The sequence below is a fragment of the Malania oleifera genome, chromosome 2 (assembly GCF_029873635.1).
Source record: "Malania oleifera isolate guangnan ecotype guangnan chromosome 2, ASM2987363v1, whole genome shotgun sequence".
In the NCBI taxonomy this organism is placed as follows: domain Eukaryota; kingdom Viridiplantae; phylum Streptophyta; class Magnoliopsida; order Santalales; family Ximeniaceae; genus Malania; species Malania oleifera.
Window position 1 is genome coordinate 25,036,450 of NC_080418.1, and position 72,089 is coordinate 25,108,538.

Sequence of the window (72,089 nt, forward strand, 5' to 3'; positions counted from 1 at the left end):
ACAAAAATATGAAATCCATGTTTAAGGTCCATTTTAGTTGTGAAGAAGAGTTTACAATTGAATTGTTTAATTTGATACCAAAATCTGAGGGATCAAGTCACAATAAGCCCGCAAAAAAATAAAAGAACTTCGAAGGACCCTGATTGTATTTTAGGGATCATTCCATTGCTTAAGTCAAGGGATAGAAAAGTGGCCATACTAAATAAAGTTTGGTGAGTCTTACCTCAACCAAACTCTCCTTTTATAGGTGAGTTTTTCATAGTATTAATGCCTTGTACGTTTAACTCTTAGCAGGTTGTAGGGCTTCATGATAGGGTTATTACCCATTCATTTCCTATCATAACTACTCCTTATGTTACACCTCCCTCAATGCAAGAATGACCCTTAAACTTCATTGACCAAGCCTTCATGTCTTTTATTTGCAAAGGATTAAAAATTTCTCGATTATGGACTTTCTATGATGAAATTCACTCGGCATGCACTGTTTTTAAATATGCAAATTCGGTTTATGTATTGTGCTTATTTTACCAATCTCACGGCATGTTTTTCTTTCTAAAGAGAGATTTTCTTTTTGATCGGTTTGTTCACTGAGTGGTCTCAGTTTTATGGGAAAGTTTTTGTATTGAGTTTTTCGCGTAACAGTGAAGTCATTGTGAGGAAGTAAAGCCATGCTGGATCAGGAGGCAAGGAAGGGTCAATGGTGCTAAGGTTTCCTGAGCGCCAAAGAGGGTTGAAACGGCGTGGGTTGTGTTGTTTAGGCCTAGGGTATTGGGTCGTGGGCTGCATCCAACCCATTGAGGAGAAGAGCCTTGTTAAAGCTCACGGGCTGTGGGATCTAGGCCCGACCCAGTTCAGTAAACAAACCAGTTAGGTTTATAAGGCCTAAGCCATTGGTCAAATAGGTTGGTCCACTCTAAGGCCTGACCCGATTAAATGTGCATGGGAGACTCCGCCAACCTGACCCGTACCCATACTCGACCCATGCATCTGGACAGAGCTTGGCTCGGTTCAGTGAACCGGTTGACCGAACCAGTTGACCGTTGACCAGACCGGACCAGTCAACCCTTGATCGGTCAAACCAAAAAAAAAACCTGTGCATAAATATTTAATTGACCGGTCAAAATAAAAAAAAAATCTGTACCTAAATATTTAATGCATGTTGTAAAGACCCGAAAAATTAAAATGATTAAAATAATTTAAAAAATATATCAAATAACAAATAAATAAATAAAAAGAATGGCATGGGAAAAAGAAGAAAAAAAATTAAAATTAAAGAAATTAAATTAAATTAAGATAAATTAAATAATTAGTTATTAAATTAAATATTTTTACATTGAATTTAAAAAATAAATAAATAAAATAAATAAATAAAATAATAATAATAATTAATTAAAATTAAATTAAATTAAATAATTAAATATTTATTATTATTAATTAAATAATATAATAATTATATATATATAAAGTAATCTTCCTAAGCTTTGCTTCAAGAAGAAGGAAGTTGCAGAGGGCGCGGTTCTCTCGCCCAAACTCACGTTCGTTTTCGTCTTTCTCTTCTCAATTTCTCTACGAGTTTGTGTCGGATCAGGAAATGGAAGGTGCCGTTGGATTCCTGGTTCCGCTGCCGACATTTCTATTGGAGCAGATTTGTTGTGGGAACGGCTTAGACATTACTCCTGGGGAAAGATAATTTTTTCTTATTTTCTCAATTTCTCTATAAATATGTGGTTAAATCAACAATTGGGTACCACCACGTGGTCCTAATCACGATTATCGTTATTTTGACATAGGTAAACTTCCAATTGGGATTTTTTAGGCCGCACTCCCAAGCGAGAGTGAGATTTGAAAATTTTGACAAATTGGGTATATTTGCGGATATTACTATTTATTTGGGAATTATGACTCTAGAAAATATTTAAATAGTATTTTATTCAGGTATAATTTATTGAAATTAGGAATTTAATTTCAGGGTCCGGGTGAGCGCCACAGGCATCTTTTCGGGGTCTTTGTTGGCGTAGTACAAGAAATCAGGTAAGGGAAAATATATATATTAAATCAGAATTTTTATGAATTTAATAAAAAAATAAATTGTGTTATATGTACGTGTATATGTTTCGGTATGGGTAAAATGTCAACTGTTTAAATTATATTTTTTTTTGAGTTTATGGTTGTTTATTAGATATGTATATATGAGAATGAACTGATGAAAGTGGAAAATATTTTCAAGATAATTATGTAAGAAATGAAAGGTATTTTCAGTATATAAACATTAAATGTTGGTTGACTCATTTTACAGGCATTGTATGAATTTTATTGCTAAATTGTGTGGCATGAGTAAATGTAAATTTTGTACAAATATATATTAAATGTATGAGATGCAGGTTAAGTAAGCAATGCATTGTGAATAAAACATGATATGAAATATGTTGCTTGTCTGTGTTAATGCAATCATGTAAACAGCTGAAATATGCTGGGTAAACAGTTGAAAGATGTTGGGTAAAATAGCTGAAAGATGTTGGGTAAATGTGTAACAACTGAAAAATGTTGGGTAAAACAATTGAAAAATGTTGGGTAAATGTATGACTGTTGAAAAATGTTGGGTAAATGTATGACAGCTGAAAAATGTTAGGTAAAACAACTGAAATATGTTGGGTATAAAATGAAATGAAATGAAAAGGGAAATGAATGAAATGGAAATGAAATGGGAAATGTGAACAATGTAAAATGGGAAAGAGTCACTTAAAGTGAAATGCAATGCAATGTTAAGTCATGAATATGAACAGATGTGTATGATTGAATAATGATAGAAAGAATGATGTATTATGATATTAGAAGTATGTATGTACGCAGAACATGTTACGCTTGGGCGAGGCGTACCTTTCGCCTGAGGGCTTGCTGAGTAAGGTGAGTGCACTAGTAGCTACAGATGTGGCAGTAGTCGCATAACGTACTAGGGCAGAGGGAACTTACTTGTATAGGCGGGTAGATTTCCTTATCCTTAGGGCCTTCACCGATAAACTTTTGTATGAACTGTGTGAGTACGAGATCAATTTATCACTTGAGGGCTTACTGAGTAAAGTGAGTGCCCTGGTATACTTTAGCTGTGACCTTTAGGTTGCCTAAGTATCAGAGTAGAGAGGTGCTACTTGTATGGGCGGGTAATCACCCCTATCCTTGGATAATCTCGTGGGTAAATCTCTGCATGTGATTGTTAGGTTCAGAAAATGACTTTCAGTATTATGTTAATGATTTGTAAATATTATAAAATGATATGTATAATCTCATGATGGCCACACGCTGAATTTAATATATTGTTTCTTCCCTTACTGAGATGTGTCTCACCCGAATATAAATGTATTTCTTTTTCAAGACATCCTCGAGGTCGAGTTTGAGAGCTCGAGGTTTTTATAGCATTATTGGAAAATAGAAAAAGAAAATGGTATATTTCTATGTTAATTTTGAGGAATGTAAATATTTATGTTTTACGTTTTTATGTTTTAAGGCTAATGAGTAAGGAATGATTGTGAATATACTGAAATGTTTTGGAGATATATGTAATTATGGAAATGTAAGTGTTAAAGGATATTATGGTCTATGGATAGAATTTGGAAACTCTGGTATTATTTGTATGATTGAGGTTTATAGTTGTATTTTCCGCTGCGTATGTATGGTTTAATTATGGAATATCAGGGATTTTATCAGGTGTAACGCGTCGGACCCGGGTTTATGGGTTCGAGGCGTTACACATGTTATATATGCATTTATTATTATATTTTTGGCCTATAATTGTGATTATTATTTGTGTATTTATTAAATTTTTATGTAAATTCCAATATATGTTTTATTAATTAGGCTTATTGTCGTTAAAATTGTATATTTTATGTACATCAGTATTGAAATACATGATTATATAAGCCTTAATTAAATTAATGGACTGTTTGCTGTAGGGTATGGATATGTACATTTAAGGAGATTCTGTCTAGGAGATTGGATTTTAAAAGGGACCATTGTGACCCCTCCATCTTTCTTGGGAATCTTGAAGTTTTGTCTAGGAAAGAAAAATTTTTCCTGGGAACTTACTTGGTAGTGTTATTCGTATCTACAGTAAAATAGGCCTGGAATATTAAAGTTTCTAAATAATGGATTGAGCTATATCAAGAAAAAAGAATATCATTGTGTATTAAAAAATTGTCACAGCAATTTTATGACACAGAGATATTTTTTTATAAATTGACTTTAAATCCACATTGCAGTTAAGTCATAGTTGATTACTTTACCCTACAGGGAGGTAATTATTTTCTTTGACATGATTGGAATAAGATAGTGATTAAGAAAGGGAATACTAAATACCCACAGGTATAGGTTTCCTTATTCCACTAGTCTTATTATAAAGTATAAGTATATCTAATGCATTATGCAATCTATACCCACAGGAAAGGTTTAGATTTTTGCTTTTGAATCTAACATTGGTTGGTTCAAACTACAGTTTTTGTTGGCCTTACAAGACTTAACATCCTGTTTTGATGTTAACAAATAAGTGGAACTTAAAATGTTTGGTTAAGTGATGACAATTTCAGGACTCAACCTTGAGAAAGTAAGGTCAAGTGTTCAGAAGGATTCATGAAAGCTTATATTTCAAAGAAGGATGATCATATAAAGCTTAAAGCATGGATTCCAAAAGGATATAATAAAGTTTGAAGATTATGAGAGCATGAATATTAAAGAGAAAGCTCAAAGTATATTAAAACTTGAAGACAAGATGGAGCCAAAGCAAGCATGAAGACTTAAGTACTTAGAATGTCGAAGTCTTAAGAAGTCTTTATGTAAGTACTTCATTCAATTTCAATATGGATACATGAAACCCTTAGGTTAATTACTTGGACCTAGATACATTTTAAAATACTTGAAAAATATTTTTATAAGGTCGGAAGTTATTTCAAAAAGGTTAAAATTGTTTTTGGATTGAAATGCACTTTCCAAATTCTATTATTTTTTCTATATCTATATTAATGAGCATTTTTCTCTATTAAACACTCTTTATTTTAAAAAGTGTTCAACATGAAAGTTATGATATTTTCTCTTATCTTTATGTTGATTCTAAGAACGTCCAATTTTGAGTTATATAAAAAATGTTATGACTAAAATACCAAAGGGTGGTTGAAACTGTCAGCACCTAAGCCAACTAACTGGTCAGCCAACTGAGTGTTGTGTCAGCCAACTGACTAGTCAGCCGACTCACCAATTTGCACTATATTCAGTTAGCCGATTGACCATTTTTTTTTTTTAAATTATGGACTGATAGAATGGATTCAGTCACTTGTCCAACCGGCTGACCCTATGTAAACTCTTACTTAGTCGCCTATCCAACCAACTGACCTTACAAAAATTTAAATTTTGAACTTTAATGGGAAAATTCTAAAAAATTGTTTTTCCAATCTAAACTTTAGAAAAACTTGGGGCACACTCTAAGCAACTTGGGAAACATGGAAACTCACCCTAAAAACTTTATAAATACGTGGTTTTGCGAATCAAATTATACTAAGCAATTGAAAATCAATTCTCAAAACTAAAACTCTCTTACTCTTAAAGCTCTCATGCTCTCATCTTTGCACATCCGAATTGCTGAGATTTTTTGGAAGCAACTGATCAATCCTTCTCTGTGTTTCTGAATTGTTGATTCTCATTTAGAAGGAAAACTTGGTAAAATCTCTTTTAAACTTCAATTGCATTTCATATTGATATTTTGATTGAAGTATATAGTATTTGAAATTGTACTAATCCACCCTATCTGAGGGTAATTTTTTGTACACAGATTATTGATCTTGTTCTTGTAGATTTGACGATTCAAGGATTGTTTGGATCGTTGCTCAAGCATGGGATATCGCTTGGAGAGGCATTGCTCTAGCCTAGTGAAGGAGTGTTTGAGCGTGGGGTATCGCTTGTAAGGTTTTGTTCTACTCGAAAAGGAACTAGATTAGTGGAATCCTTTGGTGATTTTCCAAATGTGAGGACGTAGGCTAGGGATAAGCCAAACCTCGTAAAAAACCCGGTCCCACTCTCTTTCCCTTACTCTCTTTATTTTCAGCATATATAAACTGCGTGGATGTTTTAAATTCCTTAATCATATACACTACGTGGATTAGATATTAAATAAACTATAGCTTAATTTGTTTTTGGGATTACGAAAACCGAAATGGAGTACGTTGGTTGATCAATAAGTTGCGGAAACCATAAGGGAGTACATTGATTGATTCAACACCCAAGACTTATTAATTGAGAGTTTGTTTACAATCTAAATTCTTGGAAAGAGTGTTGTGCTTCATAATACAAAATCAATTAACCACAGGGCTTACATATATTTATAGGGCAGCAAACAAGAAAATATCTTGAATTCTTGAAAAGCTAAAAGTTGCCAAAAGGTTATCTTGATTGGGTATTTGTGGATTGAATACTTTGATTGTTGAATGGTTGGTTGATTTTTCAAGTTTTATTTACTTGTGTTGTGTTGAATACTTTAGTTGTTGGTTTGTGGATTGAACAAGTAAATAAGCTTTTGCTAAACAAGCAAATAAGCTTTTGTTGTGTATTGGATAAATCAACAAGAAGTCAAGAATTCATTAAAAGAGTTAAAATAGGTTAAGGATTCTTGAAAAGCATTAAAAGAAATTTTTTTAAACCTAATTCACCCCCCCTCTTGGGACTACACCTTAGTTTTCAGTTTTGTTTCAAAGTATTAATTAAATTTCTTGGTTATTGCAGTTGCTGTTACTTCTATTCTAAGTAATGATTCTCATATTCCAATTCTGAACGGTGAAAATTTTTCGAATTGGAAGGACAAAATCCTCTTGACATTAGGGTGCATGGATATTGATCTAGCACTCCGTATTGACAAACCGACAGTACCTACGGGATCAAGTCCTGCTACATATCAATTGGCCTATGAACAGTGGGAGAAATCCAACCGTCTGTGTCTAATATTCATCAAGTCGCGTGTTAGAAAGAGCATTAGAGGGTCAATTCCTGAGTGTGACTATGTCAAGGACTACATAAAGGCTATTGAAGAGCAATTTATTAGTTCTGACAAGGCACTTGCTAGCACCCTAATGAACAAGCTGTCAATGATGAAACATCACAAATCTAAGAGTGTGCGTGAGCACATCATGGAAATAAGGGACATTGCAACCCACCTCAAGTCCTTGGAGATTGAGATTTCAAAATCTTTTCTTATCCATTTCAAACTCAAATCTTTCCCTGCATCATATGGACCATTTAAAATATCATACAACACACATAAGGAAAAATGGTTTATTAATGAGCTACTGATTATGTGTGTGCAAGAAAAGGTGTAAAGACTCGAAAAATTAAAATGATTAAAATAATTAGAAAAAAATAATAAATAAAATAATAAATGAACAGATAAAAGGAATAGTATGAGAAAAAAAATAAAAATAATATATATATGAAATAAAATGAAATTAGACTAATTATTAATTAGTTAATTAATGGAATATTATTAAATTGAATTAATAAATTAATTAAATGTTATTTAAATAAATTAATTAAGTAAATTATATAATGGGTATATATATATAAGGATATGGTATGTATATATATGGTTAAAGTAATAAGTATATATATATATAATATAAAAATAGAATTAAGTGAATTGGATTTCAATTTGAAATCCAATTCAATGTTCAATCCTACCTCTTGAGTGCCGCCTCTCCATTTTTCTGTCTCTCACTTCCTGTGTGCACAGTTCCTCTGTCTCTGTCTCTCTCCATTCTCTTCTCAATTTCTCGAAGAGTTTGCAGTGGATTGGGAAACGGAAGGTATCATTAGATTCCTAGTTCCGTTGCCGACATTTCTACTAGAGCAGATTTGTCGTGGGAATGACTTAGGTACTGCTCCTAGGAAAAGGTAATTTTTCCCTATTTTCTCAATTTCTCGTTAAATATGCTGTTAAATCGACAATCAGACGCCACCACGGGGTCCTAGTCGTCGTCGTCGTCATTTTGGTGTAGGTAATTTTTCAATTGGAGTTTTCTAAACCCCACTCCAAAGCGAGAGTGGGATTTGGAAAATTTGGAAAAATGGTTATATTCGCGGGTATTATTATTTATGCGGGAATTATAACCCTAGGAAATATTTAAATAGTATTTTATTTAGGATTAATTTAATAGAACTAGAATTTTTGATTCAGGATCCGGGTGAGCGCCACAGGTATTTTTCGGAGTCCCTGTTGACATAGTTCAAAAAATCCGGTAAGAGGAAATTATATATTAAATCAGATTTTATGAAATTAAAGGCAATAATTTATGTTATATTATATGTATGTTTTGGTGTGAATTATTAAAATGTCAATCATAAAATTTATGTTTTCTGAGCTTAGAATTGTCGATATAGTTATGTATATGTGAAAGTGAACAAATGAAAGTGAAAAGAATTTTTTGATGAATTAAATAAGAAATGAAATGTATTTTGAGTATATAAATGTTAAATTTAGGTTGACTTATTTTATGAGAAATATATATGAATTTTACTATTAAATTGTGTGGCATGAGAATCTGTGCAAATTATATGTTAAATGTATGAAATACAGGCTAAGTAAGTAAAGCAATGAGAATAAAATGTGATATGGGCAATGTTGCCTGTATATGTTAAATGCAACCATGTAAAGGTACGATAGCTAAAAATCGGGTTAGCAGATTCTAACGCATTTCTATGTGGACTAACCGTAGCAGATTCTAGCGCATTTCTATGTGGACTAACTGATGACGGCTAAAGAGCGGCTGTAATACAATGAATGAAATGAAAATGTTATGAAATGAAATGACAAGGAATGACAATGCAATGAAATGAAATGTGAAATGTGAATGATACAAATGGGAAAGAGACATTTAAAGTGAAATGCAATGTAATGTTAAGTTATGAATATGAATATATGTGTATGATTGAATAACGATGGAAATAATGATGTATTATAATATTAGAAGTATCTATGTATGTAAAACATATTACGATTATGCGAGGCATACTCTTCACCTGAGGGCTTGCTGAGTAAGGCGAGTGCACTAGTAGTTTCAGATGTAGCAGTAGCTGCATAACGCACTAGGGCAGAGGGAACCTACTTGTATGGGCGGGTAGAATTCCCTATCCTTAGGGCCTTTGCCGGTAAACTGTTGTTGAATGCGTGAGTACGAGATCAAGTTAACACTTGAGGGCTTATTGAGTAAGGTGAGTGCTCTGGTATGCTTCAGTAGTAACCTTTGGGTTACTTAAGTATCAGAGTAGAGGGGTGCTACTTGTATGGGCGGGTAATCACTCCTATCCTTGGGTAATTTCGTGAGTAAACATTTGCATGTGTTTGATTAGATTTCTGTAACGCGCCGAACCCTTAAACCTATGTCCGACATGTTATACCTGATAAAATCCCTGATAATCCATAATCAATATATACGCAGCGGAAAACATAAATATAATCTCCTAATTATATAATACCAGAGTTTTCTAAATATATCTATCAACCATAATAAATTAATCATCCACCTGTATTCAAATATATACATATCTCCAAACATTATTCAGTATTCATAATACCAGTATGTTTCACAACCTTTCATAATATCTAGAAGACTTAAAATACAAAACATAGAACATAACATATACATCTCAAAATTAACATAGAAATATACACTTTTCTTTTTCTATTTCCCAATAATGCTATAAAAACCTCGAGCTCTCTAAGCTCGATCTCGAGGAAATCCTGAAAAAGATATACATTTATTATCGGGTGAGACACATCTCAGTAAGAGAAGAAACAATATATTAAACTCAACGTGTGACCATCATGAGATTATACATATCATTTTATAATATTTGCAAATAATTAACATAATACTGAAAGTCATTTTCTGAACCTAACAATCACATACAAATATTTACCCACAAGATTACCCAAGGATAGGGGTGATTACCCGCTCATACAAGTAGCACCCCTCTGCTCTGATACTTAGGTAACCCGAAGGTCACTATTGAAGCATACCAGAGCACTCACCTTACTCAGTAAGCCCTCAAGTGTTAACTTGATCTCGTACTCACGCATTCAACAATAGTTTACCGGTAAAGGCCCTAAGGATAGGGAATTCTATCCGCTCATACAAGTAGGTTCCCTCTACCTTAGTGCGTTAAGCAGCTACTGCCACATCTGAAGCTACTAGTGCACTCGCCTTACTCAACAAGTCTTCAGGCGAAGAGTATGTCTCGCCCAATTGTAACATGTTTTACATACATAGATACTTTAAATATCATAATACATCATTATTTCCATCGTTATTCAATCATACACATATATTCATATTTATAACTTAACATTGCATTGCATTTCACTTTAAGTGACTCTTTCCCATTTGTATCATTCACATTTCACATTTCATTTCATTGCATTGTCATTCTTTGTCATTTCATTTCATAATATTTTCATTTCATTCATTTGTACTACAGCCGCTCTTTAGCCGTCATCAGTTAGTCCACATAGAAATGCGCTAGAATCTGCTATAGTTAGTCCACATAGAAATGCGCTGGAATCTGCTATTAGACCACATAAAAATGCGCTAAAATCTGCTAACCCGGCTTTTAACTGCCGTACCTTTACACAGTTGCATTTAACATACACAGACAACATTGTCCATATCACATTTTATTCTCATTACTTTACTTAGCCTGTATCTCATACATTTAACATATAATTTGCACAGATTCTTATGCACACAATTTAATAGTAAAATTCATACATATTTCTCATAAAATAAGTCAACCCACATTTAACATTTTATATACTCAAAATACATTTCATTTCTTATTTAATTCATCAGAAAATTCTTTTCACTTTCATTCGTTCACTTTCACATATACATAACTATATCGACAATTCTAAGCTCAGAAAACATAAATTTCATGGCTGACATTTTAATAATTCACAACAAAACATACATATAATATAACATAAATTATTGCTTTAATTTCATAAAATCTGATTTAATATATAATTTCCTCTTACCTGATTTCTTGAACTACGCCAACAGGGACTCCGAAAAATACTTGCGGCGCTCATCCGGACCCTCAATCAAAAACCTAATTCCATTAAATTAATCATAAATAAAATACTATTTAAATATTTCTTAGGGTCATAATTCTCACATAAATAATAATACCCGCAAATATAACCATTTTTCCAAATTTTCCAAATCCTACTCTCGCTTTGGAGTGGGGCCTAGAAAACTCCAATTGAAAAATTACCTACGCCAAAATGACGACAACGACTAGGACCCCGTGGTGGTGTCTGATCGTTGATTTAACAACATATTTAACGAGAAATTGAAAAAATAGGGAAAAGTTACATTTTCCCGGGAGCAGTGTCTAAGCCATTCCCACAACAAATCTGCTCTAGTAGAAATGTCGGCACCGGAACCAGGAATCTAACGGTACCTTCCGTTTCCTGATCCGCTGCAAACTCATCGAGAAATTGAGAAGAGAAAGGAGAGAGACGGAGACAAAGGAACTGAGCACGCAGGAAGTGAGAGACAAAAAAATGGAGAGGTGGCACTGAAGAGGTAGGATTGAACATTGAATTGGATTTCAAATTGAAATCTAATTCACTTAATTCTATCTTTATATTATATATATATACTTATTACTTTAACCATATATATATATATATATATACCATATCCTTATATATATATACCCATTATATAATTTACTTAATTAATTTATTTAAATAACATTTAATTAATTTATTAATTCAATTAAATAATATTCCATTAATTAACTAATTAATAATTAGTCTAATTTCATTTTATTTCATATATATATATATATTTTTTCTCATACTATTCCTTTTATCTGTTCATTTATTATTTTATTTTATTTTTTTCTAATTATTTTAATTTTTCGAGTCTCTACAAGAGGAGATGTTGAAACATGAAAATTTGGAGAGTGCCAATTTTGTCACTTATAAAAGGGACAAGGAAAGAAAGGTAAAGGTGCTGATGGTAAACCTTTTAAGAAGAAGGAAAAAATGGTCATTGAAACGAAATGACCATAGGGATGCATGTTTCTTCTGTAAGAAAAAGGAGCACCAGAAAAAAGATTGCTTGAAATACAAGCAATGGCTCATGAAAAAAGGTAATCTCAATGTTCTTGTGTGTTATGAATCTAATTTCATGGATACTCATCATAATACATGGTGGATTGATTCAGGTACTACAATTCACTTTGTTAATGTCATGCAGGGCTTTCTCAGCCTAAGGAAACCAACGGGAAGTGAACAAGGCATCTATTCTAGAAATGGGATGCGTTTGCACGTTGAGGTAGTGGGGACTTTTAGGCTCGTTTTAGAAAATAAATTTCAATTAGATCTTGAAAACACTTTTTATGTACCTTCTTTTTCCAGAAATTTAATTTCAATTTTTAGACTAGCACATTTGAAGTTTCAATTTCATTTTGTAAACTCTATAGTTTATTTATCTAAAAATTCGGTTGCTATAGGCCTTGGAAGTTTAATAAATGGTTTGTGCAAATTAAATATAGATCCTGTCTATGAGCAAAGTCTCCTAACAATGCATGATAATGTTGGTACTAAACATACCATTATTGATGAGTCCTCCTTTACATTATGACACTAGAGATTAGGTCATATCTCCATTGAAAGAATGAAGAGATTAGTTAATGATAGAGTCCTCAAAACTCTAGATTTTTCTGATTTCAACACTTGTGTAGGTTGCATAAAGGGTAGGCGAACTAATAAGACAAGTAAAGGTGCCAAGAGGAGTAATGAAATACTTGGGATCATACACACTGATATATGTGGTCCATTCTGTAATAACCCGAAAAAAAAATAATAACAATAATTAATTAAAATTATTAATTAATTAATTGTTTAAACACTATTAAATTAATGTATTAAATAAATAAATAAAAATAAATAGTATGAAAAAAAATATATTATTAATTAATTAATAAATAAATTAAATGTTATTAAATAAATAAATAAATAGTAAAAAAAATTTATTGAATAAAGATATATGTGTAAGCTTAACATATATATATATATATATATATATATATATATATAAGTTAAAGTATAAGCTATATATATACAAAGTAAAAGTAAAAGTAATAGTATATATAAAACTTAAGTTAAGTAAGGTTTAAAAATAATAATAATAATAATAATAATAGAAGAAGAAGAAGAAGTCTGCAGAAAGCAGAATGCTGTGCTAGCCTCTCTCTGCGTCTCTCTGTACTCTCTCCTGCGCCTCTCCACTCCTCCATCTCCGCTTCTCTCTCTCCCCTCATTTCTTGATAAATATTCGACCGATCGGGAAACGGAAGGTGTCTTGGGTTCCTAACTCCGCCACCGACATTTCTACTGGAGCGGATTTGTCGTGGGAACGGCTTAGGTACTGCTTCTGGGGAAAGGTAATTTTTTCCCAATTTCTCAACGACACGGGGTCTTAGTCGTCATTGTCGTCATTTTGACATAGATAAATTTTCAATTGGGGTTTTCTAGGCCCTACTCCAAAGCGAGAGTAGAATTTAGAAAATTTGGCAATTTGGTTAAATTTAAGGGTATATTTATTTATTTAGGAATTATGACCCTAGGAAATATTTAAATAATATTTTATTCAGGAATAATTTATTGGAGTTAGAAATTTTTGATTCAGGGTTTGGGTGAGCGCCGCAGGTATTTTTCGGAGTCCCTGTTGGCGTAGTTCAAGAAACTAGGTAAGGAGAAAAATTTATATTAAATCAGAATTTTTATGAATTTAATGAAAAAAATAAATTGTGTTATATGTACGTGTATATGTTTCGGTATGGGTAAAATGTCAACTGTTTAAATTATATTTCTTTCGAATTTAGGATTGTTTATTAGATATGTATATGCGAAAATGAACTAATGAAAGTGGAAAAATATTTTCAGGATAATTAAGTAAGAAATGAAAGGTATTTTCAGTATATAAACACTAAATGTTGATTGGCTTATTTTACAGGCAGTGTATGAATTTTATTACTAAATTGTGTGGCATGAGAATTTGTGCAAACTATATGTTAAATGTATGAGATGCAGGCTAAGAAAGTAAAACAATGAGAATAAAATATAATATGGACAATGTTGCCTGTGTATGTTAAATGCAACCATGTAAATGTAAGACAACTAAAAGAGAGCCATGTTAGCAGATCTAGCACACTTCTGTGTAGACTAACTGATGACAGCTAAAAGGAACTGTGTTAGCAGATTTAGCACGTTTCTACGTAGACTAACTGATGATGGCTAAAAACCAGCTATAGTACGAAGTAATGAAATGAAATGTTATGCAATGAAATGACGATGAAATGACAATAAAATAAAATGACAAATGTAAATGATGTAAATGGGAAAGATCCACTTAAAGTGAAACGAAATGCAAAGTTAAGTTATGAACAGGAATGAATGTGCATGAATGTATAATGACAGAAAAGAATGATGTATTATGATAATAGAAGTATGTATGTACGTAGAACATGTTACGATTGGGTGAGGCATACCTTTCGCCTGAGGGCTTGCTGAGTAAGGCGAGTGCACTAGTAGTTTCAGATGTGGCAGTAGCTACATAATGCACTAGGGCAGAGGGAACCTACTTGTATGGGCGGGTAGATTTCCCTATCCTTAGGGCCTTTGCCATTAAACTATTGTTGAATGTGTGAGTATGAGATCAATTTAACACTTGAAGGCTTACTGAGCAAGGTGAGTGCTCTGGTATGTTTTAATTGTGACCTTAGGGTTACCTAAGTATCAGAGCAGAGGGGTGCTACTTGTATGGACGGGTAATCACCCCTATCCTTGGGTAATCTCGTGGGTTAAACATTTGTATGCGTTTGATTAGGATCAGAAAATGGTTTCAAGAAATTATGTTAATGATTTGCAAATATTATAAAATGATATGTATAATCTCATGATGGCCACATGATAAGTTTAATATATTGTTTCTTCCCTTACTGAGATGTGTCTCATCCGAATATGAATTCATTTTTTTCAGGATTTCTCAGGATCGAGCTTTGAGAGCTCGAGATTTTATAACATTTTTTGGGAAGATATAAGAAAAAGGGTATATTTTTATGTTAACTTTGATATGTATATTTTATGTTTTATAATTTATGTTTTAAGTTTTATAAGATATGAATGGTTGTGAAACATACTGGTATTAGTAAATAATGTTTTGGAGACATGTATATATTTGAATACTGGTGGATGATTAATTTATTATGGTTGGTAGTTAGAATTAGTAAACTCTGGTATTATGTTATATGGAGATTATGATCATGTTTTTCGCTACGTAGGTTATGTTAATTATGGATTATCAAGTATAACGCACCGGACCCGGGTTTAAGGGTTCGGGGCGTTACACATTCAGTACCCCTTGTCTAAATGGTCAGATATACTTTATCTCATTTATTGATGACCATACTCAGTATATGTATCCCTACCTTCTAATTAATAATGCTGAAACACTAGATACATTCAGGACATTTAAGAAAGAAGTAGAAAAACAATTAGACAAAAGTATTAAGATCATAAGATCAGATAGGGGTGGTGAATATTATGGAAGATAAACAAAATCAGGACAAAGATCGGGTCCATTTGCAAAATTTCTTAAGGATGAGGGTATTGTTGCACAATATACTATGCTGGGATCACCTTATCAAAATGGTGTTGCAGAAAGAAGGAATCGTACCCTTATGGATATGGTTCGGAGTATGTTAAGCAACAATGATCTTCCCTTATATTTGTGGAGAGGCCTTAAAAACTGTAGTGTATATCTTAAACAAAGTTCCATCTAAGGCGGTTCCCAAAATGCCATTTGAGTTATGGAAGGATGGGAACCACGTTTAAGACACTTACACATATGGGGTTGTCCATTTGAGGTCAGAATCTATGATCCACAATTAAATAAATTAGACCCTAGAACAATCAGTGGATACTTCATTGGTTATGCAAAAAATTCTAAGGGCTATAAATTTTACTGTCACTCACACGCACCTAGAATTGTTGAAGCTAGGAATGCAAAATTTCTTAAGGATATTGACATTAGTGGAAGCACTGTTTCTCAAAAGATAGAGTGGGAGGAAACACATAATAAAGAAAATGAATTTGTGAATAAGGGTAAAATGATTATGTTTCAAGAAAATCAATATGATGTTTTGGAAGAACAATCAAATCAAGATATACCACCTCCACCTCAAGAGGAACAAGTCAATATAGAGGCTGAAGTACAACACCCACTTGATATGGGTGACACTCAAACTCAAGTTTTAAGGAGGTCTTCAAGGGTAAGAAGATCTGCTATTCCTAGCGACTATCATGTATACTTGATAGAGTCTGACTTTGATGTTGGACTTAAAGATGATCCCATCTCGCTTTCACAAGCCATGAGTGGGGAAAATTCAAGTGTTTGGCATGATGCCATGAAGGAAGAAATGGATTCTATGGCTAAAAACCAAGTCTGGAATATCGTTGAGTTACCTAAGAGAGTCAAAGTTGTAAGCTGTAAATGGGTCTACAAGACTAAAAGAGACTCAAATGGTAACATTGAGAGATATAAGGTCAAATTGGTAGCCAAGTATTCACTCAAGTAGAAGGCATTGATTACCATAACACTTTTTCTCCAGTTTCTAAGAAAGACTCATTTAGAATAATCATGGCTCTTGTAGCTCATTTTGATTTAGAGCTATATCATATGGATGTGAAAACAACATTTTTAAACGGGGATCTTGAAAAAATGTATACATGAAAGAACCTAAAGGATTTTGTTCTAATCAAGGCAATAATTTGGTTTGCAAATTAAAAAAAGTCAATATATGGACTAAAGCAAGCCACTCGACAATGGTATCTAAAGTTTCATGATGTTATTACTTTATTTGGTTTTACGGAGAACATTGTGGATAATTGCATATACCTCAAGATCTGTGGGAGTAAAATTATTTTCTTAGTCCTATATGTGGATGACATCCTACTTGCAACCAATGATTTGAGATTGTTATATGGCACGAAACAATTTCTCTCTAAGAATTTTGAAATGAAGGATTTGGGTGAAGCCTCTTATGCCATTGGCATAAAAATTCACAGAGATAGGTCTCAAAGGACATTAGGACTATCTCATAAGGCCTACATTGAAAAGGTTCTTGATAAATTTAGGATGAAAGAATGTAAACTGAATGCAGCACCCATTTTGAAGGGTGACAAATTCAGCTTAAGTCGATGCCCTAAAAATATATTGGAAAAGGAATAAATGGAAAACATTCCTTATGCGTCTGCAGTTGGCAGTTTGATGTATGCACAGGTCTGTATAAGACCAGACATAGCATTTGCAGTAGGAATGCTTGGAAGATATCAAAGTAATCCTGGAATGGATCATTGGAAAGCTGCCAAAAAGGTTATGAGATATTTACAAGGAATCAAGGATTACATGGTTACTTATAAGCAGGTAGACAATCTAGAAGTGGTTGGATATACAGATTCGGATTTTGCCAAATGTCAAGATTCAAAGAAATCCACTTCAGGATATGTCTTTATGCTAGTAGGTGGTGCTATATCTTGGAAGAGCACCAAAAAGACAATAGTTGCATCGTCTACTATGGAGGCAGAGTTTATAGCATGCTTTGAAGCAACTTCACAGGTCAAATGATTAAAGAATTTATCACAAGGCTTCAAATTATGGATTCAATATCAAAGTCATTAAGGATTTACTGTGATAACTCGGCAGCAGTGTTATTTTCGAAGAATAACAAGAGTGGGAGCAGAAGTAAACACATTGACATAAAATACCTTGCTATTAGAGAGAGAATTAAAGAACAAGAAATGATCATTGAACATTTAAGTACCGATTTAATGGTGGCAGACCCTTTGATGAAAGGGCTCTCAATCAAAGTGTTTACAAAACATAAGGAAAACATGGGATTGGTTAGTACACTTTGTTCTTGATCTCTTATTTAATTGTCGATAAAATCAATTTATTTGTGCACATATAGTATCTGTTCCTAAAATTGTCCATTGGGACATTAGACCCGCAATGACTTATAGAAAGTCATGCATAAAGAGTTACCACATAAAGTTTTATTAAGAAAGGTCGTACATTGTGATACATGGAAGGAATTGTTTACCACATAAAGAAAAACAAAACCGCCACGATTCATGTATTATCTTTCTATAAAAGTTAATGTAGTTTCGTGTCCATATTCAGTTTTGAACTTTTCATCCCACAAAGTCTTCAAGATGTATCATGTGAGCCAAGTGGGAGAATGTTAGCGCGCATGTTTCCTTTTTAAGTGGCACACATAACACATCTTGTTTTATTTGAAAATACTATTATCTAAATTATTATAATTATTATTTTATTAAAAAAAATCAAATATGAGAGATAAGATTTTATAGTAACTACTTGATATACTAAAACTAAGTTGTTGGTTTGAAATTCAAATGGAAGATTTTGAATCTGATTTGAAATTCAAATAAAAGATTTTGAAAACTCACAATCCCCTTGATGGTAGGAAATGTGAGAGAAAATCTCTCAGTGGATAGGGTCTTGACCAGTTTATAAATAGGGTCTGTAATTAACCATTAAGTCACACATTGACTTATGATGATATAGAACTGGTCAAAAATCCTACTCCTTCTACTCTTCTAAAACACAAAAGAATTTGCAAATCTCTTTCTCTATTTCTCATAGTTCTCTTTCTTATTTCAGATCTCTTTCTTGAAGATTTGAGCAGTTATGGCTGAAGGTCAAATCACTGTTCTCTTCCGCTTGTAAACAATTATTTGTTTGTAGTTTTTGAAATTATGCTTTTAACATAATCATGTGTGTTTAATGTTTATGGACAGAAGATATTGAATGCTGAGACACCCTTCTCAAGAAATTAGTACAAACAAATCTTTAATCCAAATATATTCAAAACTTAATATAGAATTAAAATATACTGGGCAGATTTATAGCCCTTTATTTTTTGTTTTTAGTCCAAATACCTTCAAATCAAAACAAATGTAAACATCTGGTGAGATCACAAAGAACACAAAACAGTACAATATTTATTTACCTTACTACTTTCAATATTGAGACAGCATCCCCTCTGCATTAGCTCTTGCAGATGGTCTCTTGAACCTACAAAAGTTGCAGATAGGTGAAAGCAGGGAAGGAGTTTTGTATTTGTCCTCCCCACCCACCATTGGCATGGGAACCCCAATCTTGACTGGGCTGACATAGTCTGGCCTGTAAGTCTTGCCCAGAACTCCCTCCACAAGTTCTGTTAGACCATAAAACTTGAACTGTGTCTCCAAGTGAGCAAAAGCATCATCTGCCGGTATATGGTATTTGTGAACCCTGTTCTCTTCTGCCCCAATTGGTCTCACCTTAATGTCCATTTGAGCCAGTCCGGTCACCGTCACTCTAATGTTGTTAGTATCATCTGTTCTTTCGACCACCACTGCTCGGTCTCCGCCATCGTACCTCCATTCGGCCTCCCCATCATAGGGGACTTCCACTGTCTCACCATCCCACCTTACAGTGAGAGCATCCACATTGTCATCCCACCGTGAGACTCTCTTTGCTGCAATCACAAGGGTGTGAGTGTCAAACATCACTGCAAGGGCCTGGACCCAGGTGAAATCCCGGGACCGTCCTTGAGGTCGTGTTCCAATGAAGTGAGCATTGATGTGAAGGTTGTCATCCGAGACGATGGCGAAGTCACCTCCCTTGGCTCCATGGAAGTAGAACATCACTCCGTCGCCTCCTACAAACCGTGGATCATAGCAGAGAGAGCCATATCCATCACATCTAGCTTTTCTATCTGTCAAAGAACGAGAGTTGTGAAGAGCGCAGCATAGCCGTCAAAACATTTGCCTTGAAACAAAAACTACACTTGCGAGTGGGTAACTAATTAAGCACGCTTACGCTTGCAAGTGGCCTCGCACTTGCTACTGCAATCCATAAAACATCCCTTCTTCTTCTTGTTTTTCTTGGGCTTCCTCTCTGGGCATTCGCTCGGACAGACAATGGTCCTCTGGTGACAAGCCCCCTTGGCTTCGCAGACAGCCTGCTCCTGCCCGGTCCCTGCAACTGGGTCCAACAACTTGTAGTTTGTCGAATCGTCCTTGTGATGTTTCCCCTTATCGGAATGCCCATTGTTGTTGTTGTTGTTGTCACCTTTGTTGTTTTTGCCATTGTCACCATTGTCATGGTTGCCGTTATTGTTGCTGCCACCCTTGTGGTTGTCACCATTGTTGTTGTCACCTTGGTTGTTGTCGTTGCCCTTGCCATCACCCAGAACAGAGGTGGTCCCCATATCCATGGAGATTAAAAAAGCAAAGAAAGCTACCAAAATGCATGCCTTCCTCATACCCATCTCTAAAATTTATAATGCAGAGTTGGGCGCACAGGCACTCTAATTATGCTTCTCTCTTCTCCTTGTAATGATTTTCCGGTGCTCTACTGAATATGGAAGCGAGGGTTTGCAGCTTTGAAGTAGCCTTTATATAATTAAGAGAACTTGGGATGGATCTCTTCCTCGCCCCTTGGAGTGCGGCATCAGTCTTGTTACCTTTCTTCGTCCCATAGAAAACAGCTCGGATCACAATTTTAAAGGACCGGCCGGATCTTACTTAATGGGTCTGGAGTCTGAACTATTATACAATCTGTGGACACTCACGAAACTCAAAGAGGCTCTCTTTGCTTGTGTTTCTCATAAACGCTTTGGAAGAATCCAAAACCCTCATAAAATACACACAAAGATAATGACCTTGTGCTTTACAGAGTTAAAAATGTTTCTCCCTTTTCTCATTCTGGTTCTGTTGTTTCCATAAAGAAGGGAAATAGTGCATGTTATGCCACTGGTTTCTGTTGAATTTTTTTTAATAAACTTTGAATTAAGCATGGCACTGTTCTTCACACATTAAAGTTCTCGTTATTCCTTTGGAGAAGCAAAGAAGTCGTCTGCAGTTTTAAGGAACCAGCTCAACTAGTTCTACGAAGTGCAGAAGAAAAGGGAGGGTGCACATGAGGCAAGTGGCTATTAGGCTTGCCACTCCTACACTCATGGATCCCTCAGGAGTTGGGACAGTCCTCATACATAATGTAACAAGTCCACCGCCGGACTCTCCCCTAATTTTTATATTACTTGAGATTTGAGTAGCTTTGAATAATGTTAAAGTGGGATGTGCTAGCTTCATCCAGATTTGTGGAGTTCGGAGCAGGGGTGGGTCCACACTCCACCCTGTGTTTGGCTTGTTATAAATGCATGTGCACATTCTACCTTCATTCATTTTTTTCACTTATACAGTTTTATCTCTTAAAACTTGTTATACATTATTGGCCCACAATTTAATAGTGAGAATTTTTAGGTAAACTGGTAAAATAACATAGTATTAGAACCGATTATTAAGAGAATTCTCAACTTGTCTGTATTTATTGTGCAATGTTTAAAAAAGTATCGTATTTCCTATATAACTATCGTGTACTTATCTCTCACGTGCAGCACACTATACGTGTGAAGAAGTGTTAAAATTTGATATACATCGTTGGCCTACAACCTAACAATTTAAGTTTTTAAGTGATAATTTAATAGTATTTTTTTCATGTAAAAAGTTTGTGTTGTGTTAATGTTATACACGCCTGTACACATTATATCTTCATCCATTTTTCAACCTTGACATTCAATTTCTGTCTTTGTTTACTGATGTGTAGAAGGTTCCACCATAACTCCTTCTAGGGTTACGTTTAGTTTGTGGAATGCAAATTTTTGGTAATAAACTAGTTATGATATGATAGTTATAATTAGTTATACAAGAAATTAAGTTGTTACTATAAAACAAATAACAATGTGAACTTTTTAGAAATCCATAATAAGAAACAGATCAGAAATAACTATTCTCAAATTTCACCATAAAAATATAGATCTTTTTCTCATTACATATTGAATAAAATAATTAAAAATTTACAAACAATAGCTATTTTCTCAATTTCTTAATTTTACATTGTATTAAATCTTATTTCACAAAATAACTATTATGTCGAACTGAGTAAAAAAAAAAAGTGAAAATGGATCAACTACTGAAGCATTTTCCAACTTCACCCGTCATTCACCCTCTCCATTTTCTGCCACTTTCTGTCAAGAAAGGTTTCGTTTGGCAGCTTCCCAAAATCCCAAGAACTACATATCATACACACCACTAGATGACCTGCATTCAGTATCTTCTATGTCCCATTTTTGTGACTTCTACTTGTTTATTCTCTAACTGTTTGCTTATATTCATGTTAATATTATACCGTATAGGTTCTTTTATACTACAATTTGATGTTTAAACCCACCCAACCCAACCCCACATCCGCCCAAAAAGGCTGCTGGGTTGCCTTAAAATTTTGGGGTTGTCCTTGGAGTGGGTATGGATGTAAAATAAAATCTCCTTCACAGAAATGTTTTTAGGACTAGCTACTAATGAGTTGCAAAGATATATTTTTTTTTAACTTATGTATAAGTGCTAAGTCGAGCAAATACATGCAAGTTGTACCCAATATGGATTATTAATACCTCATATTTATAAGAGGTTGAAATGATGATTGATGCAGTGACTCATATTGAGTGTTTGCGTATGGTACTAGGGCCTAATTGGCCCTCCCTAGATTTAAAAAGACATATTAAAATGATGCCGGTGAAAAAAGAAACTTCTTTATATTATTTTAAATTCGTTTGGCCTCTTATGAAAGAGTAGTTAGAAAGACAAAAACCTACTTTGATTGTTTAGTACAAAAAGTTGTAAAGTGTCTTAAAAGTATTTACAATGATTAAAATATTTGTAGGAAATATATTAGTTTGAAAAGGCCTTGAATTTAGAGTTATATTAGATTCGAATAGGATATAATATAAAATTATATTAAAATTTATTCAAGTTCAACATTTGAAATCGATACTCCCAAATGCAACATAATAGTTTTGTAATGCTTGAATTAAAAATTAAGGATAACAATAGAATCGAATTTGTCAAGGAGAAAAAGACACTCTTTTAGCTTTTAAAAGTTTTAAATCTAAAACTTTAAAAGCTCGCAAAAAAGCTAAAAACTGACTTTTAAAAATTGAAAAAGTTGTTTCCAAACAAGTTTGACTCAATTTTTACTTTTAAAAAGGAAAAATTAAGGCAAAAAGGGAAGACCAAACCAACACCAATTATTACGGTGTTCCTAATGTGCAAGAGTTTCCAGTTTAACAAGCCCTTCCTTCCATATGATTGTCAGAAGGCTTTTCTCCAAAATCTTGTTCTTCCCCTTGTGGTCTGTTAAAAGGAGAGGAGAAAAGAAGCTTATAGGAAAGAATAAGAAATTAATTATTTTTTTTCCATTTTTGGTTTAATAAGAAAAAAGAAAAACACATGGGGAAAAAATGTCTAGAAGCAAAGGAAAAATATACTATGATTTTTTAGTTTAGGCAGTGTGGGTGACAACTGACCGACAGAAAAAAATTGCTAGGATGGAACCACATTCCATCGTTATACAACCCCATTGCCATTTACTCAGGACCAATAATAAAATTTTGCCACTTAATCAGATAGATGGAGGGAAAGAGAAGAATACTTGAGGGGAAAAAATATGAACATCCGGTAAATAACCAGATATCTGCTCTTTAATTGACTTGTCAACCTAAAGGAATTCCTGTTCAATGTTGTGGGCTGACCTTAAATACCAAATATCTTCAAGAGAAAAAAAAAATGCTACAGAATGGGATAAAAAGAATCTTATACAGGCTATTGAAATATAGGAAGATCGTTCTTTGGCTGTTGATTGAAGCTAAAACCCTCTACTCCAGCAACAGTGATGCTACGGGAGGCCTCTTCTCCAACGATGGTGATGCTACTGGAGGCCGCTTCTCCAACCTCCCCAACCATCTTCAAGAAGTAACTGTGCCTGCACAAGAAAATGTTTAGGATCATGAAATGATATAATGCAGTGCATGCACACAGCTGATGGAAAAAAATCGTATACCATCGAGTATCTGCAGTCAACTCAGGATGGAAGGCAGTTCCTAGCAAATTCCTTTGCTTTACTGCTACGATCACCCTCTCCTTGGAACCATGACTCTCCTGAATGTTTTAATTGAGGGGGAAAAAAGAAATGAGAGAAATCGTTACAGAAACCTTTTTTATAAAAACTCACTAATTTCCAAGAGGACCAGCCTCCTCTTGGCCTGTCCCATTGCACACCAGCGTTGCATCAACATAACCTAAAGGTGCGCTCAGCCTAGCCTAGCCCAGCCTAACCAAGCCACCAAGCAAATGCACCCTTATCTCAACACATGTGCACATGCACACGCAATCATAGAGACACAATCCCATCCCCACCCCGAAACCTTAAGCATATGACATCACCACATCAGTGTTTCTGAGGACACCAATCAAAACTTCTATATAGAGATGATGAATTAGATGTTCAGTCCAATAATGTGATATTCTTAAGGTCAGAATTTATTACTCTAATGCCATATTTTTACACTTTTTCTCTTTGAACTTTTCAAACTCTTAACTACATTTGATTGCATATTTATCCTCAATTGAAAACTCTCCTTGGGCATGGTGGAGGTGTAGTCAGTCAAGTGTTCTGCAAGAGCTTGTGCGGTAGACTAAATCTTGAACTCTTTATCAATGAAGTGCAGCTCTTGCCTACAATTTCAACCTTCAAGGATATAAAACATCTTATCTTTCTCTAACATGTCCCAAAGAACCCACATAAAAGTAGAGAATTGTTTCACAAATTCCCTTAATATACCAGTGTGCTTAAGCTCCCACAGTTTGTGCCAAGCATTGCACTCGACATTTTCAAGAAAGAATTGGGCTTTGAGCTATCTCTCAAGTGAGCCCAAGTATCAATTACACTATTTTTCTTTTTCTTTTCTTTTTTTAAATAAAAGAGGGTGGCACCTACTAAACTTTATTAGAAAACCCCTCACTTATGGTAGAGGAAAACCGTGGTTACAATTTTGAGCCTTTGGGACAATAAAAGAAAAATTCCAAGACCCTAAAACTAACTTAACCAACATAAACCAAACTAAAAAACCAAACACCAGCAACCAAAAAACTAAGAAACTAAACCACTAAAAGAGTAATAACACAAAACATCATGAGCGTAAAGAAGGAAAACCCAACAAGTTCAATCGAATCATTCCCCTAACTTGCTGAGGAAGATCATCTTGGCAACTATAAGATCAAGAAATACCAGATTCACCCTGTTTGGCAAAGAAATCTGCACTTTTATTCACCTCCCTGTAAACATGTTCCACTTTGAACTATATGCCTCTTAATGCTAGCATAAGTTCTTCCCACAATTCCCATAAGTTCCAAACCGAGCACTTCTCAGAATTTATCCACTAAACCAACAAAGCAGAGTCATATGCAATCTCCACTTGATCAAATCTGAGATCTTTGCACAGATTAATCCCTAAAATAATCGCCTTCAATTCAGCCATGTTATTTGTTCCATAACCCAATAATGAGGAAAAAACTGCTTTCAATAAACCTTTTTCATCTCTTATCACGCCTCCACCACCGCAATTCACTGGGTTACCTCTACAACTCCAATCCACATTTAACTTAACCCAACCTATCCCAGGTTTACACCATTTAACTACACAAGGAAGACGAACCCCCACATTTTTTACTTGAATATCCAAAGCACGAAGGACTACAATATTCGTGCCAGAAGCAGGTGCACATTTATTTAACTTGTCTGAAATGGATCTCAGCCAATATTTAATATCAAGCCACACAGTTCTCACCAAATCATGAATTGATTCCATCCTGGCTCTACATCGACAAGTCCAGAGTCTCCAAATGATGAGACTAGGTATAAGACCTACCAAAATGCCTAACTGTGAGGCCCGTCTTGCACAACTAAACCAGACATTAACTCTGCATTTCCAAGTACTCGTTGCCATACAACTAACACCCAACGCCACTGCTACTTTTTTCCATACCTCCTGAGCAAAAGATCCGGTGCAAAACACATGGTCTAGAGATTCAATCTTGGCATTTGAACAACAATCACGTTGAGAGGCCATCTGGACACCTACTTCTTTAATACGAGTATCAATCGGAAGACAAGCAAACCAAGACTTCCGCATACAAATTGACACCCTTTTTGGTAACATAGGATGCCAGATCCATTTTGTAACTGAGAATTCCTCTTTATGCTCCCTTATAATTTCCCAGGCACTTGTCGTGGTGAATTTTCCATCTGTTGAAGGTTCCCAAATTATTGTATCTGGACCCTCCTTGCAAGAAATAGTAGAGTTCATTACTTCTTCAGCCTGATCTTCACCCAACAGATCCACTAATAAATCAACATTCCACCCATCTCTATCCCAACAATCTCAAGTTCGAAGTTTATGGTTACTCATTTCTTGAACCATAGCACAAAGGGGTCCAAAGGCTAACCAATGATCAAACCAGAAAGAAGCCGACCCTTCTTTAATTCGAACACGGACATGCTCTAAAACTTTAGGAATCACACGAACAATCGATCTCCAAAATCTGGTTCCTTTCTCTAGTTTCATTTCTCTCAAGTGGTGTTTCTTATACAAATACTTGGCTTTAAAGAATTGAATCCACAGATTATCCATAATTAATAATCTCCACACAAACATCATATGCAATGATTTTTTTACCTCCTCCAAATCCCTAACACCCAAACCACCCTCACAAACAGGCTTACATATGTTAGACCAGGAACACCAATTCCTTTTCCTTTTGTCATTTACTCCACTCCAAAAAAATTTTGATAACATAGAATTTATCATTTTGAAAACAGTAGTAGGAATGTCCAATACCGCCAATTGATGAACCGCCATTAATGATAATACATGCTTAATTAAAATTAGGCGGCCCCCTTGAGATAAAAGCTTAAATTTCCAACCCGCTATCTTTTTCCTCAATTTATCAACTAGGGGCTCTAAAATACAGGCCGTAAGCCGACCCGATACCAAAGGAACACCCAAATAAGTAGTAGGAAAACCTCGTTCCGCAAAGTCAGTCGTCCTTAACAGAGATCTCTTCCGAGCAAAAGCAATTCTCTTTGACAAAAAAATACTTGACTTTTTTTATTTATTAATTGACCAGACCAATCCTCATACTTCTTCAAAGTCTTAATAAGCATTCGAATGGAACTTCTCTTGCCATTGGCAAAAATAAGAATGTCATCCGCATAGAGAAGGTGAGATACCAAAGGCACCCCACAAGGATGATAGTAAGCCCCTATCTTATTCTCCATAAAATTTTTCGTTAGAAGTCGAGAGAGAACTTCCTATAAAAGAATAAATAGATAAGGAAATAAAGGATCTCCTTAGTGAAGCCCTTGAAAAGGTTTAAAGAACCCTTTATAAGTGTCATTCATCATAATGGAGAACCAAGGAGAGGAAACACATTCCGCCACTAAACCACAGAATCTTCGTGAGAAACCAAAACTTTCCAAAACCAAGTTTAAAAAATCCCAATCGACCCTATCATATGCCTTAGCCATGTCCACTTTGATCATTACATTTCCACCATTAAACTTCTTATGCAGAGAATGAACCATTTCTTGTGCTAAAGAAATATTTTCAAACATACTTCTACCAGAAATGAAAGCTCCCTGTTCCGGAAAAATCAAAGCAGACAATAAACCTGTCATCCTTGCAACAATAATTTTTGAAAAAAAATTGTAGATAACACTACAAAGACTAATAGGCCTAAACTTGTCAAAACTCTGAGGATTCTGAATTTTTGGGATTAGAACAATGTAAGATGCAGAATAAAATCTAGGAAGAGGGGACCCAACAAAAAAATTTCTAGCTGCATCGATTACGTCTTCTTTTACAATATCCCAACAATCCTGGAAAAAAGCCGAGCCAAAACCATACGGACCTGGGCTGCTATTTCTCGGGATAGAAAGAACAGCATCCCTCATCTCCACCTCAGACAGTTCCCGACAAAGATCAATATTCTCCTCTTCAGAAACCATAGGAGATATTATATCAACAAGGTTAGCTGTTCGATTGGATCCTACACTTGTTAAGAACGTTCAAAAATAACTTACTGCACCCTCATGAACAGCTTCCATAGAATCCAACACTTCTCCATTTGGAAATTTCAATGAATGAATCATAGTCTTCTTCCTCCTTTGGTTCACAAATGCATGAAAGAACTTTGTATTGTTATCTCCCGCCTCCAACCATTTCTTTTTGGCTAGCTGAGAAATACAAATCTCCTCCCTCTTTTCCCATGCTTCCAGCTCGAGTTTAGTAAGGAAAAAATCTTCCTCTATTTCTAGCAAATACCCTTCCTGAAGCTGAGCCTCTAGAGCCTCCATACTTTCCTCCAATTTTTTAATGTTTTGCTGTACATGTCCAAAAACTTGTTTGTTCCATTTTCGAATTGCAACTTTCGTATGTTTCAATTTACCAGCAAGTCTAACTAAACCCGAACCATGAGACTCCTCCCTCCAGGCTTCCTCCACGCAAGACTTAAAAGACTGGTGCATGCTCCACATATTTTGATACCTGAAGGGAGAAGGACCATACCGATGCAGATTTCTATGAAATCTAATAATCAATGGGTTATGATCTGAAGTCCTCCTCTTTCCATATTCAAAATAAATATTTGGCAAAACTTGAAGAAGATTCGAATTATAGAGCACCCTATCCAATTTTGCCCAACTCCGAGAATTACCACCGTGACAATTACACCAAGACATGTTGTTGCCAGTACCAACCAAATCCATAAGACTACAGTTGTCCAAGCAATTGTTAAATTCCTCCATAGCCGATAACGGCCTCATATGACCACCAATATGTTCCGAATTTGAACGGATAATATTAAAGTCTCCCACCACTAACCAAGAGAAATCATCCCTCTTTACAAACTCCAAATCATTCCAAAGTTCCCGGCGATCTGTTTGACGACATTTAGCATAAACGAAAGAAGCCAAGAAAATCTGGTCCATAGAACTAAAAATACCCGAAATAACTTGATCAGACATATGTTGTAACTCAAAGTGTACTTCCTCTTCCCAAAATATCCAAATTTTACCCCCCACTGAAGTATTCACACAAAATTCGGAAAATTTAGAAAGTCAGCCCATTGCGACATCAGACTTTCATCAGAAAATGGCTCTGAAAGAACCAAAATAGAAGGCGAAAAGTTCCTCATTAACATATGTAAACGATTTTTCGACGTGCCTAAACCCCGCACGTTCCACACTAGAATTGTATTAATCATAAATCAAGTTTCTTTGGACGGGTAATAACCCGTTGATACTTCTTCTCACTTTGCCCATTAATATCCTTCAACTTAACAATCGGAACATGTAAATCATCATCCGAACAAAAGCCTTTTTCCAAAGGAAGTTTCTCTAAATTATTTGTCTCCACCTCCCTATCCGATTCACAATTATGTGGGACACACCTGGCCATGAAGGTACACTCTTGTTCCAAAATTTCTGTAACCATATTACTAGACGTCATCAACTGATCACGCACTACTATGCCATCTTTCACTATCAGAATATCAGCGTCAAGAGCACCCAAGACTGGTTCAACACTCTCCTTCCTCTGCACAATCTCATACTGATTTATATTTCGCTGCAAAGTCTCCACTTCAGGCCCCTGATCTTCAGGAACAAACTCCCCCTCTTCCATCTCACGTTGCAGAACTATCTCAACCACTGGCAAAATTTGTGATGTCGTTGCACCCTCTTGAGCCTGAGCCCCCTCTACAGGTTCTTCGATAATGCATGGATCTATCAATTCTCTCTGAACTTTCTTCCCTTTATCCAATTTCTTCACACGCCAAACTTCTTGTCGATTTACTTGTCTACCATATTTCGTATCCTTACTTCTATCCCCAATTTTTTGTTTCCTTTCACCCCCTCGGCATATCACCTTTGAATGCCCCTGTCTATGACATTTCTCACAATAAAATCCTTACTTTTCGTACCTCACTTCTTGCCAAATTTTCTTATTTGCAGAAACAGCAATCGGGAAAGCATCCACCTGATCTGCCAATAAATCCACCTCCACGCACATTCTCGCACCCGTAGCCCTAGTTCGATTAAGCGTAGCATTGTCAGTCCCCAGGTATCGACCAAACCTCGTGGCTAGAATTTGTAAGCAATCAGGTCTGTACATGTGCATCAGAAGACCAGGGAGAAATAACCATTGAGGGGCCAAGGATGGTTCCTGCTTTAGGTTGAAATCCTTTGTCCATCAAAAAAGACAAAACGGAAATCCAACCAAAATCCTTCCTTCACGAGACCATCCATGAAGAAAATCTCGTTCATTCTTCATCTGAACCAATACGTGAAAATCATCCATGAAACTAACAGAAGGGATCTCCGAAAGGCCCCACGACTTTATGATATTCAAACGAAAAACATCAATGGATGGTCTAGATCGCAAAAATTTCAGAACCAATGCAAACCTAAAATCTTCCGCCACTTTTTTCATCTCAGCCTTCGAGAATATAAAACCAATATCTCCATCAACATCAACCGGATATCTCATGGCTAGTTTGACAGAGAAAGGCAATGGTTTAACAGCATGAGAACATGATACTATATAGGCATACAACAAAGGTCCTGAACCACCTTTCGAAAGAGACCCCACTGGTGGAGGATCCCCCAAAGGGCCGGCAGGCGCTGCCATCAAATCCTAGACTGTAGGCGTCTTACTTCAATGAAAATTGAAGAGAGACATACCTGATTAAGGATGTTTCAGAGTACCGGTAGAAGAATGGCTTGCCGAATTCAATGTCCTGGAAACCCGGCAGGCAACGAAATGGGCGACCGTGGTTGCAGCTGGTGACTCTTCTCTCTGGTGAAACGCACACAATAGGAGGAGGCTGGGGATGTGGAGTGGGAGAGAGGCAGTCAAAGTCCCCGTGGGTGCCGACCTTCCCCTGGTTTTGAATTTCCTCACGTTCCCAAACTCGCCGTCGTCTCAATACCGTCGTCGCAAGAGCTTCTCCTCTGCAAATCCCGGAAACGGCACAGACCGCCCTCTCAGTCTCCTTTGTGAAACCCCGAACAGAACCAAGCCGCCGTCGTCGCGAGGGCTGGGTCCCGTCGCCTTCGTCGCGAGATCTAGAGTTCCCGAACTCACCGTCGACTCGCCCCGTCGTCGCGAGAAACTCTCCTCTGCAAGTCCCGAAAACGCCACAGACCGCCATTTGATTCTCCTCTGCAAATCCCCGAAACGGCTCCCTCACTTCCCGAAACTCACCGTCATCTCGACATCGTCATCGCGAGAGCTTCTCCTTTGCAAATCCCAGAAGACAACACAGAACCGCTGTCTGAGTCTCCTTTGCAAAAACCCCGAATGGCACTGAGTCGCCGTCGTCATGAGGGCTGGGGGTCCTGCCGTAGTCGTCGCGAGAGCTAGGGTTTTTTTTCGACCACCACACACAAGTATCAATTGCACATCATTCATACTGAATCTCAACATCCTTGTATGCCACCGCAGCTTAGTGTCACCACTCAAGTACATAGTTGCTATGGATAGTTTTGCCTCCTACAAGTTTTTCCTCGCACGAAATTGCTCCAATCAAATAAGTTCTCCAACTCCCTAGCAACGTGGGCACCTTCACACACTACAGGTTCTAGCACACTTACTCTTTCCATACTCCACCATATAGAATTAGAATTCCCAATAGCAGAACTTTCAAGTTCGGTAGTAAGCTCATCCATTTGGTATTGTAATGTTTACATCATACCACAGAAATCCACTATCAACTCCTCAATGGAACCTTGATGCTTTTGAGACCCCTCAAATAAACCAACACGTTCCAAAAGTTGGGCCATCTCTACAGCCACATTGGTGGCTGCCTATGCCTTTAGCACATCAATACTCTTGGTATTAGTGTGGCATGGTTCTCTCACCAATGCTTCACATGATCTCAAAGTCCAAAGGCAACTAAATCATGAAGCAACTAACCATGCTTTGAAACAAATTGTCAGGGACTGAATACTTCACTCCTTATGAAATCATTAGTTGTAACACACTAGTTTAACTAGTTAGGCAAAAGTATACCGCAATTTTTTAACCACGTGAACAAATTCACAATGATTGACTACCAACTAAGCTAAAGCTGTAAAGAATCATGAAAGCAAACAAGAGTCAAACGAGTCAAACAACAAATTATAAAGCAAGGTAGCTCATTAAGTCATTATTAACACGTCCATAGGCAACGTGTGTTTAGTGAAGGAGGCAAGTAGGTTAAATGTGTTCACAATAGCTAGGAAGTTTTACAATGATTGGTGAACATTTGCGCTCCCCTAAAGGGCTTTCTACACTATTCTAGCTTTCACCTAAAGAACCACCAAACTGACCGGGAAGTCATACTTCCCTTTTTGACCAAGCCATTATCCTAGCCCAAGAATAAAACCTACACTACTATCTACATAGTGATTATCCATCCCATGCACCCAAGCCAAGCAGTTATAGGCAAGCAAAATGCCCTAAACAAGTGGCTCTCGACATTTAGCACTGAGAGGGAGAAGGGCAAAAGGGAAGAAGAGATTAGATGGAGAAGACCTAGACAACAGTCCCCTAGAACTTACGTAGAAACCAAGTTTGCCCTCTTAATAAATTAATAATAATAGGACATGAAGGGTTAAAATACCTTATTTTGCACCACCAAATTACTAAAATAACACATTCTCTTCTAAGATTTCCCCCTCAAGCTGGAGCTTTACAGAAATCACCTAACGCCAGCTTATTACAACTATTAGACAAGGTGGTTTTAAATAAAGCCTTCATGAAAACATATACTAACTGATTCCCAAATCTCACATGGAGTCCTCACAACTTTCTTCAACACAACATTCCACACAAAATGACACTCAACCACAGTGTCCTTTGCCTCTTATGAAACATGGATTACTACAATATAAATGTCATCTTGATTATCACAAAACATATATGTGGGCTCTATTGCAAAAAATACCATCTCGGACGTAAAGACCTCAACCACAAAACTTAAGTAATAATATAAGCTATAGCTTAGAAGTTTGCTTCAGCACTGGATCTTGCTGCAGTAGTTTGTTTCTTCTTATGCTAGATAACAAGATTTCACCCACAAATGTGCATTATCCATTAGTAGACCTTCAATCATCAACAAATCCAGTCTAATGTGTGTCGAAGTATCCTATTACTTCACAGTTTCTACTACATTTATATATCAAACCTCTAGGATAGCTCTTACGATATTGCAGAATCCTATAAACAGCATCCTAATATGGCTGTATGGGATTTTGCATAAACTGACTCACCACCCCCACATGAGGTGTAGTGACAATGAAGTAGATTAACTTGCCAACCGAAGTAGATTAACTTGCCAACCATCTTCAAAGTTAGGTCTTATTTCCCTAGACAACTTCACATTGGGATCCATACAACATACCAATCTCACTTAGCAAGTCCAAGGTATATTTTCACTAAAGATAGGTTGAACCTTGTCTTAAACAACACAAGGTACCCAAAGTCCTCAATTTGAAATATTGCTTGATGCCATTATCCACTCCTGCATGATGATCATATCACCAACATAAGCTACAAAAAGTACAACGAGTCTCCCTTCTATGAATAAAGATTGAATTACCATAATGGTACTAGATGAAACCAAATGCAGAAACCATCATACTAAATTTGTCAAACCAGGCTCAAGGAGACTATTTAAGAACATAGATGGCCTTATGCAACCTACATATCTTACCATGCTCCCATTAAGCAACATACCCCGGAGGTTGATCCATGTACACTTCTTCCTACAAATACCCATACAAGAAGGCATTCTTCACATCTAACCGACATAGTGGCTAATCAAGGTTAATTGTCGATGAAATCAACACACAAATAGAACTTAGTCAAGCAAGAAGAGAGGTAAAAAAATAATCAATGCCATATGTTTGCATGTAACCCTTGGCAACCAATAGCCCTTAAGCCATACAACAGAGATGTCAACAAGATATATGATGACGTAGACCCATTGACAACTAAAAAACCTTCTACCACATCTTGTGTCTATCAAGGGATCAAGGGATTTTTTTTTTACATTCATTGCATGATCCCACCCTAGGTTAGCAAGCACTTTGACATGTGAGGAAGGGATAGAAACAAAGAAAATAGAATAATGAGCAATTTGATAAGGAATTAAAGACTGTCAAGTAAGTGTACGAGGACCCTTCCAATGAGTAATTGGCAATTCGAAGTCACATTGGGATGGATCTCCAAAATCACAAGCTCGGGCAATGAAGGGTGGACGAGGCGATTGAACAGAGGTAGTGATGTCTATGCTTGCTTTCCATTATTCATAAACCCTCAGTAATTTCTTTTGGTTAGTAACTAATTGATTGGGAAAAGAAGGGGAAGTTTTCTCTAGAGGAATTAGTTAGGAATGGGAGAATCAATTGACAAGGGATGAAAAATTGTTGATGGATTCAAAATGGATTCATCTAAAGAGGACCCAACACTAGAAAAAATTGTATCCCCTTTAACAAGGTGACATATACACTAACACAGGTTTTGTAAGTTTGGAGATCATAACATCGATATCCATTATACGTTCTCAAGTACCAAACAAAAACACACATGCAACAACCCAAGCAGAGAACTAGCCCTAACTAGCATGATGAATATGAACAAAACATGTGCATCCAAAGACATGAGGCACAATAAAAATATGGACGTTTTTTGGGCATGCAATTGAGAAGTCAATTTGCATCACACCACACCCCACACGTCCACCCCCCCCCCCCCTCCCTCAAAAAAAAAAAAAAAAAAACACCACACTAGAGGGCACCCTACGAAGCTGAAGGCAGGGAGATCATCCATCCCAAAAATTTTAGGAACATGCATATGAAAGAGTAGAGACTAAGATAAGTAAATGTCTATTTTTCTATTTAGCTACTCCATTAGGCTTCAAGCCTAGGGATATGCACACATGATGTTTGATGAAAAATCCTTTCAGCCAAGAGAAAAGATTGGAGCTCATTTTGAACAAGTACATTATCAAATCAAAAAGTTCGAATAATAGAGCCAAAGTGAGTTTTTTATTTTCTAGTATAATTAAGTGAATAAATTAAGAAATTCAAAAATGTTCATAGAATCATAAGAAAAAAATCATACATAACGGACATAAAATATTGATGAATAATCAAATTCTTGATTATACATGGCACCCCAAATTTCTGATTGAACAAGTATGATTTACTTTGACACTTAACTCTAGAGTCTAGACTGGAAAGAAGTCCTGACACACTTTCAAAAGAAGAAATAGATTGAAAATATGGGAAAAACTTGCTGCAGTTTTCCAGCGATGGATGACCCAAATGAGCATATCACTAGTTCAAAAAGAATACCATGAGTAGAAACTAAAGAGATGCACAACAAAACTAAATCTATACCACCATCATGAAATAGTATGGTTTATTCTTCTCAAGTCCTACACCAATCCTTTTCTTTGATAGAGATCTTAAATAACACAATAAGAAGAAAAAAGTTTCTAGAGTAGTATGATTTAGTCAATTGAAATGATAACATGTTCCATAGAAACCCATGCACACGTAATACAGATGAAAGAAGAATAGAAGGAGAGGAAAGAATATTCCACAACCAAAAACTAGTGTGGTTTAACCTTAGTGTAAAGTAGTGTATTCCAAAGACTCAAATAGATTTGGACTATTGGAGGAGGCACCAAAATTAGTAGCCCAAGGTGAAGAGGATGAGTAGGCACCATGCGCACAAGATTGTTACTCCTCTAGGGGTATGGTAGATGATGTACTTTAACTCCCAAGTGGAGTAGACAAGTGCACTAGAAGTGTCAACTGTAGAATCACCCTTGGCAAAAGGCCAATAGGCCTAAGTCAATTTCTTGTACAAATCCCAACAATGGTCAACATTATGATTTTCCTTAAGAATTGCCATGATGAACCTCATCGCAATACACTACCTCTACCACAACCACCATCCAAACCTTGCTCTTGTCCTCGTCCTTGACCTCCAACACTTCCCTTACCATGGTTAGAGGTAGTGCCAACCATGCTTAAACTATCATGGGAAGAAGCTTAAGAGAATAATTGACAATCGTCTTTGCTTATCCGTTGGATTCTAGCATATGCTTCATTCATGAATGATATGGGTTCACTCAAGGTCTTAAATTTCGATTTCGACTCAAATTTTGAAGCTCCAAAAGTACAGAAATTTCGATTTCGATGTCAATTTTGATTTCGATTTGAAAAAATAATGGAAATTAGTCGTAAAGCATGGAATGCTTTGTGAAATTTTAGAAATAGTTAACAAACATAATAATATAGGTTTTTGGACTAATATATTACAAATTAAATACATCTATGTTTTGCATGAGGTAAAAAAGTTGTAAAATAGAATGTGTATCAAACATATTTGTAAGATAATGTACATTAAACATATTCAGTTAATACAAATGAAATTCATAAATCATTTAAATATTATTTATTATGAAAATAATGATAATTTAGACATGAATGGTTAAATAAAATGTTACTGTAAGTTTGTTTTTTCATATAATTTCAAAATCACTTGTAATAATCTTTTGTTTCAATAAAATAAATTAAAAGAGAAATTTAACTTCACTCCTAAATCTCTCATTTGAATTCCGACGAAATTTCATTGTATAATTAAAATTTCGACAAGTTTCGCTAAAATTTCGAGATTTCGATAAATTTTGGATGATTCATTGAGATTTCGACAAAAATTATGCAAGACGAAAATCGACTACCATTTCGATTTCAAGGGTGACGGAAATTTCGTGGATTTAAGACCATGGATTCATGTTGAAGAATTTGATCACGGATGGATTGAAGCTCAAGACTCGACTCAGAAAAGAACTTGGTATCCAAAAACTATAAGAGTTGTTGCTTAATCATCTAAATGTTCGAACTAATTGGTTGGCAGATATTGAGTTCTTCCTAGACACCCTTAAGAGTACCATAACACTTGGATGACTTCTTGGCATAAAGGTCAAAAATATGCATTTGATTTTTATAAAAGATCACTTATGGTTGTGAATATTCTATGAACCATCGAGCTCATAGCAACTCATGGCTCCATGCTATTCCGCAATCAACACAAGCAATATGCCATACTCTTTCATCCAATTTCCATAATCGTTGGACTGTAGAGATGGAGAATGTAACAGCTATTTGGAGCAGTTTGAGGATTCAACCAGTTTGATGGTAGTAATTTGCATGATAGAAGCTTCCTCGGAAAAGACTAATAAAACCACCCTGACCCCAATGCACCACGATCAACACACCCCAGTACCAAGAATGAACAACACAGAATGAGGCAGCACAAAGTAGCACAAAACAGCACCAGCACTTCAAGAGGCAGCTACAACTGCAGAACTGAAGTTACAGTATCCTAGGAGGAATCAGAGACATAAATACTCTCTCACTAATCCAGCCAAAGTTGGCTTTAACCACACAGAATAGAGCAAATAACAACTAAGAAAAGCAGACACTTAATCAACAGTGCAAACACTAAATAAACAATCTGGAAGCTGTCAGAAGCATATGCAGGCATGCACAGGAGATCACGTACACTCACAACATCATAACAGTGTCACCACTTGACAACCAATCAGAAGAAGCATCAGAACAGAAACAGCAGTCATAAGAAACACTTTTTTATTGTCTTTACATCAGCAGACTATCAGGAGCTACCCAACACCCAGAAGAGTTGCTCACAGCTAATAAAGGAGAGAAAAGAAGAAAGGAAAAGAAGTGGCTGCAAGTCATATTAATCAGGTTTAGGGGAGTTTAGCACTCTGATACCTTGGTGCAAATCTGAAATAAATTCAAGTTTCAACTGAAGAAAATACAGCATTTAGGTTTAGAGAGGGAGACAAGAAGAAGAGACTAGAGGGAGAGGTATCGTGGAGCACATACAGCTCGAGTTGTATGCTCTTCTTATATTAATGATAATAGGATGCGAAGGAAAAAAATATCCCCACTCACACCACCTAATTTCTAAAATAACATATTCTCTTCTATCAATATCAAAGCAGGGAGATCCCAAAGTAAGTAAAGACTGAGTGTCTGAGTCTCAGCCCAAATATTCGTATGTTGTGCCATGAGGCAAACGAGACTAATTTTCATCTTTTTCTTTGCTGTTGAGTAGGGAGGTATCCATGGAACGCTTTGTTTCTCTTGTTATGGTGAGGATTGGGTGGTTATGCACAATCTGTATGATCTTCTGTTAGTGTTCTCTTGTTATGGTGAGGATTGGGTGGCTATGCACAATCTGTATGGTATTCTGTTGGTGAATTTTTGGAGTTTTGGGAAGAGTTGAAGGAGAAGGGGGACGACTTTTTGAAATTGTGTAGTTTATGCTATTTTTTGGGGTTATTTGGCTCGAAAGGACAGCAAGAGACTTTTCAAAATTTGCTTTGCTATAAAGTTACTTTTTTTTCTTTTTTTTGAGCACATCTTTTGGGGTCTTTGGGGGTTTTGTCATCTAATATTCAATGGGATTAGATGGCAGCATTGATGTAATTTTGTTCTACTTTTAATGGAGGATATTTTATCCTCCTTTTCTTGTAATTATTGTCTCTAATCAAAATAATTTTCTATCTAAAAAAAATTCTCTCGCTCCCTATAATTTTTTAGGAAAGAATGGTGAATCCAAAGAGCCATATGTTTTCATCATTATCATTCTATTTTATTTCTTTTAAGTTCTCACTGATGGCCAAACAAGGATAATAGATTTTTAAAAATAAATAAATAAATAAGTAAACTTTATTGAAGAGGCATCAAAAAGATGCTAGCCCATGTAAAGTTAATCAAGCACCCTGAAGGGTTTCACACAAATCAAAGATTACATCATAATCATTAACAACAGTCCTACTATGCCAGCTATTGACCACACTAAACCAGTGTTCTTTGCTTTTTTGGATTGTTGAGGTTGAATTTTTGAACACTCGCCTATTCCTCTCTTTCCAAACGCACCAGAGAATTACAAGGGGAATGAGGGGCATAACCTTTCTCTTCTCCTTTGCTGCCCGAATCCCCCAGGCCCAGAGTTCCCCTCGCACAGAGTTAGCGATAACCTACCTTTGTCTGATCAGAGTCAGCACCATATTCCAGAGATTCCTTGTCCAAGTGCAGTGAAAGAGGATGTGCTCAGCAGATTCTGCGTCAGCCATGCAAAGGGAACATCCGTTGGCTACTGGCAGACCCCTTCTTCGCAAATTATCCTAAGTCAAAATCTTATCATGGGTTGCCTCTCATGCAAGGAAGGCAACTTCTGTGGGGGCCGCTGTCCTTCCAAATCTGAGTCCAAGGGAAATAAAAGTTGTTCGACTCCAAAGGGCTTCTGTGAATCTCAGGATGACGGTTTCCTCCCCTTCGAAAGCCAAATATAAGGTCTTCCTCTAGATCCACACCAAGCGCACTTGCCATGGACAAAGGCAGGAGGGCGAGAGTGAGGATGAAGGAGACCCCACAGTTGCAAGGAACGAAATCCGAAGCTGCGCAGGGGAAAGGGAATCGCCAGCGCAGGGGAAAGGTATCGCATAGGGTTTAGGGTTTGCAAACAGTTTAGGGTTTCCAGCATAGAGAGAAAGAGAAGGCAGGGGAAGGGAGGGGACAAAGTGCAAGGGTCTTTAGGTTTAAGGATGCCCACCGTCGTCACAAGAGGGAGGAACCCATAGTCGCAAACCAGGTGGAGGGATCGGCAAGGGAGAACGAAGGAGAGGAGCATCACAATGTGGGGTAGAGAAGAAAATTTCAATGAACCGTACATCAGTTTTTTGAATCTTGATTACCATTAAAATTATAGATGAGATTTTTGAGGAGGCCAATGATCAGTCTTCTTCCCAACAAAGATAATTGATTCCTTAGTAAACAAAAGCTCTCTCCAAAAACCACATACATCATAATTGAGAAAACCTTCTCATATTACGAAACATTCATAAAATCTATTACTCTATTCAGCATGCACCATAAAGTGGTGGCATCCATCTACCTCCCCATTAACATAGATATGGAATCAAATCTCAAACTCCAACTAAGCTACTCAGATGTACAAAGCGTCACGAGCCAAGCTTGTTTAGGGCATTATGCTTGCTTGTGACCGCTTGTCTCGTGCGTTTGGGATGGGTTTCCATCATGTAAAGACTAGTGTAGGATCATTTTTTAGAGATAGTTTTTCCCTAGGCTAAAAAGGGGAGTATGACTGAGATCATATTGATGTCTCTGAGTGCCAGAGTGAGAATAGCATAGAAAGCTCTTTAGGGGAGGGTGAGTGTTCATCAACTTGTAAACTCACTAGGTATTGTCAACGTGTTTAGCCTACTAGCCCACTTGCCTTCCTCGCTCGACACACATTGTTAACAGAGGTGTTGATAATGAATTACGTTACTTCAATGTTTATTGCTGAAGTGTCACTGCTATCATAAGTTGCCTAAGCTTCCGTTTATATCTGCTTGAATGTCAATGAAAGTGTTTTGTTGGTGAATTGTGGTAAATGCTAGGGTGGCTAGTTAAACAAGAGGGCTTTAAGTAGAGCCACACGGTCCATTCACAAAGGTGTGAAATATTCCGCCCGTAACAATTGAGATATCAAAGCTTGGTTAGTTGCTGCATGAATTCAGTTGCCTTCATTGTCGGATTGGTAAAGCTTTGGTAAATGACCATGTCAACCAATGTGTAAAGAATTGAGGTGCTGGAAGCACAGGCTGAGACGACAACCAACAATATGGTCGTAGAGATGGCCCGATTGAAGAAACGTGCTGATGAATTGGAGGGATCACAAAAGCATCAACAAAGTTCGATGGTGGAAATGTCAAAGCATTTTCACCACACTGTAGAGACCTTGCAAGCTCAGATACTTGATCTAACTACAAATATGAATGTGATGGTTTTTGCTATGGGAAACTCTAACACTCCGAGGTTTAGCAAGACCAAGGTACCAAAACCTAGGACGTATGGGGGTGCCCGTGATGCCAAGGAGTTGGAGAACTTCTTGTTTGATATGGAGCAGTACTTTCGCGTTTTGAGGATAGACTCAAAACAGGTGAAAGTGGATGCTATGACTATGTACTTGGTTGGTGACATCAAACTGTGTTGGCATACTAAGTATAATGAAATTGAAAATGGATGTTGTGTAGTGGATTGTTGGGCAGACTTGAATAGAGAGCTCAAGGCCCAATTCTTTCTTGAGAATGTTGAGTACAATGCGAGGAAGAAGCTGAGAGACCTCAAGCATACTGGGTCAATCAAGGAATACATGAAACAATTTTATGCTTTGATGTTGGATTTCAAGGACATGTTGGAAAAGGACAAGCAGTTTTATTTTCTTGAGGGGCTGAAACCGTGGGCAAAACAGAGGTTTATGGGCAAAGAGTTCAATACTTGTCTAACGCACAAGCTGCCGCGGAATGCCTGACTGCCTACGCTGGTGATAATACCACTTCATCCAAAGAAAGTGGCATAGGTGGAAACAGAGGAAACTCTTTCAAGAAAGGCAAACCCAAAAGTGGGAGACCGATTATAAGGCATCAACTTCAAAAGAAGCTTCATCGTCTCGAGGGTTCAACACACCCACTAGAAAGGGTAGAATTTCATGCTACTTGTGTCGAGACCCTCACAGAGTTGTTGAGTGCCCTCACAAGGCATCACTCAATGCCTTACAAGCTTCCGCTGCAGAGCAGGTAGTGGAAAGTGATGGGAAAGAGGAGGGTACCCTGAGGATGGGTGCAATGCGGCTAGTGAACGCATTGGAAAGGCAGGAGAAAGCGTCGAAAGTTACATAAGAAAAAGGATTGATGTTTATGGACTTGAGGATCAATGAGAAAAGTATCCATGCTATAGTGGATATCGAGGCTACCCATAATTTTGTTTCATAGGTAGAAGCAAAGAGACTCAACTTATCCTTGGATATGGATTCAAGATGCATTAAAGCGGTGAATTCTATAGCCCAGCCTACTCTGGAAGTAGCCAAGCAAGTGATTGTAAAGCTTGAGCAATGGGCAGGTCATGCGAATTTCACAGCAGTGTTGTTGGATGACTTCCAAGTCATTTTGGGAATGGAATTCCTGAGGGAGACTAAGGCAATGCCGATGCCTTTTGCTAGTTCCCTGTGTCTGATGGGAGATCGCCCTTGCATGGTGCAAGCCGTTGCAAAGAAAGGAGACAATGAGAAGTTCCTTTCAGCCATGCAACTCAAAAAGGCATTGAAAAGGGGTGAGCAGACATATCTCGCCACAATGGTGGCAGAGGAAGATATAGGCCAAGAGCTAGCGCCTACAGCCATCCAAGCTATGTTGGATGAGTACAAGTAGGTGATGTCAGATAAGATGCCTCACAGCTTGCCTCCACGACAAGGTGTGGAGTTTGAGATCGAGTTGTTGCCAGGATTGAAACGACCTGCTAAGGGGCCGTATCGGATGGCGCCTCCAGAGCTAGCAGAGTTAAGAAAACAACTTGATGATTTGTTGGAAACGGGATATATTCGCCCTTCCAAAGCATCATTTGGAGCACCAATGTTGTTTCAGAGGAAACAAGATGGGAGCATGCAGATATGTGTAGACTACCACGCACTGAACAAGGTGAGAGTGCACAACAAGTATCCTATTTCGTTGATTGTCCATCTGTTTGATCAGCTGAGTCATTCCAAGTACTTCACTAAACTCGACTTGAGGTTAGGCAACTATCAGGTGAAAATTGTTTATGGGGATGAGTCGAAGACAACTTGTGTGATGCGGTATGGGGCATATGAATTCTTGGTGATGCCATTCTGGTTGACGAATGCGCCTACGACATTCTATACCTTGATGAACCAGGTATTTCGTGAGTACCTTGACAAGTTTGTCGTGGTGCACCTGGATGATATTATTATCTACAGTTCCACTCTGGAGGAACATAAAGAACATCTACAAAAGGTGCTCGACAGGCTAAAGAAGAACAGTCTATATGTGAAGAAAGAGAAGTGCTCTTTCGCTCAACGAAGCATCAAATTCCTTGGTCATGTGATTGAACAATGTCATATTAGGATGGATATGTAGTGAAGGAGCTATGTTCCTTTCTCAATCTTGCCAACTATTACAAGATTCGTAGAGGGGTACTTGAGGAGAACTGCTCCTCTAACAGAACTACTGAAGAAGGGTCAAGGGTGGAACTAGAGGAAAAGTGTCAGGGAGCCTTTGATGACTTGAAGGATGCCACGATGAGAGATCTGGTACTTGCTCTTTCGAATATCATGAAACCCTTTGAGGTGCAGACAGATGCAAACTACGCCCTTGGAGGAGACTTGTTACAGGAGGGACATTCTGTTGCGTAGGAGAGTCGTAAGCTTAGTGAAGTGAAACGGAAGTACACAACTTAGGAGAAGGGGATGCTAGCAATGATGCATTGTCTTTGTGTGTGGCGACATTACTTACTTGGGTCAAGGTTTGTGGTGAAAATGGATAACTCGGGTGTTAGCCACTTCTTCACATAGGCAAAGTTGACACCCAAGCAAGGCCAGTGGCAAGAATTCTTGGCAGAATTTGATTTCTTATTTGAGCATGAGGTGAGGCGCCTGAACCAAGTTGCTGATGCACTGGGTAGGAAGGCCAAGCTGATGGCCTTGGAGATGGTAACACACTTCACTATGAGTACCATTACCAAGAACGTTCGGGAGTACATCAAAGAGAATTTAGTTAAAGATCCAATTGCGCAAAACCTTATGAAGGTTACCAAAGAGGGGAAAGCACGTCAATTCTAGATGGAAGACGGCTTACTGATGACCCATGGTAACCAACTCTTTGTGCCACGAGCTGGACATCTTAGGAAGACACTGTTGAGAGAGTGCCATGATACCATGTGAGCCGGACATCCAGTATGGCAGCACACTTTGGCATTACTAAAGTAGAGGTATTATTGGCCGCACATGCATGATGATGTGCTTGATTATACCCAACCTTGTCTCACCTACCAACAAGACAAGGTAGAGCAGAAGAAGATTGCAAGGCTACTAGAGCTCCTACCAATACCATCCAAACCGTGGGAAAGTTTCTCGCTAGACTTCATCACCAACCTGCCCAGAGTGGGAGATGCAGGGTCTATACTTGTGATCATAGACAATTTTTCGAAGTACAATACTTTTATACCTGCACTAAAGTATTGTTCGAAAAAGGAGATAGCACAACTATTCTTTAAGAATATTATGAAGCATTCTGGTGTTCCCCAAGATATTGTCAGTGACCAAGACTCAAGATTCACCGGCAACTTCTAGATAGAACTTTACAGAATCCTCGGTTCACATTTTGACATCACTTCAAGCTACCATCCACAAACAGACGAACGGACGAAGAGATTCAACGGGCTACTAGAAGAGTACTTACGCCATGTTGTCAAAGCCAACCAGAAGAATTGGGTGCAACTACTTGATTTGGCTCAGTTATGTTTCAATGCCTAAAAGAGTTCAACAACTAACAAGAGCCCTTTTGAGCTTGTTACAGTCCAGCAGCTGCTGTTACCTCACACAATGGACGAGCCATACAAAGGAAAGAGTCCCAAAGCGTACATCTTCACCAAAGAATGGAGACGGAATGCAGAGATTGCCCGAGCCTACCTGGAGAAAGCTTCTAAGAGGATGAAAGTGCATCATGTGTTTCACATCAGCTGCCTCAAGCCGTTCAATGCCAACACCAAAGATCCAAGCATAAGTAAGTCAACCATAGCAGTATTGAAGACAGTGCAACCTGACAAACAAGAAATTGAAGACATCCTTGCTGACAGAGAGTTCACACTCTCAAGGAAGAAGCGGCAGGAGTTTTTAGTGAAGTGGAAAGGTCATGGCGATGAAGAAATCAATTGGGTTTCTACAAAAGATATGCAATCGTTTGTGGACAAAGTTGAAGTGTACCTAGCATCAAAGTCTACGAGGACATCAACTGCATAAGTAAGGGAGCATCACAAGCCAAGCTTGTTCAAGGCATTATGCTTGCATGTGACCACTTGTCACATGCGTTTGGGATGGCCTTCCATCATGTAAATACTAGTGTAGGGTTATTTTTCAGAGATAGTTTTTCCCTACGCTAAAAAGGGGAACACGACTCCTCGATCATATTGATGTCTCTTAGCGCCAGAGTGAGAATAGCATAGAAAGCTCTTTAGGGGAGGGTAAGTGTTCATCAACTTGTAAAACTCACTAGCTATTGTCAATGCGTTTAGCCTACTTACCTCCCTCACTAGACACATTGTTAATGGAGGTGTTGATAATGAATTACGTTGCTTCAATGTTTAATGCTTAAGTGCCACTTCTTTCATAAGTTGCTTATTGCTTCCGCTTATATTTGCTTGAATGACAATAGTGTTTTGTTGGTGAATTGTGGTAAACGCTAGTTTGGCTATTTAAACAAGAGGGCTTTAGCTAGCGCCACTCGTCCATTCACAAAGGTGTGAAATATTATGCCCGTGACACAAAAGCCAAAGTGACATGGAATTGCATACAGTACAGGGTGCATGTTAAGTGGGTAGATATATCTATTCCCCACAATAGAGGTACATAGTTAAACGAAGAATCCAATTCATTCTAATAATCTTAAAATCAAAATAGATTATCTACACAAGTGGTAAAACATCACATTCAGAACCATATCACTCAATAAGCTATACAAATAGCGTATCTAAAGTAAAATATCATGCCTAGGTTAAAACAAAAGTTTCTTAATCTGACCACTTTGTGTGTGTGTGTGTGTGTGTGTGTGAGAGAGAGAGAGAGAGAGATGGCGTGTAACCCCTACAAGTCTATCACCGGGCCTTTCATTCCCAACTTCACAACCCCAAAACAGCTAAGCACAAGTTCATGATGAGGAAACCATTACCTAATTATTTGAAATATTTTAGAACATTTCCATCAACAAATTGTCTTCAAACTAGAGAAAAAGAAGACCTTTGACAACATTATTAAAGCCCTTAATTATGGTGATTTATTAAGCTTTCAAAAGAATGATTTTCCACTTTTGGTTTTTTCATGTTTTCCTAGTGGATATTCACACGTGCACGCGTTTGCGTGTGTGTGCACACATGTGATTTATGATGATTTTATAATGAAAATGATTTCTCAATTCTAGTTTTTCATGTTTTCCTTATGAAAACCTTTCACGCATGCACACACATGCACACACACACAGAAAAATGGAAAAGGAATTAAAAAGGTTACTAAAATTTCTACAAATTTTCTAAAGGGTGATATGTCTCTTATTCAGGAGAAGAATGATAGTAGGCGGGGTTCCACGATTGAATTTGCGGGATCTTCTTCTAAGAATTTTAATTCTTGTGAAATTGAAAATCAGGACTTTTTTGTTGGTTTGGAAGGGAATTCAACTTATCAAGGAGTCAATTTAGATAATTTAAAGAATCGAAAGGTATACACTCACCGTAAGGAAGTGCAACTAGGTTCTGAAATGAGGAAATATTTTGAACATAATTGAGTTATCTAGTGAGAAAACAAAAAAGTTCTTAAGAGAGATTCTAAAGGTGTTTTAACTATAGTGGAGGAGCCAATCAGAAAGAGGGCCAATACAAGAAAGAACCATAAGAGATGGGGGGATGTTTAAGAGGATGATAATGTAGGCAATAGTGACTTCGAATGTGAAGGGTTACTTTTGGATCAAATTCATGAGCAGCACATATTTTCATCCAACTCTTTTTCTAATTATCTTGGCATTTATCTTATGTGCTGCCTCCTCCTCTAGAAGGTTTAGATGGAATTAATATTTTTGAGGATGTTTCTGAAGGTAAAAGATGGAATTTTGCCCATTCCAGTTCAAGAAATTTCTAAGACATTCAAACTTAGAGTTTGTTGGATAACTTGGGCCTCATGTTGTCTGATCATGGAGGTAATAAAGTTAGGCTTGATGGTGATAAATCTAAGGTGAAGAAGGGTCAAAAGGAACTTGCGAATTTGAAGTGTTTGGTGAACTATGATGGGAAGCAATTAAAGATGGGTTTTCTTGGATGATTTCAGTTTTTTATTTTATTTTTACTTTCTTTTTATTTTTCTTTTAGTTTTTTGTTTTTGTTTTTGTTTTTCCATTTTAGTATCCTCTCTCTGATTGTACATTTCTTAATATTTCTTATTTTTTATCCAAAATAAAAAATTTATAAAAGGAGAAAGGTGTATATGAAAGAAAAGAAAAAACAAAAAAAGGGAGAATAAGATATCCTCCCATTGCAAAAGGAAGACAACTAAACAAGAAGCACGTAAATTACACAACTATTCTAATAAATTAAGTGACGTAGGATAAGGAGTAGGTGTTTGGATGGACCATTTTGACCCAATTTGGAGGCCAGAGTCAAAGAATAGGGCCAATGGATTATTGGGTCCTAAACCTAAATGTGCTTAGTTAATTTTGTTGTTTATTATGTATGTTTAGTTTGTTGTAGTAGGATTATGTATTTAGGGGCTTGTTTGAAATATTTGTGTATTTTAGGTGTGTCTTGTAATTTCATGTAGCTTCAGGGGTATATGTGTAATTTCCTATTTTATGAGCTTTCTTATAAATACTGTGTGAAAGCCATGTAGGAGGTGGTTATTTTTGAATTTTGAATTGAGAATTAAAGTGTCTTTTCCCCCAAGTGTATTCCTTCTTCCCTCTCTCTTCTTCTTCCTTCTTCTTCTTCTTCTTCCCCTTCCCTTATCTCAATTTATTCTAAATTCTCCCTTGGCAGCAGATGCCAAATCCTTGATACTGTCCTGCATCAATAAGCCACCAATCCCGACCGATGTCCAGTAACTTCAATTCTCCATCCCAACCTAAATGAAAAACTAATACATAGACCTAGCCAAAAAGAGAAAAATAAATAAATAAATAAAAATAAATAAAGAACTAATGCATGGGCACCTTTTATAGGTTTACAATGCTTGGAAGAAAAGAAAACAAATTAAGAAACCTTATGAAACCAAAATACTAGTTTCCTAAATGATGATAGCCTAGAATCATGAAGATATAATCCTAATATATAGGTTTCGATGCTGGGAAGATAAGAATACTAACTAAGAAACCTAATTAAGTCAAAAAAATAGTCCTCTAAATGATGATAACCAAGAATCTTGAAAATATGATCCTTATAAAAACACCATAAATAAAAAACGAAAATAGAAATAAAATCCTCCATCCTAGCGGCATCAATCTGGCTGTAAGTCTTCTTAAGAAACATGACGAAAGAATCCGTTTGTCAAGCACCAAAAGGATGTAAGGAAGACCACTCTAATTAGCATTTCTTTCCAACAATATACACCAAATGATAGCCAAAACAATACAAAGCCACTTTGCTTTCCTCTTGCCAAACCCCTAAACATAATAGTAAAAAAAAGTCTCCAGAGAGGAGGCGCACACCCAATTTTCACCAAAAATACCAAACACATTCTTCCAAAGAACCTATGTGAAGGGACAATGTAGAAACAAGCAAGAGCAATTTTCCCCACTCATAAAGCAAATGATACAAGGCAATAGGTCCTTGCTAGGTCTTTGCTTATGAAGCAAGTCATTACTTACTTTGTCATTAGTATTTTGATTTTCTCAAGTATCGCAATCCAAGAAAAGGGCTAGGGGCAAAAAGAATAAAAATTAGGATCAAGGATAAAATGTGAAAGAAAGATTTGAACTAGAATTCCCCAAAAGAATCTGAACTCCAAACCTATTTATCACTCCACAAATACAAAAAGAATCAAGCACAACAATTAAAGAAGGAAGCTCATTAGTGTCTCTCTCATTGAGGTTCCTCCTAAAATGAAGTCCAATGAGTGGCCATCCTCTTGCAAAATCAAGAAGGCAAAAATAGCAGACTCATGAAGAGTAGATAACCGAAGTAGACAAGGGAATTCAAGATCCAAAGGCACATCCCCAATACAATGATCCTCCCAAATGCAAATTTTCTCCTATTACCCACTTTAGAACAAACAAAAGGAAAGAAAGAATGATACCAGACACAAATTTCCAAGGACTCGAGTAAGTAACATTAACTCCTGCATTAACATCCCACCCATTTTGTAAAAATCCAAATTTACTACAAATTACATTAAGCCAAATAGAGTGAGGGTATACACGAAAACATCATAACCACTTCCCCACCAAAGAAATTTTTTCAGACACCAAATTATCAAGACTCAATCTACCTCCCTTTAGACCTCCTGATACTGGTCCACCCTACTAGATCATCTCTATCCTATTCACCATATCTCAACCAAAAAATATCCCTCATTAACTTCTCTAATCTCCAAGCAACTCTCAAGGATTCTCCAAGGAGTAATAACTTGAAATCCTTTAGAAACTTCTCACCTTAATTGCATAGTCTTTCAAACTACTACAAAGGAGAAGTTTGACAATATTATACTATTTATTTATCACAACTTACAAAGCTTTCCTAATAAGAATGATTTTCTAATTCTTGTTTTTCATGTTTTCTTAGAGGAGCACGCATGCCCAAGTTCACATGTCCACACACGTGTGATTTAATGATGTTTTCATACTAACAATGAACTTGAAATTCGGGTATTTTCATGTTTTCCTTGAGGATCTATTCCCACATGCACACATGGTCATGTGCGCTAGCATGCACACACATAGAGAAGGATGGGGGAAAGAATCCTCATAACCTATTATCCAAGAAGATAACCATCTCATATGAAATGTGGTCAATTTCAGGATAAGCGCACAATTTATACACCAACAATGAGCAAGCAAGTAGAACCACCATCAACAAAGCACAATCCCACTCCATTTACATTTAACAATCAAAAACATACACTTATTGTACAAATTCTCCTAAATCTCTTCCTCATCAAACTAGATAAATGAACAAGCAAACAAACAAAGAAACAAACCTTAAGTCCCACTAGGTGAGGTCGACTACATGAATTCTTTTCCGCCCATTTGCACAACCTTGGGCAATATCCTCTAACAAATGGAGGGTTGTCAAATCCTTACCATCACATTCCAAATTATTCTCAATTAACAACTCTTACGGCCACAGTTCGATCAAGAACAACGACGCTTCCTCATCTTCTACAAAATTAGAAAGAGCTTCATCCTAACTCCAAGAATCCACAATTTCTTTAAAATTCTTCATGCATAAAATCCCTCCTAACCCATCCTATTATCAATCATAGATATGAAAGATCTGAGGGGAGCTTTTTGGTCTTCCCACAACATGTCTGTTCCCCCACTTCCTCTTCATCATATTGTAACCCCTCCACCTGCACTATAGATTTCCTCGTGTGCTTTGGGCCTAGCCCAAAAGAAGCACTCTCTTGAGGAGGAGAAGGACTATTGCCAACTGAAGAATAAACATAAGCCCGAATTCCTCGTAGCCCAACATTAAATAGCTTATTAAAGTAATTTTGTCATCTTTCTTTTGTGCCTCCTTTTTTCTAACCAAAACACTATCATCCTCATTTTTTGATTTACCTACCTACCTACCTACCTCTCTCTCTCTCTCTCTCCCTAGCCCAAAAGAAGCACTCTCTTGAGGAGGAGAAGGACTATTGCCAACTGAAAAATAAACATAAGCCCGAATTCCTCGTAGCCCAACATTAAATAGCTTATTAAAGTAATTTTGTCATCTTTCTTTTGTGCCTCCTTTTTTTTAACCAAAACACTATCATCCTCATTTTTTGATTTTCCTACCTCTCTCTCTCTCTCTCTCTCCATCCCTCCCTCCCTCTCTCTCCCCTTTAGTAATTTTAAATGTGTTTCCTCCTTTTTTTATCTAGTCTAGTATATAAATGATTATAAGCTCTATGTTTAGGTCGACTAACCACCACTTTTACATAATTTCTCTCTCTCTCTCTCTCTCTCTCTCTCTCTACCCTTTAGTAATTTTAAATGTGTTTTCTCCTTTTTTTTATCTAGTCTAGTATATAAATGATTATAAGCTCTACGTTTAGGTTGACTAACCATCACTTTTACATATTTTCTTGTCTCTTCATAATTTTTCAAAGTTTTCCAAGCTCCCATATTTTTATCATATCTTAAACCACATTCTTTTTGTCTTCACAACTTTTTGGACATCTTGATCCCCCCACCAACTCTCTTTAGTAGGTAAGAGTTCCAAATTCACCTAAAACCTCTTTTGTTATCTTTTTAATAGAACTAGATATCCTACTCCAAAAAGTGTTTAAGCCTAGGCTATCTCGTATTGTACAGTCACACCATCTTTGCTAATTTTATCTTTAATATAACACTTTCTCAATTTCTCCCTTTAGGTTCTAACTTCCAACACCTAGTTCTCATACAATGATTTATGTTATCCTTTCTCCTCCATTTTTTATGCATGTATCTCGCACTAATATTAAATACTGTCTAGTTAAACTTTCTGACATAACTTTGCAACGCTTACATGATCAAACAATCTACCCTCCTAGTTAAGAAAAATCTACTTTTTTTTTTTATTTTGTCCACTCTTGAAGGCTATTAAGTGTTCTTCACTCTTCTTAAAGCATCTATTTTTTGTTATAAGATCATATGACATGGCAAAGTCTATGTTCATATCACCAAACTCATTTTTATCTCCACATCCATACCCATTATAACCTTTTGTCTTTTCCTTTGTGATCATTCAAATCTGGTCCTATGAATATTTTTTGAGTCCCTGATATCCTCTTTTATAATATTATCCATATCTTCCCCAAAATGTCTTTTAAGGTTTTTCGTGAAGCAGCTAAGCCTATTAGAGGAGATATTTATAGTCTCCTCCTCAAAACGATCTTGATTCTTACGATTCTATTTGGGAAGTTGTTGGCCATCCTAGGCCCACATGTAAAAGGGCCAAGAGGAGGAGGTCCGTGGGCCCATGTCCCTTGTTTTTTCTTCACATGGGCTCAAGTTGAATGGCAGGACTCTTCAATATGTTGCTCTTTAACATCTACAACACTACCTTTTAGGTCTTTGTCTTTTACCCCATTCTTACGCTTTTCTTCCCAATTTACTAAAACTTAAATCCTGATTTTTTAATTTCTCTAGCTTTTTTCCCCTATCCACTTAGTTTCTTATAGGCAGATTACATTAATTTTCCTTCCAATCATCAAGTCAACTATCTCCATTCTTTTACTTATAAATGTCCTTGTGATTCAAGTTGCTAATCTAACCCTAATCTCCTAAACTAGCTATCAACATCAAGAATGGTGTAGGAGCCCTAGCATATTTGACACTATGCTCAAGCACCGACACAATGCATCAATGCATCACTTTGAGGCAATGACCTAGCCCACTCTTTCTCTTTATTCGTAACTCTCAGGTGGTAAAAGTGCAACACATTTCTCATAGGGGGTGAATAATTGGTAAGGATTCATATCATAGAGATGTGACAAGTTTTACATTAGCTGTCAACTACCTAACGCAACCCTCCTCCTTGACATGGACTTGGGACAATTATGACATCAAGTGCTCATTAGACTGAAGTATCAAAACAATTACTTTAAATTCTCGTTAGACTGGATTATCAAAACAATTTATAGAAACTCAATCATAAGAAATTTTTAGGGGCACATGCAAGGGGGAGAACAAATCACACATTGTTAAGTGTTAACAATTAGTCCAATTCTTTTGTATGGTAAATTTGAATTTGACAAGTTTGAACACAAAATTTTAGATATGCATTCAATGTGAATACTGTTAAATTCCCATCATTACCATGTAGGGGGGCAAAAAAAAAAAATAGGGCTCAAAATGAGAAATAAGCATGCATGCATGCACGACTGCACATTCATTACATATGACAAAGCTAAGCAATAAAGCAACAATTGTCAACTGAATAATCTATCACAAAAGAGATGGCCTCACAAACTGAATGGCAGAATGAATTTCATGGCTAAATATTGCACGTTGTGGCCAAATATAGCATAATGTATAAAAATTAAATTAAATTAAATTAAATTTTTAATAATAACAAGGAGAAAAAGAAAGCAAGAAGCAAACCTCTGGGCTTTCAGTGGCAGAATTTGCATCCGACGGTTTGTTAGATAGGACAGGATAATCAGCAAGCACTTCAACTCCTGGCCCTACTTCAAGAATTGCAGGAGCACGGATAAACACCCCACGGAATGTTTCAGGACCACCTTCAGTAGCAGCAAGCTCTGGTACGGAAAGCTCTGTTTCAAAGCTCTGAATCTGAATAATACAATTTCATATAAATAATATATGAGGTTGGTTGGTATACCACATCATAAAACATTTATGCATAAGCAAGTTCCCTTTGAGCATGTATGTGTTATCCAACTTTGTCATTCATGAATTCCACATTGAATTACGTTTACATGCACATAAATGTTCAAAGAAAATACAATAATGCTATTGTTCATAAAGCCTCATGGTAAAAAATAAATTATTGAAGAAACTTTGATATCTATGAAATAATAGTGTTCCTTCATATGCTAATTTTCAAGGTTGTCACACCCAACTTTGGCACACATGTTGGCTTCTGTTACTCATGTTTGTACCAATGTGGCATAAGTTTTTCCACTTTTTTTCCATTTATACCACCTCCAATATTGATCGTAATTATAACAAATGGGTGTTGAGTGCATAAAGTTACCTGGCTTCCAAAGTAATTCCGATGGACAGTACAATCAAGGCCCCCTACTAATTGCTGTCCTCCTGTTTTCTGTCCTGAAAAAGGAATCCAAACTGCTCATCTCTTGAAAATAAAATTATAAGCTTCCATACTTAAAACTATCATAAAGGTATCCTTACTTCACCACCTAACCTTTTCATTTTCCGAAAAAAAAGGCATCATTAATTTAATATAAAATGAGAACGAGAAAGAGAAAGAGAGGACACCACCTGTGGCTTTGTCAGCCAAGAAAATAAGCCCTGCACAGGTCCCCCAAACAGGTTTCCCCATTTTAACAAATTCACGCAAGGCAGGAAACTGCAAAGATTTAAAAAGAGGAAAAGAATAAAAATCTGTTGCTGAGACTGGGTAAGGAGGAAACAAAAAGCAATTAGAAGTTTAGATGCTCAGCATTCTATGCTTTGAGTCTTTGAGGCCAAACAGAAGGAATCCCTGTTTCAATGGGCATAAATCATATAGAATTGAAGTTTCGATTAACTTATCTAAGTTATATGATCACAAACCAAAACAATAAGACAGGAAATTTCTCATTATCAAAGAAATGTGGGCAAAAGTGGTCATTATTTCACTGCTCCGGAGGAAGGGAGTGAATTATGTATCCAGCTCATCCATTAAAAGCCCATTTTGCATATCCAGAAAAATTATAAATAATTTATACCATTATTAGATTTTAATTTTGAGAAATTGAGATTTTTAGAGTTGCTTTCAAAATCAGAAGCAGAGATTAAAATTGGAAAGCATTTGGAAATTCAGAAGTGGGTACCAACTTTGCCAACAACTATTAAACCTGTAATTTTACTTTGATTTCTCATCAACGTCTCCCCCAAGCAATTTTTCCAACACCCAAGTTTAAACAACCTGACATACAAGGCCAGTTTGAATCAAGAATCTTGTTTGGAGAAAGGAAATAAAAGAAATTTAAATAAAAAAAATTCATTTTTCACTATTTTCTCTCAATATCCAAATACCATTAAAATTAAAAATAAAAATTATGTTAATATGATTAAAATTTAAGAAAAACCAAATGTCAAGGATATGTAAAATTAAAATTTTATTCATTAATTGGTTTTTTTTTTTTTTCTTTTCTTTCTCACTTTCCTTCATAGTTAAACGAAAAATACAAATAAAAATAGAAGTGAAATCCTTGCTATTTTCCTTTCCTTTCTGTAATATTTTCCAAGTTCCAAATGGCCAACACTCATCCGCAAAAGCACACTCTTGACGGGCCTTATAGAATATGAGCTCTCAGAAGAAGTACCCAAAAAAATAAAACAACAACCACCACGAGAACAAAAACCATTTCTTGAAAAAGCAATTAATTATAATATGTGCCTCCTCTCATTGAATATATCAAGAGAGTTTCCTGTAAAATTAAGATAGGAGAAAAGTTTAGAAGCATTCAAAATGAGTAATGAAAATTCCCGTCTATATCAGACAATAAATTACGCCTAAATCAACACGGTGAGTAAGAGAGGATGTACTGTACACGCACACCTAGCAGAGAGAGAGAGAGAGAGAGAGACCAGGTTATGGTACTCGGCAAGCTTAGCCATGGTGGTGCTTTCTCCTCCAGGGATGATTAGAGAGGTTACGCTATTCAGCTGCTCAGGCTTCCTTATCTCCACCGCTTTAGCCCCTAGCCTTTTAAGCGCTGATAGAACAAAAGACAAAGCACACCAAAAGGGAGAGGTTAACCATTGAAGATTAAGGTAGCAAAAAAATGAGAGAGAGAGAGAGAGAGAGAGAGAGAGAGAGAGAGAGAGAGGAGTGCCTGCTATGTGCTCGTTGAAAGATCCCTGCAAGGCGAGGACGCCGACGGCCATGACAACGCCTGACAGACACACCCGCCCTCTGGTCGCACGCCGGCCCTGCCAATCTTCCCTGCGATTGCAAACACACAGCCGCCAGTGTGGGTACGGCTTGCGCCTTCAGGTCTGAGACTGGGCCCATTTAACCCTATAGGTTCATATACCTGTAGGTGGCACGTGGCATCAACCAACTGGCGCGGTAACAAAAAAATATGAAGTTAGGTCGTTAGCAAGACATTTATTTGAAAATATTAATATAAAATTGTGCAAAATAAATTTTGATTAATAGTGTTTTTGCATCACTTCTATTTTTTATTTTCTAGTTTTGTTTCTCCATAATAAATAAATAGATTATAAAAATATACTTATTTATATTGTCAATTTTCTATTTCTATTATCGATTTTTTGTTATTTATTAAATAACTGAAAAATCAAATTTTATGTTTTTTAGATTAAATTATTCATTTTTTAAAGTTTTAAATTGAAATCAAAATTAAATAGTTATATGAATTTAATTATAATTTGAAGAAAAATATACATAAATTTTTAAAAAATAATAATAATGTAAGAACACGAACCGTGGTATGTGGATTTGATATTTGAAAGAAGGGTCAAGTGGTCATTTGAGCAAACTTCTTCGACGAAGCCAGAGTTCGTCGACGATGTCCCTTCTATTATCGACGACGAAATTCAGAGGCTCGTCGATTAGGAGAAGCCGAGAGATTTCGAGAAATCGGGAATCTCAGGCTCGTCGATGAGGCCACCGCTTCATCGATGAAGGCAATGGCAAACTCGTCGACGAGGACGCCAATTCGTCGACGAGGGCGGCTGTGTCAATGGCTATAAATATCAATTTCCATTGCTTTTAAGATAAGTAAACTTAAAATATCCTCTCCCTCTCTCTCTAGAACTTGAAGAACTCTCTCTTTCTAGTTTTCTTCAACGTTCGTCGCTTGATTCGTAAATCCAATGTTACTACGAGGATCAGAGAAAGATTCTCTAAGTTTCTAGCGGATCAGAATCTCATTTTGAGTGTTTTTGGATTTCACGTTAAAATTGAGTAAGGCTCAGCTTTCGTTTCTAATTCAAAATACGTGTAGTAGTACGAATTGTAAGCATGTATTGTACTATGGTTTGTAGGTTTTGAAGTCTCGATTCGTAGTTTAGGGGACCGTAGAGCTCATAGTTGAAATTTGGGTTAAGGTAAGGGGATTCAGTTTATATCAGTTTATTTTCGAAATCAGGATTGGTAAGCTTATAGGCGATGATCGTATGTATGTTTTTGTAACTTATTTGGGGAAATCTATCGGGTGAAATACAGGATTTTTGGGTTACAGTTTTTAAAAAAATTTGGGGATTTCAGGTATCATCTCTGTTTTGTTTGGAAAACTGTCTATTTTTCTTAAATTGTATTATTGAGATGACTGTTATCCATATTTGTATAAAACTGTATACTTAAATTGGAAACGATATGATTTGTCGTAAACCAAATAAGTGTGGTACGGTTGTATGTAATTATTCCAGGTATTTTGTGAAATAGTTATGCGGCGGCTACTACCGTATGCTGATATGTATAGGAGTGTGAGCTCCAAAATGATTCCAGGTTTTGTGAAATCGGCTAGGGGTGTCTAATTACCATACGCAAAAACAGCTATATGGCCGCTAACTACCGTACGCCGAAACAGCTATGTGGCCGCTAATTACCGTACGCTGCGCCATGTATCGGTGTGAAAATCGTGGGCGAGAGTGTCCGACTATATATCCAAGGGTGTGAAATATTACTACGTATCCCGGCGGGTCACCGAGGGGTGTGAGCTACATTGTTTTGGCAATGTAATCACTGCGAAGTTTCGGGTTTCATGGAGTAGTTGCGTGTTGGCAATGTAATCGTTGTGAAACTTCGGATTCATGGGGTAGTTGCGTACTTGTGTGAGCTACATCGTATTGGCAATGTAATCGTTGTGAAGCTTCGGGTTTCATAGCGTAGTTGCATATTAGTGTGACGACACTGACCGTATGTTTTGGGTATCGTATGTACTATAATGAATTTGTGAAAATACTGGAACTGTATGGAAATTTTTTCAAACTGTATCGTATTGTATAGTGTTATGTTTTGCGTAAAATAACACTGGTATGCCACACACTAATATAACCTGCTTTTTTTTCCTTACTAAGAGGTGTCTCACCCCGGATGTACATACAATGTTTTCAGGTCCATCAGGTAGCCGCAACTAGCACTCTAGCAATCGGAAGCGGGGGTGTCGTAGTAGTTATTAGTGCCTGATTAGGAACGAGTTTTTGTAACCGGGTTGTCGTGATGGTTTTGTAGACACCTGGAGTATGTACGGTATTTATGGGAATGTAAACCTTAGTATTGTTTAGGTATGTGTATCCTAGCTTTATATAGATTCTGGTATGGTATGTTATATAGATAGATGAAACATTTTTCGCTGCGTAACTGATGAGTATGGATGCATATGTGTATGTGTATAGGGCATCCATGCACCCCACGGGGTCAGACCCTCCTATTGTATTATATCATGTATGTTTGAATTGATACAGAGACAGGTTAGGTTACTATATTCACACCTGGGACTCACCTGCGAGTTCGGGGCATGACAGTTTGGTATTAGAGCTAACTAGGTTACTAGGTCTTGTAGACTTGGTTAAGAGTACTGATGTGTACATACCAGAGTATAAGATGTAAGAAATGGGTAGTGTTGGTTGAGGGTTGTTCTATTTCTAGATCAGGATTTGTCAACGGTATTCCGTGTTTTTCCTGGGATGATTGAAAATAGGAATAACTTCCCAAGAGGGGGGGTGAATTGGCTTTTAAAAATTTTGTTTTAATTCCTTTTTAGAATTCTTAAACTTATTTTATTTCTTTTAACCAATTCGTGATTGATTTGTTTAATTTGTTAAGCACTCAAGAACTTAGTTTCTTTACTTAATTTTCAACCATACAAACATCTAATCATTCAACCAAACCAATCAACTAAAATTAGAAAGTAAACAAACAAGTCAATACACAACACTTATGTAATATAACAACTCAAGATGGTTGTTTGTTTATGTTAGAATTGGTGTATTTTCAAGAGGGGGGTGAATTGAAAAATAAAAACTTTTTCTCCTAGGTTAATCTATCCAGCAACAGTATATACACAACCTAGGGTCAGTCTATTCAATTTCCAAATGCGTAGATAAATATAATGTGGAAATTAAGTCATACGCATCATTCACCCATAACATACATGTGCGGTAAATATAAAGTGCGGAAATGTAAATGAACACACGATATGTTATCAGGGTTCGGCCAACTGTGCCAACGTCCCCGCCTCAAGCTCGCAAGCTCAAGGATTCCACTAAAGGCTCACTTAAGGGTGGAGCATCACCGTTTACAACCAGGTCAAATTAACACAGGGCTGACATCAACCTTAACCAGGTCAATTAGTGGGGCTGACCTCAACCTACACGCCTTAACAGGACGACGCACCTAGCTTTCCTAACCGGGTCTAAGCCAATCCGGGACTATTCCAGGGCTAGTCTCCCTCTTCAGGCCCGTGTCTAGAAATACAATAGTATTTGAAATACAATCAAATGGTACAATGAATAAGCTTTCGTGTAAAGCAGATATGTACCCAAATGCGCGCAATAACATACACCACAATATGAAATAATATGTAAGCTCAATGTGGTCTAGATGGTTCAACTCTCAAAGTATTTTCTATCAGTGTAATGCATACATGAGAGTGTCAAACAAAATAATCTTTGTATCACAAGCTATTCAACAAATAAGTTCACACAAAGATGTCATGTCTCCAGTATTTCAATCAGTAAGATATCTCAAGCATGTGAGTTTTAAATGAAGTATAAGCTCGGTTTGCAAAAGATGCGAAATCTTTGAATTTAGCAAATAATACATGAGTGAAAGAATATTGCAACAAAGACCACTATCTCATAAACAAATATCTCTTCAAATGTATTTATCAATATAAAGCACACTAGATATTTGAAGATGATTTTAAAAAGCTTTTGCAAACAAAATACTATATGATCTTCTCAGGATACTGCAATGAAGGTGCAAGCTTAGAAGATCTAACAAGGTCTTCTTAGGATAGACTTATCAACAAAGTCCCCTAAGAATCCTTAGGTTTTGCTCTCTAATAAAATCGTGCCAAGCAAAAAGAACAAGGAGAGCAAACCTATTCAAACACACTCAATCCACTTACAAATGATGTAGGCAATGATAGAAGGCAAGTATGAATGATTTGAGTAAGAAAATGAGTAGTATAGGGTTTTTATTTTTCAGAGAATTCTTCCCTAATCAAGGTGGCTAATCACTCATAATTTTCTCAAATGAACTCATATATATAGGCATGAGAGAAAAAATGACCGTTGGGGACCTATTGGGTATTATTAGAAAAATTTAATGATATTTAAAGCATTTTAACCCTATTTAAAAAATGTTAACTACGGTAAAAAAATCAGGGCAACCTGAGAGGTCCGGTCAACCAAAAGTGTTTCGATCGACCAAGTTTCAAATGGTCTGGTTGACAAGGGGAATTTTGAACTGAGGTCTTGGTCGACCAGGAGAGGGCGATTTCCCAATTTTCTGAATTTCGGTCAACCAGGGCATTTTGAACTGCCTAGTTCGGTCAACCAGACCACTGGGAATTCTCCCGAGGACCCTTCGATCGACCAGGTAGTTGGAGAAAAAATGTTCTCGGTCGACCAGATGGTCAACTATTGACCCAAGAGGGTTTTGGTCGACCAGGGCCTTTTGAACTACCAGTTTTGGTCAACCAGTTGGTCAAACTTTTGACCCCAGGGAGTTTCGATCGATCAGGGCCTTTTGAACTACCTCTGCTGGTTGACCGAGTGGTCAAACTTTGACTCAAGGGAGTTTCGGTTGACCAGGGCCAAAATGAACTGGTTTAGCTGGTCAACCGAAAGTGCATCGTGTGTGCATTTTGGTCCCGTATTGAAGCAAACAAGTCCTATTCAAGTGCCTAACAAATATACGTGAAAGTGTGAGTGTCCTAGGGGCACTTGGGGTCCAATTTGAAGACACTGAAAAAGTCCAATCTCGGTCGACCTTTTGTTGATCGAAAGGAAAACCCTAAGGTCTTTCTAAGGTCCCTTCTCATTTACGGTTTGTTTGAGCTTGCGTAATAAATCATACATGTGATGTGTGTGAGCTTATTACAAACCAAATATCTACTTACTATTACAGACCAATACAAATATATATTACAATGCTGAAATATAAATTGGTCTTCAAGCTTTTCTTGCTTTGTGCACATCTTGATCTTATCACCCTTAGTTCCTGCACAAAACCTCAAACACTCGTTAGATACAATGAGTATTTGTCATAATCAAAACCGGGCGTGACCCATAAGGTCAACAGTTTATATTTGCCAAATTTGAACCAAGCCCTATAGTGAATGAGAATTTATGCTTGCTGATGTAAAGTCCTGTATAGATGAATCAAATCACTCTTTCCAAATATTTAGAACTCAAATAAACTCTTGGTAAATTTATCTTTAGAATGTTAACCAAGTAACGTACTCCCGTAAGGTTTTCTCAAGATATGGTGTAACCAACATACTCCCTTTCGGTTTCCGCAACCCAAATCAAAATTAAACCTTAAGTTTGTTTGATTTCCAAATATTACGTAGTATATATGATTATTAAATAAACCATCCACGCAATTTAAATATGCTGAAAATAAATAGTAAGGGAAAGAGAGAATGAGACGGAGATTTTTACGAGGTTCAGCTTATACCTAACCTACGTCCTCGCCTTTGGCAAACCACCAAAGGATTTACTAAACCTGTTCCGTTGACGGGTGGAACAAAACCTAATTACAAGCGATACCCCATGCTCAAACACTCCTTCACTAGGCTAGAGCCCGCCTCTCCAAACGATGTCCCCTCGTTCGGTCACTCATTTAGGCTAGAGCCCGCCTCTCTAAGCAATGTCCCCTTGCTTAGTCAACGATCCAAACAATCCTTGGAACGTCAAAAAACTACAAGAAACACAAGATAAGATCTTCGTACAAGTATACTCTCTCAAAGAGCAAGTTAATACAATTTCAGCACTATATACTTCAATGTAAAATATCAATATGAAATACAATGAAGCTCAAGTGTAGAATTCACCAATATCCTTCTTAGAAGAGGATTAGCAGTAGGAATTCAAAGGAAGAAGGATCAGCACTTCAAAATATCTTAGCAAAAGAATTTTGCAATGAGTGAACAAGAGAGCTTTGGAAGAAAAAGAGTGCTTTTTGCTTTACAAAAAGATTTTTCAATTCTTGAATGAGTTTTGATTTGCAAAACCATGTATTTATAGGCTTTCAAACTTGTTTCCATGTTGCTAAAGTTTCCTTAAAGAGTTTCCCAAGTTGTTAGAAAAATTGGAGCTCAAAACGGCTATATTTTAAAATATTAGAATTTGAAAATTTTCCTGTTGAACAATGTTCAAATGTCTGAAGATTCAAGTTCAATCATCTGAAGTTCCTGAAACCCCTTAAAAAATGAACTAGACACAGGGTCAGATGTCTGAAGTAGGGTTCAGACGTCTAAGGTGTCAAGTTCAGATGTCTGAAGTGTCGAGTTCAGAAGTCTGAACAGCTACTGCCTTCTTTATTTTTGTCCCAGAAAATCTTCAGAAATCTGAGGTGTCGAGTTCAGACGTCTGAAGTGGTTCTGTGTGCTGTTCAGACAGCTGAAGTCCCTCCCATGAACAGTGTTCAAATGTCTGATAGTAGTGATCCCGCTTCAGTGTTTTGGCCATAACTTTTTTTCTGTATAACTCCAAATTAGGTTTTTTTGGTGTCAAAAGAAAGCTAAGATAAAATCTTACAACTTTCATGTTGAACACATTTTAAAACAAGGAGTTTTTTATAGAGAAAAATTCACCTCAATGCGAATGTATAAAAATTGACAGCATTTGGAAAAACTCTTTTTGGTGCTTTTCATTCCAAAAATAATTCTAACTTTTTTAAAATAATTTTTGACCTTATAAAAATATTTTTCAGTTATTTTAAAAGGTATCTAAGTTTAAGAAGTTAACCAAAGAGTTTCAAAATATTTCAAACGATATTTTAAACATTAAAGCACTTACATAAGACTTCTAAGACATTAGCATTCTAGGTTCTTGATTCTTCATGCTTTGTCCTTGGATTGAGTCCATCTTTTCTTCAAGCTTCCATATTTTTTGAGCTTTCTCACTTTGCCTTTCTTTGGTTCTTTTGACTTTAATATTCCTTTGCTTTCAACAACTCATTCATGTCCTCATAATCTTCAAGGTTTAATATATCATCTTTAAATCCATGCTTTGACTCATTTAAGCTTCATTTTATCCTTGTCAGCACTTTTGACCTTGCTTTCTCATATATGAGCCCTGAAATATCATTACTCACACAAATACATGAAATTTCTCTTTTTTGTTAGAATCAAAACAAGATTACAAGATTTTAAGCCTTGTAAGGCCAACAATGATGATTCCAGTAAAGGCAAGGCAAACCATTAATGGATTCGTGTTGGTGTGATGGCACAGGCTTAAACCTGTGAGAGTAATAGTTGATATGATTAGGTCTATAATTGTGTTAACTGTGTACAACATAGGAATTTTAACTGATTCCTAATATGTTTTCAGAATGGAGCCCAAGGATAATAACTTGGAAAGTGGCTTCAAAGAAACAACAAGCGATGAGTCTCCTTCTATGTCTCGTTGTTTGGTGATACAGGTGATCCGAGAGATTGGGCAGAGTGTTAGAAGACGCGAGAGCTCTCCTATTGATGCGGGGTGTACCATCGAGAGGTTCACACGCATGCACCCTCCGACATTTATGGGAGGAGCTAATCCGATAGTGGCAGAGGACTGGGTCGAGAAGACCGAGAGGATTTTGGAAGTCCTCCACTGCACTAAGAAGCAGAAGGTCTAGTATGCTACCTTCTAGCTAACTAGGGAGGCAGGGCGTTGGTGGACGACGGTGAGTCTGCTTGAGAGGCAGATAGCTGGTCCATATGGTATGACATGGGGCCGCTTTAAAGAGGTATTTTTCAAGAGATACTTTCCGATCTCCACTCGGGATGCGAAGGCCAATGAGTTATCGGGCCTAACGTAGGGAACTCTGATAGTGCAGAGGTATACTACCAGGTTTATCGAGTTGTCTCGATTTGCACCGTACTTGGTTTCGAATGAGCACGAGAAGGCCCAGAGGTTTGAGAGGGGTCTGAAGAAAGACATTCGCCGTCTTGTGGGGATGCTGCAGATCCGTGAGTTCTCTGTCCTAGTGGATAAAGCCACCATAGTTAAGACTGACCTTCGGGGAGATGAGGTAGCGCAGGATCAGGGGAAAAGGCTGGTATCTTCTGGGCTTTAGAGTGGTCCTCAGCAGGGACAGTGGAAGAAAAAGAAGAGTTACAGTTCCGGTTATCGGCAGAACACTGAGCAGCAGAGTTATTAGGGGGATGCATCCCTCGCAATGTGCGCCAAGTGTCGTAAAAGGCACGATGGTGAATGTCAGTCATTCTGAGGAAACTGCTACAACTGTGGTAAGCCGAGCCACATGTCACAGAGTTGTCAAGCACCGAAGAGATATACGCCTGAACGGAGCCAAAACCGTGGGAGTAATCAGATGCCTCGAGTGAACTACCAGGCAACCACGGCTCCGGCGAGGGTATATTCACTGACTCTAGCAGATGCGAAACACACTGGGAACATGGTGACAAGTACCATGCTATTGCTTTCGAATAGAGCTATTATTTTATTTGATTCGGGGGCAACCCATTCATTTATATCTGCTAGCTTTGTGAAGTTGTGTGGGGCTAAAACCTGTGTGATGAATGAGATGTTGTCTGTGACTACGTCGATTGAGAGTGTAACGATCTATGGTAAGATGTTAGGGAACTGCCCAGTGGAAATCTAGGGGAGACTACTACTAGTGAACCTTATAGTATACGACATGTATGGTTTTGACGTCATATTGGGGATGGATTGGCTATTCTCCATTTTTGTAGTGCTTGATTGTCGTATGAAGGTAGTAGTGTTCAGACCTCCTGGAGAACAGGAGCACGAGTTTGTAGGACCTTGTGTGCGTTCGACACCACAGGTTCTATCAGCATTATAGGTAAGGAGGCTGCTTTTGGACGGGGGTTAGGGGTACCTAGCTTATGTGAAGGAACCGCAGTGGGATGAGTTGAGACTCGAGGATATTCGGGTAGTCAATGAATTTTCGGATGTGTTTCCTGATGATTTACCCGGTTTACCTCAGGATCGTGAGGTGGAGTTTGCAATAGAGTTGCTGCCTGGTAAGGCACCAATCTATAAAGCTCCGTACCAGATGGCTCCAATAGAATTTTGAGAGTTGAAGGAGCAGTTACAAGAATTACTGGACCAAGGTTTTATTCGACCGAGTGTTTCACCCTGGAGAGCTCCAGTTTTGTTTGTGAAGGAGAAGGACGGGTCGATACGTATGTGCATTGATTACCATGAGATCAACAAAGTGACAGTGAAGAACCGTTACCCTTTGCCTCGTATAGATGATCTCTTTGACCAATTGTAGGGAACGTAGGTATTTTCGAAGATCGACTTACGGTCAGGGTATCATCAGGCGAGGGTTAGATCTGAGGATGTAGTGAAGACTGCTTTCTAAATCAGATACGGCCACTATGAGTTTTTGGTTATGCCATTTGGATTAACCAATGTGCCGATAGTATTCATGGATCTGATGAACAGAGTGTTTCATGAGTACCTGAATCAGTTCGTGGTGGTATTCATCGATGACATTCTAGTATACTCAAGGAGTTTGGAAGAGCATGGGAATCATCTGAGGTTGGTTTGGGATGTATGCTTATGCAACAGGGTAAGGTGATAGCTTATGCTTCTCGACAATTTAAGGAGTATAAGAAGAATTACCCAACGCATGATCTAAAATTGGCTGCTGTAGCTTATGCCCTAAAGATCTAGCGATACTACCTGTACGGTGTTCAATGTGAGATTTTCACTAACCACAAAAGCCTCAGGTACTTTTTCACGCAAAAGGAGCTGAAGATGAGGCTGAGGCGGTGGCTAAAGTTGATCAAGGACTACGATTGCACGATCAGTTATCACCTGGGGAAGGCTAATGTGGTAGCTGATGCATTGAGTTGGAAGTCAGAACATGTGGCAGTATCTGCAGTTGTAGCTCAGCATCATGTCAGGCGGGATCTGGAAAGCCTTGGCGTGGAGTTGGTGTCTGGCGATCATCAGGCTTTCATTGCTAGCTTGGTGATCCAACCGACTTGTTTGAGCGTATTAAAGTCGCGCAAGCTAGTGATGCGGAGTTAGCTGAGATTGTGGAGAAAGTGTAGCAAGGATTGGCTATGGATTTTAACATCTCTGACAGAGGTGTGTTAAGGTTTGAGACCAGGCTGTGTGTTCCAAATGACGATGAGATTAGAAGAACGATTTTGGAGGAAACGCATTGTTCCTTGTATACGGTACATACGAGTAGTACAAAGATGTATCGGGATTTGCGTGAGTCCTTCTAGTGGAGTGGTATGAAGAGGGATATTGCCCGGTTCATGGAGCAGTGTCTGACGTGTCAGCAGGTGAAAATTGAACATCAAAGGCCGGTAGGGCCGTTGCAGCCTTTGCCTATTCCGGTGTGGAAATGGGAGCACATTTTCATGGACTTTATTACTGGATTGCCGCCAGCGCTTCATGGGCAAAATGCTATTTGGGTAATTTTGGACAGGTTGACGAAATCTGCTCACTTTGTACCGATGAAGGTTAACTACCCTTTGAGTAGGCTAGCTGACCTGTAGGTGCATAAGATAGTGAGAATGCACGGAGTACCGATGTCCATTGTTTCAGATCAGGATCTGAGGTTTACTTCTCGATTTTGGAAGAGCTTGCAGGAAGCATTAGGGACGAAGCTTACTTTTAGTACAACGTTCCACTCCTAGACTAATGGATAGTTGGAGAGGACGATACAGATCTTGGAGGATATGTTATGGGCTTGTATATTAGACTTCGGTGGTAGTTGGATTTAGTTTCTGCCACTAGTGGAGTTTACCTATAACAATAGCTTCCAGGCTAGCAGAGGGATGACACTGTTCGAAGCTTTGTATAGTCGGAGGTGTTGATCTCCTTTGTATTGGGACCTGAACTCGTGCAGCAGGCATCTGAGAAGGTAGGTCTGATTCGGGAGAGGATTAGATTGGCTCAGAGTCGACAGAAGAGTTACGTGGATGTTCACCGCCGTGAGTTGGAGTTCGAGGTGGGGGGTAAGGTATTCCTTAGAATCGCTCCGATAAAGGGAGTGATGAGATTCAGGAGGAAGTTAAAATCGCTCCGACGAAAGGAGTGATGAGATTCGGGAGGAAGGGCAAGTTGAGCCCAAGGTACATCGGACCATTCGAGGTTATTGAGCGAGTGGGTCCGATAGCCTACAGAGTTACGCTACCCTCAGCACTCTTAAGGGTCTACGATGTGTTTCACGTATCCATGTTGAGAAGGTACGTGTTGGATCCATCACATGTTATCAGTTATAATGAGTTGGAAATTGAGGGTACCTTAGCGTATAAGGAAATACCTGACCGTAAAGTTCAGAAGCTTCATACCAAAGATATACCGTTAGTAAAGGTATTGTGGTGAAACCACGAGGTTGAGGAAACTTCTTATGAACTGGAAACGGAAATACGCCAGAAGTATCCGCAATTATTCTGAGTAATATTTGGATAACAGGGTGGTATGAGTATATATGTATGTATGTAATACTCTGTTATTGTATTAGTATTGTGTGGTTAGTCTCTGGGAGAGTCTAGTAGTATTGTGAGCTCCTGAGACTGTGTATGTATGTAACCACAGTATTCCTCCGCCATAAGTGAGGGAATGTATGTATGTATGTATCGTAACGGGACTGCGTATAAATGGTCGCCATTTTCTCTAGAGTATGTATGTATGTATCAAAACGGAACTGCGTATAAATAGTCACCATCTCCTCTAGAGTATGTAGGTATATATCATGACAGGGCTGCGTATAAATAGCCGCTGTTTTCTTTAGAGTATGTATGTATCGTAATGGGGTTGTGTATAAATGGCCACCGTTTTCTTTAGAGTATGTATGTATCGTAGAGGGGCTGCGTATAAATGGCCACCGTTTCACCTTAGAGTGTGTATGTATGTAGTAGTATGAATGTGTTTGTAATGGGAGATTGCAAATTTCGAATATGAAATTTTTGTAAGGGGGGGAGGTTGTAAGAACCCGAACCGTGGTATGTGGATTTGATATTTGAAAGAAGGGTAGAGTCGTAATTTGGGTAAGCTTCATCGACAAAACCAGAGTTCGTCGATGAAGACCCTTTTGTTCTCAGCGATGAATTCAAAGGCTCATCGACGAGGAGAAGTCGAGAGATTTCTAGAAACCGGGGATCTCAGGCTCATTGACGAGGCCATTGCTTCGTCGATGAAGGCAATGGAAAACTCGTCGATGATGACGCCAATTCGTCGACGAGGGCGGCCGAATCAAGGGCTATAAATATCAGTTTCCATTGCTTCTAAGCTAAGTAAACTTAAAATATCCTCTCCCTCTCTCTCTAGGACTTGAAGAACTCTCTCTCTCTCTAGTTTTCTTTGTCGTTCGTTGCTTGATTCATAAATCTAACATTACTACAAGGATCAGGGAAGGATTCTCTATGTTTCTAGCAGATCGGAATCTCGTTTTGAGCATTTTCGGGTTTCGGACTAAAATCGAGGTAAGGCTCGATTTTTGTTTTTGATTCAAAATATGTGTAGTAGTACGAATTGTAAGCATGTATTGTGCTGTGTTTGTAGGTTTTGAAGTCTCGATTCGTAGTTTAGGGGACCATAGAGCTCGTAGTTGAAATTCGGGTTAAGGTAAGGGGATTCAATTTATATCAGTTTCTTTTCAAAATTAGGTTCGGTAAGCTTGTAGGTGATGATCGTATGTATGTTTTGGTAACTTATTTGGGAAAATCTATTGGGTGAAATACGGGATTTTTGGGTTACAGTTTTTGGGAAAATTTGGGGATTTCGGTTATCATCTTTGCTTTGTTTGGAAAACTGTCTGTTTTGCTTAAACTATATTATTGAGATGATTGTTATCCATATTTGTATAAAACTGTATACTTGAATTGGAAACGATATGATTTGTCGTAAACTAAATAAGTGTGGTATGTATGGTTGTATGTAATTGTTCCAGGTATTTTGTGAAACAGTTATGTGGCGGCTAATTACCGTACGTTGATATGTATAGGAGTGTGAGCTCCAAAATGATTCCAAGTTTTGTGAAATCGGCTAGGGGCGGCTAATTACCGTACGCCAAAATAGCTATGTGGTGGCTAATTTCCATACGCTGCACCATGTACCGGTGTGAAAACTATGGGCGAGAGTGTCCGACTCTATATCCGAGGGTGTGAAATATCACTACGTATCCCAACTGGTCACCGAGGGGTGTGAGCTACACTGTATTGGCAATGTAATCACTATGAAGTTTTGGGTTTCATGGAGTAGTTGCATGTTGGCAATGTAATCGTTGTGAAGTTTCAGGTTTCATAGTGTAGTTGCGTATTAGTGTGACGACACTGACCGTATGCTTTGGGTATCGTATGTACTGGAATGAATTTGTGAAAATACTTTAACTATATGGAAATGTTTTTGAACTGTATCGTATTGAATAGTGTTATGTTTTGCGTAAAATAACACTAGTGTGTCATACACTAATATAACATGCCTTCTTCCTTACTGAAAGGTGTCTCACCCCGAATGTATGTACAATGTTTTCAAGTCCACCACGTAGCCGCAACTAGCACTCTAGCAATCGGAAACAGGGGTGTCGTTGTAACGCCCCGACCCATTAAATCCCGAGTCCTGCGCGTTATACTTGATAAAATCCTTGATGATCCATAATCAACATATATGCAGCGAAAAACATAACCATAATCTCCATATAACATAATACCAGAGTTTACTAATTCTAACTACCAACTATAATAAATTAATCATCCACCAATATTCAAATATATACATGTTTCCAAAATATTATCCACTAATACTAGTATGTTTCACAATTATCCTTTCATAACTGAGTTAAAACATAAAGATATAAAACATAAAATATACATATCATAATTAACATAAAAATATACCCTTTTTCTTATGTCTTCCAAAAATGTTATAAAATCTCGAGCTCTCAAAGCTCGATCCTGAGAAATCCTGAAAAAAAATGAATTCATATTCGGGTGAGACACATCTCAGTAAGGGAAGAAAAAATATATTAAACTCAGCGTGTGGCCATCATAAGATTATACATATCATTTTATAATATTTGCAAATCACTAACATAATTTCCTGAAACCATTTTCTGATCCTAAACAAACACATGCAAATGTTTAACCCATGAAATTACTTGAGGATAGGGGTGATTACCCACCCATACAAGTAGCACCCCTCTGCTATGATATTTAGGCAACCCAAAGATCGCGGCTAAAGCATACCAGGGCACTCACCTTGCTCAGTAAGCCCTCAAGTGATAAATTGATCTCGTACTCACACCGTTCAATAATAGCTTACCGGCAAAGACCCTAAGGATAGGAAAATCTACCCGTCCATACAAGTAGGTTCCCTCTGCCCCAGTACGTTATGCTGCTACTGGCACATCTATAGCTACTAGTGCACTCGCCTTACTCAACAAGCCCTCAAGCGAAAGGTACGCCTCGCCCAATCATAACATGTTCTACGTACATACATACTTCTAATATCATAATACATAATTCTTTCTATCATTATTCAATCATACACATTTGTTCATATTCATGACTTAACATTGCATTGCATTTTACTTTAAGTGACTCTTTTCCATTTTACATTGTTCACATTTCACATTTCACATTTCATTTCCATTCCATTCATTTCCCTTTTCATTTCATTTTCATTTCATACTCATTTTTGTTTTAATTCATAAATACTTGACATCTTTCTAGCCGTGGTTGGTTAGTTATTCATTTCCCTTTTCATTTCATACTCATTTTTGTTTTAATTCATAAATACTTGACATCTTTCTAGTCGTGGTTGGTTAGTTTCGGCATCCTTTCAGCCGTGGTTGGCATCTTTTCAGCCGTGTTTGGTTAGCTTCGACATCCTTTCAACCGTGGTCAGCATCTTTTCAGCCGTGATTGGTTAGCTTCGGCATCCTTTCAGCAGTGGTCGGCATCTTTTCAGCCGTGATTGATTAGCTTTGGCATCCTTTCAGCCGTGGTTGGTTAGCTTCGGTATCCTTTCAGCCGTGGTTGGCATCTTTTCAGTCGTGGTTGTTTCCATGATTGTATTTAACACTCACATGCAGCATATTTCATATATCATTTTCATGCTCATTTTATTTTCTGTATATCTTGCATCTCGTAAATATAACATAATTTCACACAAAATTCTATTTTACTCATGCCACACAATTTAGCAATAAAACTCATACACTGCCTGTAAAATAAGTCAACCAACATTTAATGTATATATACTAAAAATATCTTTTATGTCTTACATAAATATTCTGAAAATATTTTTCCACTTTCATCAGTTCATTTTCACACATACATATCTAATAAACAGCCCTAAACTCGAAAAAAATATAATTAAACAGTTGGCATTTTACCCATACTGAAACATATATACGTACATATAACACAATTTATTTTTCCATTAAATTCATAAAAATTCTGATTTAATATATATTTTTCCCCTTACTTGATTTCTTGAACTACGCCAACAGGGACTCTGAAAAATACCTGCGGCGCTCACCCGGACCCTGAATCAAAAATTCCTAACTCTAATAAATTATTCTTGAATAAAATATTATTTAAATATTTCTTAGGGTCATAATTCTTAAATAAATAAATATACCCTTAAATTTAGCCAAATTGCCAAATTTCCCAAATCTCACTTTCGCTTTGGAGTAGGGTCTAGAAAACCCCAATTGAAAAATTGCCTACGCCAAAATGACGATTAAGACCCCATAGTAGTCCCTGATTGTCAATTTAACAATAGATTTAACCAGTAATTGAGAAATTGGGGAAAAACTACATTTCCCCAGGAGCAATACCTAAGCCGTTCCCACGACAAACCCGCTCCAATAGAAATGTCAGTGGCGGAGTTACGAATCCAACGGTACCTTCCGTTTTCCAATCCGCCATAAACTCGTCAAGAAATAAAGGAAGAAAGAGAGGCAGAGACGGAGGAGTGGAGAGAGACGGACTGAAAAAAGAAGAAAGTTCAGAGAGAGGAAGAGACGCAAGTCTTTGGACTTCAGGCTTCTTTCTTCTTCTTTTATCTTTTTTTTTTTTTACTTACTTACTTTTACTTAACTTTTATATATGTATATTTATACATTAACTTATACTTTAACTTTTATATATATATATATATATATATATATATCTTTATTCCATTTTTTTTTTACTATTTATTTATTTATTTCATTTAATAACATTTAATTAATTCATTAATTAATTAATAATTTTTTTCATACTATTTATTTTTATTTGTTTATTTAATATATTAATTTAATAGTGTT

General features: G+C 37.1%; 3 protein-coding genes across 3 annotated transcripts; 1 reads left to right on the plus strand and 2 right to left on the minus strand.

Moving 5' to 3' along the window:
* The first annotated feature begins 17,330 nt into the window (after nucleotides 1–17,330).
* LOC131148094 (secreted RxLR effector protein 161-like) lies at nucleotides 17,331–18,806 on the plus strand. Its single transcript, XM_058097828.1, has 2 exons — nucleotides 17,331–17,717; nucleotides 18,786–18,806. Exons 1-2 carry the CDS (start codon nucleotides 17,331–17,333, stop codon nucleotides 18,804–18,806), a joined length of 408 nt encoding a protein of 135 aa, XP_057953811.1.
* A 167-nt stretch (nucleotides 18,807–18,973) lies between these two features.
* On the minus strand, nucleotides 18,974–20,439 carry LOC131148095 (uncharacterized). Its single transcript, XM_058097829.1, has 2 exons — nucleotides 19,989–20,439; nucleotides 18,974–19,884 (listed from the first exon to the last, which is right to left on the minus strand). The coding sequence occupies exons 1-2, from the start codon at nucleotides 20,437–20,439 to the stop codon at nucleotides 19,145–19,147; spliced, it is 1,191 nt and encodes a 396-aa protein (XP_057953812.1). The 3' UTR covers nucleotides 18,974–19,144.
* A 3,218-nt stretch (nucleotides 20,440–23,657) lies between these two features.
* LOC131147609 (probable pyridoxal 5'-phosphate synthase subunit PDX2) lies at nucleotides 23,658–55,650 on the minus strand. Its single transcript, XM_058097109.1, has 7 exons — nucleotides 55,474–55,650; nucleotides 55,226–55,353; nucleotides 53,912–53,999; nucleotides 53,664–53,737; nucleotides 53,048–53,239; nucleotides 24,066–24,163; nucleotides 23,658–23,987 (listed from the first exon to the last, which is right to left on the minus strand). The coding sequence occupies exons 1-7, from the start codon at nucleotides 55,523–55,525 to the stop codon at nucleotides 23,828–23,830; spliced, it is 792 nt and encodes a 263-aa protein (XP_057953092.1). The 5' UTR covers nucleotides 55,526–55,650; the 3' UTR covers nucleotides 23,658–23,827.
* Nucleotides 55,651–72,089: the final 16,439 nt, after the last annotated feature.

Coding starts and splice junctions, on each gene's coding strand:
- LOC131148094 (XM_058097828.1), top strand. CDS start 17,331: ATGGAAAACATTCCTTATGCGTCTGCAGTTGGCAGTTTGATGTATGCA. Junction 17,718..18,785: donor GCTTTGAAGCAACTTCACAG/GTCAAATGATTA, acceptor TTCTTATTTCAG/ATCTCTTTCTTGAAGATTTG.
- LOC131148095 (XM_058097829.1), bottom strand. CDS start 20,439: ATGGGTATGAGGAAGGCATGCATTTTGGTAGCTTTCTTTGCTTTTTTA. Junction 19,885..19,988: donor GTGCGAGGCCACTTGCAAGC/GTAAGCGTGCTT, acceptor GTTCTTTGACAG/ATAGAAAAGCTAGATGTGAT.
- LOC131147609 (XM_058097109.1), bottom strand. CDS start 55,525: ATGGCCGTCGGCGTCCTCGCCTTGCAGGGATCTTTCAACGAGCACATA. Junction 53,240..53,663: donor GGAATTACTTTGGAAGCCAG/GTAACTTTATGC, acceptor TGTATTATTCAG/ATTCAGAGCTTTGAAACAGA. Junction 23,988..24,065: donor TTGACTGCAGATACTCGATG/GTATACGATTTT, acceptor TTTCTTGTGCAG/GCACAGTTACTTCTTGAAGA.